General features: G+C 48.9%; 1 protein-coding gene and 1 non-coding gene across 8 annotated transcripts; one reads left to right on the top strand and one right to left on the bottom strand.

Moving 5' to 3' along the window:
* Positions 1-11,110: 11,110 nt before the first annotated feature.
* CD6 (CD6 molecule) lies at positions 11,111-60,559 on the top strand. 7 transcript variants are annotated; one of them, XM_055277774.2, is made up of 13 exons: positions 11,111-11,401; positions 46,397-46,465; positions 47,383-47,733; positions 48,358-48,669; positions 49,385-49,687; positions 50,878-50,943; positions 53,531-53,671; positions 54,023-54,118; positions 55,925-56,047; positions 57,672-57,743; positions 57,952-58,206; positions 58,485-58,586; positions 59,437-60,559. In XM_055277774.2, the coding sequence occupies exons 1-13, from the start codon at positions 11,353-11,355 to the stop codon at positions 59,499-59,501; spliced, it is 2,004 nt and encodes a 667-aa protein (XP_055133749.2). In that variant the 5' UTR covers positions 11,111-11,352; the 3' UTR covers positions 59,502-60,559. The 7 variants fall into 7 exon arrangements, with proteins under 7 accessions (XP_055133749.2, XP_055133664.2, XP_055134261.2 ...); XM_055277689.2 differs by having other exon boundaries at positions 11,137-11,401; positions 58,482-58,586; XM_055277940.2 differs by lacking the exon at positions 54,023-54,118 and having other exon boundaries at positions 11,176-11,401.
* Positions 24,920-25,026, bottom strand: LOC129461262 (U6 spliceosomal RNA). Its single transcript, XR_008650441.1, has one exon. It is a non-coding gene; the product is annotated as a U6 spliceosomal RNA (small nuclear RNA).
* Positions 60,560-60,948: the final 389 nt, after the last annotated feature.

The raw sequence follows: 60,948 nt of genomic DNA on the forward strand, positions 1-60,948 counted from the left end.
GCTCCCTAAGGGTATGATCTAATGCTCTACCGACTGAGCTATCCAGGCTCCCTAAGGGTATGATCTAATGCTAACGGACTGAGTGGGGAAACCTAGCAAGGCCCGTCTGTCTAGATTCTTCTTGGCCTCTCTGTGCTGCATTCCTTCCTTCTGGGTGTAAGACGGGACTCTCTCTGGAATGAGAGTCTTACGACCTACATACAGTCAAACAAGACCTGTATGACTAGATTCTTCTAGGTATCCCGGGTTCTAGATTCTTCTTGGCCTCTCTGTGCTGCATTCCTTCCTTCTGGGGGTAGGACGGGGCTCTCTCTGGAATGGGTGTCTTACAACCTACATACAGTCAAACAAAGCCAAACCAAGATAATTTCTTTATGGCCAGTTTTTATAAAGAAAGGTGGAGGGAAACTTAGAGTAATATAATTAGGTTTTATGGCTGACTTTGGGGGAAAAGGGGTCTGTGTCTATGACCTGCCTTGGGGAAGAGGGATTCCAGTTTCTATGGCTAATCTTGGGGGAGAATGGGACTGAGAGACAAGAGGGCAGAAGGTTAGAGAAAAACGGTTGCTTCTGAGGCTACTGTGGAGGACTTTATTTGGGGTATCATTTTCTAAGCCCCAACAGGGAATTTAGGAAAGAGTCATTGACATGGATGCATTCTATGTGCAGATCACATGAAGCTAGAAGGGTTAGTCCAATTGGACAATGGATTCTAGACCACTGACAGGGGAGCTCTATATGAATGAAGCGGACAGATCTGAATATCAGGTCCCCCTCTTGGGAACCTAAGACCCAACTGGAAAGGGCCAGAATGATGTGGCTTAGCAGCATCAAGACAAAAAAATACCCTTGGGATTTTTTCAACAACAGTAAGTTCAGGATGAGTCAACCTTTAGGCCACCCTAGGCTACAGCATGACAGTGGTTGTCAAGGTAGTGTGACTATAGGTGACTTTTTTTCTTTTCCTAATTTTCCAGAGTTCCTCTAATGTAGTTCGGAGGCTTTGATTGTTATAATAAAGGTTAAATTTGGTATCAGAGACCTCACTCTGCTAGACCCCAGGCTGATTGGTTGCTTCATAGAGTGTTGGGTTCAGTGGACACCACACTTCAATGGAAACTGATCAGGCACCTTGGAATCCTATACATAAGGGGGAACAGACAGCTGGGCTGCCCCTTGAAGAGAGCTTACGTGTCTCAAGTAATGCTTAGGAGAAGAACTAGGTCGGATATTCAAGATGCTAAGTTTCAGCTCTGAGCACCATGGTTCTTCTCTCCCTTCTCAAAGGGAGCTTCATGAACCCCTAAGGATCCCTGAAATCCTTTCAGTGGTCCATGAGTTCAAAATTATTTGCATATAAACATAAAGATACAATTTGCCTTTTTCACTGACATAATTTGCCTGGAGCAAAAGCAATGATGAGTAAAACCACTTGTGCCTTCACATGAATCAAAGCCTTCGTGCCAGGCTGGGCGCAGTGGCTCACGCCTGTAATCCCAACACTTCGGGAGGCTGTGGCGGGTGGATCACTTGAGGCCAGGAGTTCGAGATCAGTCTGGCCAACATGGCTAAACCCTGTCTCTACTAAATATACAGAAATTAGCCAGGCATGGTGGCACGTGCCTGTAGTCCCAGCTTCTCAGAAAGCTGAGGCAGGATAATCATTAAAACCTGGGAGGTGGAGGTTTAAGTGAGCCAAGATCACGCCACTGCACTCCAGACTGGGCTACAGAGTGACACCTTGCCAAAAAAAAAAAAAAAAAAGCAGTGGCATCCAGCTGCAGTAGTAGTTGTTGGATTTTTTCATCCTCATGCATTCAGAGGATGCGTTCTTTTATTTAAGAATGTCCTCAATGAAGCAGTTAAAATTATTATTAATATTATTAAAGCACAATCTTTATTCTATGTGACAAATGGGAAGTAAGCAAAAAGCACTCCTGCTGAGTACTACAGTATGAAGGTTGCTCTGGGAAAAAAAGCACTTGTGCTATTTTTGGATTTGCCAGCTGAACTAAACGTTTTCCCCCGTGGAACACCATTTTTACTTGAAACTATGGTTATTCAGACTTACAGATTTGGCAGACAATTGTTTGAAAATGAACAAAGTGAGCCTGTCACTTGAAAGAAAAAGACAGTGTTTGTTGCCATTGATGAAATCAGAGCTTTTAAGTAAAAATTCAAATGTTAGAAAACCCGTGTCATGATCTTGACATCTTCCCAATACTCAAAAGTTTTCTGATGGGATCAGAGATGATATCAATGAATGTGATTTTTGATACTGTGTAACGAAATATGTCAACATTTGGAAGATCGGAATAACTTCTGCATCTGTGAACCAGTCTGTTCTACAATAACTGAGGCATGTTATTACAAAATCATGCTTGGATAAGAGATCCATTCAAAGTACAAGATAGAACAACGGACTTTAAAAATGGACTGTAGAACAGTATGTTCCACAATGACTGAGACATGTTATTACAAAATCATGCGTGGATATGAGATGCATTCAAAGTACAAGATAGAACAATGGACTTTAAAAATATATAAAAGGTCTTTGATACGATTTCAGATTTCACACTGGAGCTAACCTTTGGAAACTATCACTTGCCAACTTTTCTTTTCAATATCAGATAAGAATATCTACAATTATTTTTAAAAGCCTATTAAAATACTCCTCCTTTTATCTGCTCCATATTGTGAGACCAGATTTTTTCCCATATACTTCAATCTAAATAACATATCTCCACAAATTAAATGAAGAAGCAGATATGAAAATCCAGGTGGCTTCTACAAAGCTGGATGTTCAAGACATTTGCAAAAATATAAAACAATAATATCCCAATAATTTTATTTTTTTTTTAGACGGAGTCTCGCTCTGTCACCCAGGCTAGAGTGCACTGGCACCATCTCGGTTCACCGCAACCTCTGCAGCTTGGGTTCAAGCTTTTCTCCTGCCTCAGCCTCCCAAGTAGGTGGGATTACAGGCACCCACCACTACACCTGGCTAATTTTTGTATTTTTTGTAGGGACGGGGTTTCACCATGTTGGCCAGGCTGGTCTTGAACTCCTGACCTCAGGTGATCAGCTCCCCTAGACCTCCCAAAGTGTTGGGATTACAGGAGTGAGCCACCATGCCCGGCCCCCAGTAATTTTGTGGGATTTGGGATATATAGTAATTTTTCACAGAAAGTGTTATTTATATTGATATGTAATGAGTTTGTTGTTTATATTTTAAAATGTATTAAATAAATATTTTAAATGTCTCAGTTTTTTGTTTAAACTTTTTTAATTTTTCATTTTTATGGGTACACAGTAGGTGTGTGTATGTATATATATGTTTATGGAGTACGTGAGTTTTTTTTTTTTTTTTTGAGACAGAGTCTCACTGTCACCCAGGCTGGAGTGCAGTGGCACTATCTTGGCTCACTGCAACCTCTGCCTCCCAGGTTCAAGTGATTCTTCTGCCTCAGCCTCCTGAGTAGCTGGAATTACAGGTGCGCACTATCATGCCTGGCTAATTTTTTTTTGTATTTTTAGTAGAGATGGGGTTTCGCCATGTTGGTCAGGCTTGTCTCTAACCCCTGAGCTTGGGCAATCCACCCACCTCAGCCTCCCAAAGTGCTGGGATTACAGGCATGAGCCACTGCGCCTGGCCTACATGAGATATTTTGATACAAGTATATAATGTGTAATAATCACATCAGGGTAAATGGGGTGTCCATCACCTCAAGCATTTATCCTTTCTTTGTGTTAGAAACTATCCAGTTATATGCTTTTAGCTATTTTTAAATGTACAATAAATTATTGTAGACTGTAGTTATCCTGTTGTGCTATCAAATACTAGATCTTATTCATTCTATATATTTTTGTACCCATTAACCATCCCCACTCCCCCGCCCCCACTACGCTTCCCAGCCTCTGGTACCCGTGATTGTACTCTCCATCTTCTAGAGTTCTCAATTTTAACTTTTAATACAATAAATATCGGTAGATATGACCCACATGAACAAAAGTTCTATGGGGTCCTCCATAATTTTTAAGAATATAAAGGGTTCTTCTGACCAAAAAATTTGAGAACTGCTGCTCTCTGTATGCTAAAAGGTGAGAAATAAGCTCCAAAAAGATTTTGGTGGCTGCCACATTGGGAAAGATTTTAAGGGTCCCAAGGTCTGGGGCATGCTGGGACATTATCTCTAGGGTAAAGAACAAGCCTTTGTAACTTGCATCCCCCATCAGTAAGAACAAGGCACAGCACAGGGTAGGTCCTTCTGGATTTTAAAGCATCCTGGGGAATTCTGTCGGACCATTTATCATGTGACTTGGGGGTCTAATAGTGCCGAGGGGGGCCCAGCACAAGAGAAGACTCTGTGGGAGGTCCAGGCAATGGTGCAAGCTGCTGTGCCACCCTACAGCAATCGTGTTCAGTCATATCTGAGATACCACATGGATAAGGGTGCCATGTGGAGTCTCCGGAAGGCTCCAAAAAAGAGAATTTTGCAGCACAAACCTCTAGGGTGCCAAACCAAAGCTATGGCTCCTGCAGCAGAGAAATGCTTGTCACTTGAAAATCATATCCTAGGGTGCTACTGGGCCCTGATAGAGACTTGTGCCTGATGATGGGTCACCAACAACTAGGGGACCACAAGACCCCATCACAAACTGGGTATTGCCATACACACCAGGCTATAAGATCTGGGGAGAGGGGCAGCAGCTGCACAATCGCTTCAAACCCAAACAGAACCAGAAGGTACAAGTAAGTTACATGGACAGATGGCACCTGCCTCTTTTGCATCCATATTTCTCTCTCTCTCTTTTTTTTTTTTTTCCTGAGACTGAGTCTCATTCTGTTGCCCAGGTTGGAGTGCAGTGGCGTGATCTTGGCTCACTGCAACCTCTGCCTCCCGGGTTCAAGCAATTCTCTGCCTCAGCCTCCCAAGTAGCTGAGATTACAGGCGCCTGCCACCACACCTGGCTAAATTTTTTTTTTGTATTTTTAGTAGAGACAGGGTTTCACCATCTTGCCCAGGCTGGTCTCGAACTCCTGACCTCGTGATCCACCCACCTCAGCCTCCCCAAATGCTGGGATGACAAGTGTGAGCCCCCACGCCCGGCCCCATATTTCTCTTTTAACTCACATCTATGGCCTTGAGAAAGCTCCTTCTGATAGAAGTGGAAAACTTCAGACCTGGTTCACAAATGGGGCAGCCCAATAGGTTATTACTAGCCAGAAATGGATAGAAGCTATACTATAGCCTCACTCAGAGGTGGCTCTGAAGGACAATGGTAAAGGGAAATACTGGCAGTGGGCAGAGATGGGATAGTACCTTTGGTCATTCACTGTATATGGAAACAAGTGGAGGTATGGATATACGTGGACTCCTGGGCAGAGGCCTGGAAGGAACAAGACTGGAAAATCAGAAGCAAGGATATCTAGGGTAGAGGTATGTGGATGGACACGATGTGTGTTAATGCCCAGTAGAGAAGCTCTACCACAGGGAGGCCTACGACTATCAAGAGGACATTAGCCAGCTTCTCTCCATTGGCCACATCAGTGCTGGTGCAGTGGGTGGTAGGAATGGAGACCACACATGAGCAGATAGTTACAAGAACCATTTCAGAAGTCTGAGATCGAGTACTAGTTGTCCACAGTGTGGCCAACTCAATGAAGCATCCTTTTATTGACTTTCCTTCTTTTCCTATTTCTCTTCTCTTTGTTCCTCAACCTGTTCCCTTGGATCACATTCCCAAATAACCTGTCACAAACGAGCCCTTGTTCCAGGCTCCGTTTGAGGGGCAAGAGGCTAAGCTAAGCTACTATCCATTTACAATTGTAACCCCTGTTCAGCACTCCTAGCCTCTCTTACACAGCTCTGTTTCTTTTTATGCATATAACCTATTTATTATGTCTATTGTTGCTTATGTTTCTCTCCCACTAAAATGTAAGCTCTGTAAAAAAAAGGGATATTGTCTGTTTTGGTCCGTGTAGTGTCCCCGGCACCTAGAACACATGATAAAGTTGTGTTGAATGAGTGACTAAGTGATTAGAGCTAATGTATGTACATTTAGATGCTAAATATTTAGAACAGGGTAGAAAATTCTGGGCCTCAGGAAACACAAGGTTTGGCTGTAGCTGGTTTGGAGACTGTGGCCAGGACTGAGAAATTTCAGGATTCAAGAGACTAACGAGTGGGTTTGTCTTGGCCCAGGAGCAGGGCTGGTCCAAAATTTAGAGTCTGATAGAACCAGAGCCTTTCCTGCCCATGGTGCCATGTTTCAGCCAAAGCCTTTATGCTTGTACCACAACCCACCCCTGTGGTTAAGAGCCCAGGGTCTTCATCCAAACAGACCTGAGTTCAGAGCCTACCCCTACTACTTCTTAGTTGTGGGATCTTGAGCTAACTACCTCTCTCACTTCAGTGTCATTATCTGCAAGGTTGTGCTGAGGACACAATCTACTTGGTTGAGTTGTAGTGAGAGCTGAGGGTTAAGGTTCCATGTAAAGTGTCTGGCACAATAGGAAGTGCTCACTAAGTACCCATCAGCATTAAACTTTCCCATGTGCCACATGGTGAGGATGGCGGCCTTTCAATTCTAGGTCCTGTCTTCCTTCTGGTGGGAGCGTCAGGCTTCCCTCAATAATGTTGCCTATTCCAGTTTGCTGGGTCAAGGTCAGGAGAGAGATAGTCTGAATGAAAAACTCCTGAGTTCTCCACAGGGTGCAGAGCCACTGGGTGTCCCTTGCAAATTGAGTTCACAAGGTCCTGCTCCAAGAGTTCTAAATAAAAATGAGCTCATTGATTTGGACACCCAGCTGGGTGCACCTTTCAGCTTCATTTTTGAAGCTTCGAGTCTGTGAAACATGGGCTGCTTAGGGTGTATCATGTCAATCCAGCCCCAGCAACACTCACATCATGCTGTCTTGCCTCTACTTACCCTGTGCCCTGTCAAGAGCACCCTTCCCACCACCCTACACCTGAGCTACCTGCTGAAACCTACCAACCCTTCAGTTTGTCCTATTCTCCCTTTCATTTCTTTCTTTTCCTTTCCTGCCCTCTTTGGCTTTACAGCAGGGTTCTCTCCCCAACAACTTCCATTTTATTGTTCAACTAGTTTAACATCCATGTTTAATTGAACAAGGTCAAACGCTAGTCAATATTTTGCCCTCACACCAAATAATAGACCTTTCCCACTCTGATCACTCCTCACCAATTTGTTATTGTTTTATGGTTCTTTAGTTTTATCTCATTTTTTTTTCTTTTTTTTTTTTTGAGACAGAGTCTCGCTCTGTCGCCCATGCTGGAGTGCAGTGGTGTAGTCTCGGCTCGCTGCAACCTCCATCTCCCAGTTTCAGGCAATTCTGCTGCCTCAGCCTCCTGCGTAGCTGGAACTACAGGTGCGAGCCACCACGCCTGGCTAATTTTTGTATTTTTAGTAGAGATGGGGTTTAGCCATGTTGGCCAAGCTGTTCTCAAACTCATGACCTCAAGTGATCCAACCACCTCAGCCTCCCAAAGTGCTGGGATTATAAGCATGAGCCACCATGTCCAGCCTATTTCATTTTTTTCTAACTCCACAAATTGGACATTTTTGTAATTATTTTATGCAATCAGTGCTTATTTAATCCACTTCTGTGTTTACATATTTCTTTGCTCACCATTCTTACTTGAGTCTTAGACTTTTTTGTCTGAGATTATTTTTCTTGTTTTTGAAGAACATCCTTTAGAATTCCCTTAGGTGAGAGTCTGTTAGCTATAAATGCTCTCAATTTTCATCTGAAAATGTGTCTTTTAAACCTTATACTTGAAATATAGTCAAGGTTGACAGTTATTTTTTATTAGTACTTTGAGATGTTGTTCCATTGCCTCATGGCTTTAATTGTTGGTATTGAGATATTAGCTGCCCATCTACTTCATCGTTCATCCATCTTCTATCTAGTGATCAACAGTTTTGCTACCAAAAATGTTTGGTGTAGATTTCTTTTTATTTATCATGCTTGGATTGGGGGAGCTTCCAGAATCTGAGGATTGTGTCTTTCATCAAGTCTAGAAATTTTCCATTTTCTTCTAGAACTCTAATTAGACATATTTAAATCCTTGTTCCTTGTCTATGTCTCTTAGCCTCTTTCGTATTTTCCATCACTTTGTCCCCCTGTCCTCCATCCTGGGTAAATTCTTCAAATCTATGTTCACCCCAGTAGTTGTCTCTTCAGCCATATTAATCTGCTGTTTATTTTTATGTATTTATTTATTTATTTATTTATTTATTTATTTATTTGAGACAGAGTCTGACTCTGTCACCCAGGCTGGAGTGCAGTGGCACAATCTCTGCTCACTGCAATCTCTGCCTCCTGGGTTCAGGCAATTCTCATGCTACAGCTTCCTGAGTAGCTGGTATTACAGGCATGTGCCACCCCACCTGACTAATTTTTGTATTTTTAGTACAGACAGGTTTTCACTGTGTTAGCCAGGCTAGTCTTGAACTCCTGGCCTCAAGCCATCAGCCCGCCTTAGCCTCCCAGACTGCTGAGCCTTAATCTACTGTTTAATCTGTACACTGGGCTTCTATTTTCAAAAATTATGTTTTTACATAACTGCTTGCTTTTTTTTCCTCAATCTTCCTGGTCACTTTAAATAGTCTCTTGCTCCTTATCTATACTTTCAATTACCAACTTTTAATTCTTGAAGCATATGAAATATCGTTATTTTACATTATATATACCGTAATTCCAACATCTAAGATGTGTTCAAAGGTTTGCATGTTTAGTTTATTGCTTGGTGCCCCTCTCACCTAAAGCACCTTGTGTCCTGTGTTTTATGATTTTTCTGTTTTACAAACATGTGAACTCATGTTCCATGGAAGTTTTTCTGTGGGATTTCTTTGAGTCATGAATACAGGACGAGTTACTCCAGAGAAGATTTTTATCACTTCTTTCTGCCAAGTGCCTAAGGAGCTATTATTTACCTTACTTTAAATTCTTATGTTATCTTTTTGTTTGTTTGTTTTTTGCGTGGTTGTTTTTGCCACAAAGTCACCATGAATTTCACCTCCAGGCCTATTAGTGGGTAGACTTGTGGTGAGGGGCATTCAGGGTTGACATTTATTTTCCTCCCACTCAGAGTCCATGCTGAGTTGGGCAAGCTCTGTGTCAGCTCGCTTTAAGGAATTTTTCTCTCCGAGTTCTCCACTGTGGATGTTGTATTTCAGTGCTCTTTGTTTAAGGCAGAGATTTTGGATTTTATTTTTCACTTCGATTTTGTTTCTCAGCTTTAACTTTTGTCCATGTTCATGAGACTGAAGCTCTTGGTCAACTGGATCAACAGATACTTCTCTGCTGGCTGTGATCCCTTTGGATTTTTGTTGTCTTTATATATTAACATATACAGGGTCTCACTCTGTTGCCCAGGCTGGAGTACAGCGGCGCAATCTTGGCTCATTGCAGCCTTGACCTCCTGAGCTCAAGCGATCCTCCCACCTCAGCCTCCTGAGTAGCTGAGACCACAGGTGTGTGCCACCACGTCTGGCTAATTTTTTGCACCTTTTGCAGAGAGAGGGTTTCACCATGTTGCCCAGGCTTATTGTCGTTTTTGCTCTCTGATGATTTTCTTCATTTCTCACCACCTCAGCTACACATTTTAGAGGATGGTTTACAATATTTTTGTGGTGTTTTGTATTAGGAGAATTCTTCAGCATCTGCTGTCTACCATATTGTCAGAAATGGAGTCTAGCCATCCTTCCCAGCCCATTTCAAACCGGTTTCTCTTAGGACCAGGGGACCTCACATTATGTGTGTCCTACCTTGGCCTGTGGTTTGGTCGCTTGTGTGTGTGTGAACTCCACCCTCCTTGAGGGCAGGAATATGGTTTCCTCTCTTTCGCTTCCACAGAGTCCTGTCCAGAGTTCTGCACACCAAGTCTCTATAAATGAATGGAATTGCATCTGGGAGCTCCAGGCACCCATGCAAACCTGTGCTGCCAGTGACTTCCACCAGAGGGCAGCAGCAGCAGGTGCCAGCACTGGGGCAGGACTGGGAGGGGTCTCACTCTGGTGGCGCCTGGCCCCCCATGGCTCTAATACTTGCCGCATCAAATGCATACACCCACCTTTAGGACCGAACCCAATGAAGGAGGACCCCTCCCCATTCCACATGTTGGAGAAATGAAGACAAGCAAGGACGCAGGAAGTGGAGGGCCAGGAGAGGTGGACCTGGGATGGAACCAACTGGGGCAGGGCCAGGATTTGGAACCAAACCCCTTATGGATTTGACCACTTCCAGGGTCCTGCTTGGACAACCAAATTATCTATTCCTTTTTTCGTTCAAGAAACATTTATTCACCTCCTACCGTATGCTCCACAGGGAGTACCATGGGAATTAAACACGCTTGGTCCCTGCCTTCTTCCTATGGCGTCAGTCTGCTGCAGTGCAATGGGGCAACTGGGGGTTTCTCAGGCAGCCCTGGGCTTCCTTCCTTCAGCCCTTTGCTCCTGCTGTTCCTTCTGGCCCAGAGGCCTCCCATGATTGCTGCTTGTCAAAATCCTGCTCAGCCTTGTAGACCCAGCTCCCACACCTGACTCCCACAGAGGCATGCCCAGTCTGGTACCTGGAGATGGGATAGCTGGCCCCACTGTGCCATCTGAGGGGGCGGCTCCCACAAGGCCTTGGCACCCTTCCCTGTAGAAGGACTTGTGGGATGGCCATCGCTCAGGCCCTTCCCAATTTCTATTTCTCTGAGGGGAGACTTAGGCTCTTATCTCCAAAAGTGCATCAAGACCACACCCTCCTTCCCAACCACCATTGCACCTAAGATTAAGACAAAACTCAGGATTTAATCCAAGAGAGCCAAATTACAAGGACTGGGACAGGCAATGGGTCATTCACTCCCTCTTCCAATATGTATTGATTGAGCAGCTACTACGTTATCAATTTTTTCTTCTGGGTCACCAGAAATGAGGCATGGCCCCTCCACTTCCCTTCTTCTTAGAAGACCCTTGGGGAAGTGTGTCTGCATGGATGCGTGTGCATGCATGTGTCTGGCTCCGTGACTCTTGGGGCGCAGCCTGGATGGGTGGGCTCCCAGCACAGGCAGCTGGGGCTCTCCCCACCAGCCCCTGTAACAGCAGCCCAGCTTCCTACAGACCAAAACCACAAGCAGAACAGGCAGGCGTGAGCCACTCACAGGTTGGGTTTGATCACATGCGTGTTGGAGAGGAGACAGCAGAGAGACACAGGAACAGGAACAGCAAAGGGCAGAGCAGACCTGCGCCAGGGGCGCAAAACGGCCGTGTCCACCTCCCGGCCCCAAGATGGTGCTTCCCACAGGCAGCCACACATAGCAGCCAGAGACAGCTCCAGACATGTGGCTCTTCTTCGGGATCGCTGGATTGCTGACGGCAGCCCTCTCAGGTAGGCCCCCTTCCCTCATCTCCTGCCACTGGTGCTGGAGGAGCTGGGTCCGGCCCTCTCAGTTGCCTTTCTGGTTGTTTCCTTGTGGTCACTTTTCTAGGATCTTTTAGCCAAGACTATACTCAGGTACCATGGAGCTCCAGCATCTGGGGCTAGGAGAGGACACGGGAGCCCCTCGAGGCGCCGGGGCTGTGCCTGGAAGCCTGCTGGAGTGAGAGAATGTGGGAAGCATGCTTTGTGCCTTACCAATGGGTCCCCAGGGTGTGAGGAGGGAGGTGCCCCTCCCATCCTTAAGCTCAGGAACTGCCCCATTTCCTGTGTCTTGCCAACTCTTAAGAACGAACCGTTCACCTTCCAGAGAGGCAGGACCATTGATGGTGGTACTTTCAACGCCGAAGCTGAGGCTTGGAGTCCAGCAGGCTTAGGCCAATCACAGGAGAGCACCGCCCAAAACAGGACTCAGGGAAGCCAGGGAGAGTTCTGGACAGCCAGGCGCTGATGGCTTCAGCACAACCAGCTGGGATAGTCTAGGGCATAGGCGAGCATGAAGGCCACCCCCACGTCTCAAGCTGCCCCCAAGTGGCAAGGCACCTGGCCACCTGGGCCAGGGAATCAGACGGCCAGAAGGTTTGGGGCACTAGACTGTGCTCCCCAGATACTTGCTGGCCCCTGTTGAGTGCAGGGTCCAAGCTGGCCGGAGCTGGGCAGGGGCCTGGAGATGCAAGAGATCCTGGCCCCATTGAACACTCACATTTTGGGGTTTGGGGAGACTGGTGTGGAAACAGAATTCTGGGCCAGGGGAGTCTGGGTCCACCCTGAAGCCAGGGAGCCAAGTGCTTTCATTTTGTGATGGAGGAGACCCAGGAAGACCCAGGAAGACCCAGTCAGGAGGGGGCATCGAGCTGGCTTGGAGGACTGGGTACATGTCGGGAGTCTCTGGGCAGGGGGTGCTCTCCTCTCTGCCTTGATCTCCAGGCATGTGTTCCAAGCCCGTGGCCTCATACTGGTTCGGGGAAAGCCATTCGGCTCTGGGAGCTGGAGTTTGTGTGCCTTCAGCTCTGTGCATGTAGCTTTGCCCTGCTACCTCTACCAGGAGTTTCCAGTGCAGTAGCTCTGGGATTTCGGCTGCCTTCTGCCCCTGAGCTGAAACAGACTGTCCGAGAGTGGCCCCCTTTCCTCTTCCCCATGAAGCCCAGCCACAGGCTCAGGAGTAAAGTCGGGTCCAAAAGATTTTCCCCAACCCAGGGCTTCAGACCAGCTCCTTCTCAGCTTCCCAGCAGGAATGAGGGCCAGGGGCTGAGCTAGGCATTGGTGCCCTTGGCGTCCGAGCCGTGGCAGCTGGCCCAGCAGCCAGCCAGGAGAACTGGATTTGAATGGTGCCCACAGGAGAGGTGGGAACCCAGAGACCTGGGCAGAGCTCAGGGAGGTCAAACAAAGTAGTCCTGGAGCCTCCAAGCTCCTTCGATTCAGTCTGTCCCACCCTGGCAGCTCTTGCCCGACCTGCTCCTTCCCAGTACTGTCATCCACGTTATGGTTTTGAAACTGTGTTGATATTTACTTGACTCACTTGTTGTTATCAATGCAAGCTCAGTTTTGAAAGGAAACTTTACATCATTATTATAAGTGGAAAATCAATATCATTTGCCATAAGTGAAAGGTAAAGGGAAACATAAAAACAAATGGTGGCAAAACCCAATTTCTATTATGCTTTAACAAAAAGTGAAAAGATCGTGAAGACCCAGAGCTCATCCTCTCTGTGAAAGGGGTGATGAGGAGGGGAGGGGAGACGGCCTTCTAGCTCTAGTAGCTATTTTCTTCTTGACTTTGCAGAAGGACTGAAAACACCATGGGCAGGGAATAATTTCCTCACTCTGCGATTTCAGAGCATTAAACGCGGCTTCTGTAAACTCTCCTGACGGTTGCCAGGGGTATATGTCCTACTGCTGAAAAATATGGCCTCTCCAGGCAGGAGGAAGACTGCACCTTCAAGCAGCCCCTTGCCCCTCTCTGGGGCTGATGCAAGGGACGCTGAACTGCTACACCCCAGGCCTCCCTGAGCTTTTCTTCCTCTGTGTCTGGCTCAGCAGGCCCAAACGCTAGCAGAACCTGACCTCAGAGGGCAAGGTTGACCCACATCTGCTTGTGGGGAGTTTGTGTTGGGCCGACCATATTGGGGAAAGGAGACTAGGACCTCCAAGGAGAAAAAGAAGGAGAAAGAAAAATGATGGCAAAGAGGGAGGAAAGGGAGCTGGGAGAATGAAGTGCATGTGGAAGTTTCAGGCCTTTACCCCAAGAACTATTTCAGGGTGGGGCTGCCTGGCTCTGCCCTGGGACCACAGGCAGGTGGAATCCTGCTCTCCTTTGCCCTGGCAGACCTGGCTGAAACCTTGCTGTGCTTGGGCAGACCTCCCCTCTCCTTCTTCTCTTTTTTTTTTTTTTTTTAAGACGAAGTCTCACTCTGTTGCCAGGCTTGAGTACCTGGGATGACAGGCACGTGCCGCCACACCCAGCTAATTTTTGTATTTTTAGTAGAGACGGGGTTTCGCCGTGTTGGCCAGGATGGTGTCAATCTCCTGACCTCGTGATCCACCCACCTCAGCCTCCCAAAGTGCTGGGATTACAGGAGTGAGCCACTGTGCCCAGCCTCCTTCTTCCCTTTCTAACCCTAGCACGAGGCCCTATCTCCTGGGCCTCTGCCCAGGTGGCCCGGGTTCTGGGCCTGGCTTGGTTTGTGTTGTTGGTTTCTGTTGCTTAGAGATTCAAGCCTCCAGTTCTCTGCCTCAGTTTCCTGATCAGCCAACTAAGGATGAAGGAACAGAGAGAATGAATTAGGAGCCCTTGACAGGGGAGGTTGGGGTGGCATCATGAGACCCCAGGTTCTGCCCTGGTCCTGCCTCTAATTCACCATTGACTGTGCTTCTTTTCTTCTCCAGCCATGTTTTCTCGTCAGCGGAAGGGGGGGTGCTCTGTTCAGACAATCTATAAGAAAGCTTTTTCCAGATCTGACACTATGACGCAGTAACAAAGACCCAGGCCTTTCCCGCCAGGGCAGTGCTGAGCTCCGTGACTCTAATGCCATCTGTGCTCTGGCTGGTGAGGTCCTTGAGGGCTGCTTTTGGGTATGAAAAGGCTGTTTGTGGCTACTTTAAAAAAAAGTAGTAATTCTTTAATTAACAATTTTTTAAGAATTTGTTTTTTCTTAACTTGTGAGTTCAACATACTAATCATATCTTATTTTATAAGCCCTGTAATTTTGATCAACGATTTTCGATACGCCTTTAATATTTGAGCAAATGAAGTTGAACAGACCTAGCATCCTTAAATAATAAATACCCTTACAAATATAGCTAATCAAACTCACTTGGTTCTGTGCTGTTCCATAGGGTAGCCCCTACAATCATGCATTTAAAATGCAATAGTCCAAATTGAGATGTGTAAAGTGTAAAATATACAACAGGTTTTGAAGATGAGTTTCAACAAAGAATGTCAAATATTTCAACAAATTTTATGTGATTTATATGTCGAAATTATAATATTTTTGATATGATGGGCTAAATGAATTCTATTATCACAGTTAAGTTTACATATTCCTTTTTACTTTTTAAAAATGGGGTTCCTGGCCTGGTGTGGTAGTTCACACCTGTAATCCAAGCACTTTGGGAGGCCAAGGCAGGAAGATCACTTGAACCCAGGAGTTCAAGACCAGCCGGGGAAACATGGCAAAACCCCCTATTTCCAAAAAATACAAAAATTAGCCTGGAGTGGTGTTGCAAGCCTGTTGTCCCAGCTATTCGGGAGGCTGAGGTGGGAGGATGGTTTGAGCCCGGGAGTTTGAGGCTGCAATGAATGAGCCATTATTATGCCACTGCACTCCAGTCTGGGCGATGAAGGAGACCCTGTCTCAATAAACAAGTAGGGGGAGGGTTGTCCTGGAATATTTAAAATTACATACGTAACTTGCATTATATTTATATTGGATAGCACTGCCTTTGATATTCTAAAGCACATTTACAAATATAATGATTCCATATTTTATAGAGCAAGAAACAAAATGTTCCCAAGAATTTTAGAAAACGCTTTCAGAACTAAAAAACTAGCATAAGTGAAGTGAATATTAAGTTATTTTTAAAATTTTTATAGATATGAGGGTAGAAGTGCAGTTTTGTTACATGGATATATTATGTAGTGGTGAAGTCTGGGATTGTAGTGTACCCAGCACTGGAATATTGTACATTGTACCCAACAAGTAATTTTCATTCCTCACTCCCCTTCCATCTTCCCACCTTTTGGAGTCTCTGATATCTATTACTCCATTCTGTATGTCCGTGTGTACACGTTGTTTGGCTCCTACTTACAAGTGAGAACGTGGTGTTTGACTTTCTGTTTCTGAGTTATTAAAGCGAATATCAAGTTCTCTTTAATATTGTAATGTTTACAGACATTGTCAAATTCTCTTAAATTTTCTACTTCAAAATTGAACCAAAGTCAATTACCTGCTCACATTCATGAAGAACTCAACGGCCAAATATTTTTAAATATCACAAATACAGGACCTTATACAACTCACGGAACTTGACCCAACTTACATTTAACACCAATGGATATACACTATGAGTGTTTGTTTATTTAATCATCTCTATTTTCTAAATTCTAATCTTCCTGGGTTTAAAAGCCACTTACTAAGGAGGAAACAGTGGCGCCATTGCAGGTAACTTGGATTATGCCAAGCAGGTTGAAGTTTTTCCATCTCAGTGGACTGAGTTGAGGTCGGCATTTTTGTTGTTTTGCCAAAACATAAGATACTGTTCCCCTGTGTTGCTGATGGATGCGCTTGTGCCCCTTTTGATAGTCCGTGCCCTCCAACTGGACTGGCTCCTTGACCTATGACCTCTGAATCCAAGTTATACAAACCTAATCCCCTACATCTGCCCTGCATCTGGCCTTATCGTTTGATTGGACTGAATTAAACACACGTGTTTACTTTTCTATTCTGACCTCTTTTCACACTCTTCCTGCCTGGCAAGACTTCATCTCATAGATACATTAATAATTTATGACAGGCTTCTGCATCTTTCTCATGGCTTAGCTTGGCTGTCTGGCCACAAGTCAATGACTGATGACAGTTAGCATGGCCTTCACTGTATTGGGGCCATGGAACGGGGTAGCTCCTAGGGTGCTGCAGCTCGAACTTTACAGAGGGATCTAGAATGAGTGAGAAACGCTGCCCATGGCCCTCCTCATTCAGACCACATTTATTAAGGCTTTATTTATTATATTTATAGAACACTCAAGAAGTAAATTCGGCACCCAGCTGTCAGATTCTGAGCTAAGGAATCAGACTTCTCCCTGGGGCAAGGAGGAATAAACAGGTGGCCCCAACTGTCCTTTGGGACAGGAGCTTGGAGGGTAGACCTCCCAGGTGCGTGGCCATCCTCTCCCTGCCTGGACCACAGATGGGACACCACGAGCTTTAACATTCATGCCATGTGCTCAGTCTGCCCTGAGCAGCCCCTAGTGGGGCTGGGATCCCCAGGCTGCATCTACTTCCTCAGCTACCAAGGCCGCCAGGCCCTCCATCCTGTCCTCAGCACTGGTCCCTCTCCAGACTCAGGGCATGGTAAGTTATCCAGAGTAGCTCTTCCCAGAGCACTTTATTCCAGCCCACCTTTCCAGTGTTGGCCAAAGTGTCATCCACCTGGCAATTTACTTAACGTAATTTCCCTCCTATTTTTTTTTTTTTTTTTTTTTTTTTTTTTTTTTAGATGGAGTCTCACTCTGTCACCCAGGCTAGAATGCAGTGGTGCAGCTCATCGCAGCTTCAAACTCCTGGGCTCAAGGGATCCTCCCACCTCAGCCTCCCAGATAGCTAGGATTACAGGTGCCTGACACCATGCCTGGCTACTCTTTCTTAATTGATGTTTTAAAATGTAAATACATTTATTTTGAGAAGAAACTTTATATATCACTCCCTTAAATGGAAAGCCATTCATTATAAATCACCATCATGATTATATATATAATGGTGAAAATAAACATAATGGAAAAAAACAATGTTATTAAATTCTAGCCAGATGCATTTGCTGCTTTCCCTTTCCTCAAAAGGGAGGGTCGTAGATGTCAGAGAGACTTTAAAGACTAACCCCATGGGAGATTTCCTCCTCCAAGTCTGTAATTAGAAAGGCTGAAAGGGAAATAAAGAGTATGCACAACTTCCTCATCATGTAATATAGTGGTATATAGCCGGGCGCGGTGGCTCAAGCCTGTAATCCCAGCACTTTGGGAGGCCGAGGTGGGCGGATCACGAGGTCAGGAGATCGAGACCATCCTGGCTAACACGGTGAAACCCCGTCTCTACTAAAAATACAAAAAATTAGCCGGGCGTGTTGGCGGGCGCCTGTAGTCCCAGCTACTCGGAAGGCTGAGGCAGGAGAATGGCGTGAACCCGGGAGGCGGAGCTTGCAGTGAGCCGAGATCGCGCCACTGCACTCCAGCTTGGGGGACAAAGAAAGACTCCGTCTCAAAAAAAAAAAAAAAAAAAAAAAATATAGTGGTATATAATGCCAAGTCAATGACCACCTAAATCAATTTTGCATAGTTTCGTGTATGTGCCCCGGACTTTGGAAACACTGATCCAGAGAAAGGACAAAGGGGGTGGGCACTGTGTCCCCTGACAAGACCAAGCCTGGGGACGGTGACTGCTCAGCAGCCTGGGGTTACGTCCTAGACACGAGACCCCCATTTCAGGGGCTCCCCAGTACGCTGGGAAGTCCCTGGATTTTCCCAGTGAGCCCTGAGATTGGGGGGCACCCGAGCTCACGTCCCTCGATTCTGCTCTGGGAAACTGGTCCCCTGCAGCCTGGGAAGGAGAAGGAACCTTGAGGAGGGGTGAGGTGGGTGTGGACTTTGAGAACTAGCTCTGGTCCTAACTTGCTGGGGAGTCTTGGTCAAGTTCCTTCCTTTCTCTGGCCCTAGTTTCCTTCCTGGAAAACTGGGTAAATGGAACACTAAGGACCCAGCCTAAACATGCTTGTACTTTATGTATGTTCCTTGAGGCTTTACAGGTTGTGGAGCAGGGCATCTGGCGGTATGGAGCAGAGATCCAGCTACTAGATACTTAGCCCTAGGAAGGGCACTGTATCAACCCCAGCCGGCATCCTGTCGTATAGAATCATGGACCCTGGAGTCAGGCAGACGCGGGTTCTGAAATGCATCTCTGCATGGCCCCAGGGTGGTTTCTTTGCCTGCATGCTAGAGATAAAAATCCCGAACTCACCAAAGTGTACAAGTTAACGTAGATGATGCATCTGAAAATAGCCTAACAAAATGCAGTGCTCAGAAATGTTAGCTTATAAATGCTCTACAGCACAACCAAAGATAATCCCTTGCCTATGTGAATACAGGACTTGGTGGTTAACATAGTGCTGTTTGCACAATGAGCTCCGTCACCCACATGGTGACCTCATTTTATAGGTGAGGAAACTGAGGCTTAGCGAGGCTAAGAGACCTGTCAGGACTGGAGCTTGGGTCTCCCAGCCAGCAGGCCGGTGCTTTTTCCATTGTGTGGGAGTTGCCTGGCTTGTTTCTAGCCGACTGTCCTGTGGGCTGGCTCTATTCTAATATAGGGTTTCTCCCCTAGATGCCAACTCCTAGCCTTGCAGCCTCACCACTGAATCTAGGAACAGCCCTGAGGGACCTCTGAAGTCCTAGGGACCCTGGAAGTCTTCTTAGCAACAGATGGGATCAAGTGTGGCTGCCTCCCTCATCATGGCACACCCTCATGGGGTTTGCCTGGGGGTTGCCCTGCACCTTGGGGCCAGGAGGAAGGCAAAATTAAAGAGGCACCATGAGCCAGGGGAGAGCTTGCTGGGCAGGAGGCTCCATATTTTGTTTTCTTTTCTTTTTTTTTTTTCTTTTTGAGATGGAGTCTCGGTCTGTTACCCAAGCTGGGGTGCAATGGTGCGATCTTGGCTCACTGCAACCTCTGCCTCCCAGGTTCAAGCGATTCTCCTGCCTCAGCCTCCCGAGTAAGGGGACCACAGGCACCTACCACCATGCCCAGCTAATTTTTTTGTATTTTTAATAGAGACGGGGTTTCACCATTTTGGCAAGGCTGGTCTCGAATTCCTGACCTCAGGTGATCCACTCGCCAGCCTCAGCCTCCCAAAGTGCTGGGATTACAGGCGTGAGCCACTGTGCCCAGCCTAGGCTCCATATTTTCATATTCATTCAGTATCTGCTGAGTACCAGGCCCTGTGCTGGCACTGCCATAGGACATGAAGGTTTGCCCTTGAACAGTTTATAGTGTTGTGGTAAGACACACCAGCACCAACCTGGGATAGGTGTGGCAACAGGTGCAATCCAGTGACAGCTGCAACCACCACCCATTACCGGGGACTTAATGTTCTCCAAGCACCAGCTATGCGTATTTTGTTCCACCTTGACATCATGAGGACAATCACCCCTTTTTTATGGGTGGGGAAACTGAGGCTCAGAAAGTTATGTATTTTGTCCCAGGTTGGTGGCTAATGCTGAATTTAAATCCAGGTCATGATATGTCATCACTGGGGGAAGCTGGCTGATGGGTACACAGGATTTCTCTTCGCTACTTTGGCAACTTCTTACGAGTCCATAGTTTGAAAATAAGAAGTTAAGGGGGAAAAAAAGATTTCAGCTCTTTCTGTTGGCTCACACCTGTAATCCCAGCACGATGGGAGGCCAAAGTAGGAGGATCGCTTGAGTCCAAGAGTTCCAGACCAGCCTAGGCAACATAGTGTGACCCCCATGTTTATAAAAAATTAAAAAGTTAGCCGGGTGTGAGATTCATGCCTGTAGTCTCAGCTACTCGGGAGGCTGAGGCAGAGAATGACTTGAGCCCAGGAGGTTGAGGCTGCAGTGAGCCGTGATCTCACCACTGCACACCAGCCTGGACAACAGAGCAAGACCTTGTCTCAAAAAAAAAAAAAGTATTTCAGAAAGAAGGACCCATTTGAAGGCCGGGTGCAGTGGCTCACGCCTGTAATCCCAACACTTTGGGAGGTCAAGGAGGGCGGATCACTTGAGATCAGGAGTCCGAGACCAGCCTGGCCAACATGGCGAAACCCCGTCTCTAGTAAAGAAATACAAAAATTAGCCGGGTGTGCTTCAGGGGATGGAGGACACCTGTAATCCCAGCTACTCGGAAGGCTGAGGGAAGAGAATCGCCTGAACCCGGGAGGCGGAGGTTACAGTGAGCCGAGATCGCACCACTGCACGTCAGCCTGTGCAACAGAGTGAGACTCTGTTTCAAAATAATTAATTAATCAAATTAAAAGAAAGAAAGACCCATTTGAGCAGAAACCTGGAGGTGGGACAGCTTACGAGGGGCCGGCTGAGGGGAGGTGCTGACCAGCCAGTCCTGCTGGTCCTGTTGGTCATGTTGGGTGGGCAGGACTGAAATTCCCAAAGGAGCTGAAGTCCAGGCTCTTTTCTGCCTCCTGACCCAGACTGGTGTGCCATGAGGATTCGATGAGCGCCAAGCACAGGGACTGGCCCACGGAAGGTGCGCCACAAAATGTACATTTCCAAGTGTTAGGCAGGCAGTACAAGATCACGTCCTCCAGGGCAGCACTCTGCAAATACGTAAACCTGCCTTTTCCTCATCACAGCCCTAGGAGGTATGCGCTACTATTTGATACTTCCATTTTACTGAGTAAGTGACAGGCTCAGAGAGATAAAGTGACTTTTCCTAGATCGCACCACTAATAGATGACAGATACTTGGTTTGACCTCGTGACTCCAAATCCGGTGCTTTTTCCTATCCTGGGAATTGGGTAGGGTTTGGGCCAGGGACCCCTTCCCACCTCAAGACTCCTGCAGGAAAGGTCCGCCCTTTCCCCAGGGACTTTTCACCTCACCCACCATCAGCTGGGCTGTCATGGAACTTTATGGAGCCTGAGCTCTTCTCCTTCAGGCTGAGTGGCCATGCTCAGCCTTCGTTTCCCTGGCTGTAAAGCAGGGCCAACGGGAGCTCAGGGCTGTGTGGGGCTCCCTAGATGTTGGCGGTGACATGCTTGGAGAAATGCCAGGCTCCTTAGGGTGTTAGGAGAGACCTGTGGCCACAGTTGCTGCTCCGACTGGGGCTGGACAGGCGCTGCCAGGGACAACAGAGGGAGGCAGAGGGAAGCCCAGGTTCCCACCCTCCATTTTGTGGGCTCCTGCAGCCCGCACGCCTTCTGCCTGAAAATGGCGGCTGAGAGAGGCCAGGAGGCAGGAGGCAGGGCTGAGGAGGAAGCTCCGGGGCTGGGTCTCTGGTCCCTGGGAGATGCTGAGAGATAGGGAGATGGCCCTGTCATAGGAATGTGGTCCCCTGTTTTCCCTTGTATGGGAGGGTGCCCCTGGGTCTCCACCGTGTGCTAGGGGGTGGGGGCACACTCAAAAGTCCGGCCAATAAGGGTCCAGGCCACCCCCAATCTCCATCAGGACCCTGAGCTGGGCTGAGGTCTCCAGGAGGTGCCAGCAGATGCCCGGGTTGCGGGGGAGGTCTGTGCATGGGGCTGGGGACAGCAGATGCCTGGGTTGGGGGGGAGGTCTGTGCATGGGGCTGGGGACCAGGGTCATGTGGGGACACAGGCTGTAAGAGTGACGACGGGCCTCGGGGCTAGGGGCTCCTTGGGGTGTCTTGGGGGTCCCATCTGAAGACCCCACTTCTGACTTGGAGTCATGTACTGAGCCCTGTGGCAGGGAGAACGCAGAGATGAAGTCACTGTGTCCTCAGAGTCAGATGCAAAGCCAAGCATGACTCTGTTCATTTTACAGAAGGACAGACTGACGCCCAGAGAGCTTAAGTACCGCCGCCAGTGGCTGACAGAGCTGGGAGCAGAGTCACTTTTGGTCACTGGGGTTTGGAGGGAGGATTTTTATCTGCACTTCAGTACCCTTTCTGCTAGGGTGTTCCCCTCTTTCAGGAGGGGTGCCTGGGAGCAGGCGGGCTGGGGGAGACAGAGCTGAGGAAGCCCCCCAGGCCTGGAGGAGGCCCGTTCCCCACTCCACTTGGTGTGCTCTCGTTTTCCCTCCCTCTCTCCTTCAACCAAACTAAAGGATGCACAGTTGCCAAATGGATTCAGCTCCTTGGAGAAATATGTTGCTTTGCCGGGATGGGATTCTAGTAATATGACAGTGTCTGAGCTGGAAGAAACCCCAGCAAGCTGCCAGCCGTCTCCTGTTTGTCAGAGGAGGAAAGCGAGGTGCGAAGTAGGGAAGGACATACCCCAGGGTCTTGGAGCAAGGCTGAGAAGCCCAGTCTGCAGGGACTCTTTCCAGGGCCTCTTCCCACGCTGCCCAGCAGGGCATGGCGGGGCCTGTGTGAACCAGGCACAGACTTAACTCCCCACCCCCACCCCTAGAGAGAATGCAGGGGACTGCTATGGCCCAATGTGGCCTGACATGGTCTGACATGAACACAGGCGACCCTGGGCAGTGACATGCTGGCTTCATGCAGCCACTCTGCCCAGCCCCTCCAATGGCTCCTCCAGTCCTCAGGCTCTGCCTGCTTTTTGTTTTTTTACTTAACTTTTTTGTTTGTTTGTTTTTTGATGGAGTCTCACTCTTGTTGCCCAGGTTGGAGTGCAGTGGTGTGATCTTGGCTCACTGCAACCTCCACCTCCTGCGTTCAAGCGATTCTCGGGCCTCAGCCTCCCGAGTAGCTGGGACTACAGTCCCACACCACCAGGCTAGTTTTTGTATTTTTAGTAGAGGCAGGGTTTCATCATGTTGGTCAGGCTGGTCTTGAGCTCCTGATCTCAAGTGATCCTCCTGCCTCAGCCTCCCAAAATGCTGGGATTACAGACGCAAGCCACTGCACCTGGCCTGTTTTTTCACTTAACTTTTAATTTCAGCCTAATTTCAGACTTACTGAGAAGTTCCAAGAACAATACAAAGAATTTCCACATGCTTTTCCCCCAGACTCTCCAACTGCTAACAATTTTCCACATTTGCTTTATTATTTCCTCTCAATGTGTCTGTTTTTCTGTTGCTTTCCCCGCAAACTGTTTGAGAGAAGGTTGTAATGTCCCTTTTTCCTAAATACCCCAATCTGTGTTTTTTTGTTTGTTTGTTTGTTTTACATACGGACATTTTCTTACATAACCACAGTACACTTATCAAAACCAGACAATTAATACTGATACAATTCTATTGGATAATTGACAGAATTTATTCAGATTTTTCCAATGGTTCCAATAATATCTTCTAAGACAAAAGAAAATTTTGTTCAATATGCCGCGTTTAATTCTCGTCTCTCTATTCTCCTTGAATCTGGAATGATTTCTCAGATTTTCTTTCTCTTTCATGACATTGATCTTTTTGAAGCATAGAAGCAGTTATTCTGTAAAATGGCCCTCATCTGGGTTGTTTGATGGTTCTTCATGGTTCGATTTAAGTCATGCCTGTTTGGCAGGAATATCACAGAAGCAAGTTTTGTCCTTCCCAGTGAATCATATCAGGAGGCACGTGGGCTCTCCATGTCCCCTCTCCGGTGGTCTAACTTGCTTGGCTAAGGTGTTGTCTGCTAGATTTCTCTGCTGTAAAGATAATTTCCTCCTTTGTAATTAACATGTATCTTGTGGGTAGATTCTTTGAGAATACGTAAATAACTTAATCTTCCTCAAAACTTTGCCCACTAGTTGTAACATTATTGTTGATTCTTGCCGGAATCAGTTATTATAAGGATGGTTACCTGGTGGTGAGATTATAATTCCACCATTCCTTCTTCATTAATAGTTGCTGACTCGGCTCTCTTTGCTGCCTCAGTGGGAGGGAGGCAGGTGGCTCAGTGCATGGCAGGCTGGTACTAATGAGGCCAAGGTTTGAGCTCCCTTTACACTGCGCCTCTGGTGGCTGCTGTCTTGCCCCGCCCCAGAAATTGGAGTCTGGGTCAGCACCTCTCCACCTTAGGGCCAGTTCTCCCTCCGTCTTTACAATTTTGCCATTCATTTGTTGAGCTACTATTATGTGTTAGGCACTTTTTTTCAGCCACTGAGGATACGGACAAAGTCCCCGTCTTCAAGAAGCTTCTATTCTAATAGGGAAAATGGACCAAAAACATAAACACATTTTTAAAATAGTATCATTTCAGAGAGGGATATGTACACCAAGGGAAATCAGGCAAAGTAAGGGGACTGAAAGTGGTTACAATGGAGACACAGGCAGAACCTCGGAGGGCATATAGACCTGAGTGATGAGATGAGCTGGGAATGCTGAGATCAGGGAGAGGACATTCCTGGCAGGGGGAGGAGCAGGGGCGGAGGCCCTGAGGCAGGAATGAGATTGATTTCAGACTGATGGGAGAGTGAAGGAGATGGAGTTGGAGAGGCTGGCAGGGCTTGAGGGCATAGATCATAGGGTTTGGAATTAATCCAAGGGAAATGGGAGCTCACCAGAGAGTTTTAGGTGTAGAAGGATGTGATTTAATTTGCCCTTAATGCATATACAATTACTTAAGAATTCTTTACATCAATTCCTTTTTTTCTTCTTTTTTTAAACAAAGATATGGAACGCTTCACGAATTCACGTGTCATACCCGTACAGGGGTCATTCTAATCTTCTCTATATCATTCCAGTTTTAGTATATGTACTGCCAAATCTTGCACCCACTCCTTTTTTTTTGAGACTGAGTTTTGCTCTTATTGCTCAGGCTGGAGTGCAATGGTGCCATCTTGGCTTACTGCAACCTCTGCCTCCCGGGTTCAAGTGATTCTCCTGCCTCAGCCTCCCAAGTAGCTGGGATTAAAGGCATGCACCGCTATTGCCTGGCTAATTTTTGTATTTTTAGTAGAGACGGGGTTTCGCCATGTTAGCCAGGCTGGTCTCAAACTCCTGGCCTCAGGTGATTCGCCCGTCTCGGCCTCCCAGAGTGTTGGGATTACAGGTATGAGCCACTGCACCCGGCCACCCTCTCCTTTTTTAAACTTAAGTTTATTTGAACTTAGAAATCTTCTATCACTATCACGTATCTCAAACCAATACTACTTAAGTAAATAGAATATATCTATATAAACAAATAAAACACTGAAAACAAAAGTGTCATTAAATAGCCTGCCGTCCAAGCCTGAGCTGTCTCTCCATTCGTTAAAAAGTGTTAGGTGGCTAGGCACAGTGGCTGATGCCTGTCATGCCGGCACTTTGGGAGGCCAATACAGGCAGGTTGCTTGAGCCCAGGAGTTCAAGAGCATCCTGGGCAACATTGCAAGTCCCCATCTCTGCAAAAATAAAATTTTAAAAAAAGTGTTAGGTGTTAAAGACTGAGTAGCAGCACAATGAGACTTTCTCCTTAATGCAGTCAGGACAGAAAAATTGGAAAAGGAATAATTTGTTTACTGCATGATTCAATTCCATTTAATCTTATATGTTAAGTTGTCTTTCTGACTCAGACCTGATTTGAGAAGCGTTTTGCTAACTCGTGGAAGGATTTGACAGGCCCAGCCCACCCATTTAACCATGGAGAAACTGAAGCCTTGGAACAGGGCAAGGACTTACCCAAGGTCCTGATAATGGCTGCTCTCCATTCTACTCACCCTCGGTATCACTCCCACCCAATGCTAGCTGAAAATTCAGATGTGATGTAAACATTAGTCATCCTTATTGTAAAAACGTTATAACAACCACATTAAAAGGAATGCAAAGAGAGAAAAGAAGTCTCAGCCAGCACCTTCTCACAACACGACTGTTCGTTCTTGAAGGAGGAAGTTTTTGAGTCTGTGGAGCGTCATGGGCCTTCAGTCTCACCAGCAGGAAGGTGGGTGTGCTGATGGGCGCCGGGCTGGTGTTGATCCACACTTGTCAGGTGGCTCAGAGACCAGCCTCGACTCCAGGCTCCACCATTTCCGTCATGACCTTGGGCAAGTTCCCAAAGCTCTCTGAGGTAAAATGGGTGTGGCCATGTCACTCTTCAGCTTTTGCGCTCTAGGTAGATGCTAAAGCCTTTCCTGAAGATCTCTATGGAACTTTTAGTCACCTGCGTATGTGGGGGCTGCCTCAGCCCTAACCGTGTCAACATAGTGTTGAAATTCAGTTCCAAGAAACACTTGTGGGTTTGTAGACTCTACGGCATCTGGAAGTGAAAGAGGGACACATCTCTCCCTCTCACGGGTTCCTTCCCCCGCTCTCAAGGCCCCTAATCCAGAATGCCCTAGAAGCTCTTCTCAGCTCCCACCTTCTGCCCTGGAGGCAGCTTTTATTGCAGGTACACCTGTGGTTTAGTTTCCTAGAATTGCTGCAACAAACTGAGTGGCCAGGGCAACAGAAATGTATTGTCTCTCCCTGGCGCCGTGGCGAACACCTGTAATCCCTGCACTTTGGGAGGCTGAAGCGGGCAGATCACCTGAGGTCAGGAGTTCAAGACCAGCCTGGCCAACATGGTGAAATCCTGTCTCTACCAAAAATACAAAAATTAGTCGGGTGAGGTGGCATGTGCCTGTAATCCCAGCTACTCAGGAGGCTTAGGCAGGGGAATCGCTTGAACCTGGGAGGCAGAGGTTGCAGTGAGCCGAGATGTCATCACTGCGCTCCAGCCTGGGCAACAGTGCGAGACTCCATCTCAAAACAAAACAAAACAAAACAAAACGAAAAAACCCAGAAATGTATTGTCTCACAGTTCTGGAGGCTCAAAGTCCAAGATCAAGGAGTCAGTGGGACTGGTTCCTTCTGAGGGTGGAAGAGAGAAACTGTTCTCTTCTGAGCTGCTGGTGGCTTGCTGGCAATCTTGGGCATTTCTTGACTTATAGAAACATTGCCCCAATCTCCACCTTATCTTAAAATGGTGTTCTCCTTATGTGCATGTGCCTGTGTCCAAATTTCCCCCTTCTGTGAGGACAACAGTCATATTGAATTGGGGCCTGCCCTGATGGCCTCATGCTAACTTGATTGCCTCTATAAAGACCCTATTTCCAAATAAGGTCACATTCTGGGGTACTGGAAATTAGGACTGTTTTAAGAGGAGGGGAACAATTCAACAACTCATAGCCATGTATGTAGTGTGTGTAGGGCATGTGTGTGTACATGTATGTATGTGTGTGTGGTGTGTGTGTATAGTGTGGGGGGTATGGAGAAAGAGGTGGGTCACTGCCCTACTTAATCTCTCCTCCTAGCCCACTCATCCTCTGGAGAGATGCAAGTTAGATCTCTCAGGTTATTTGGCAAAGGCCTGGAAAGAGGTATCTTTCCATCGATTTCTTACCCCTGAGAACTCCTACTCATCCTCTAAAACGCTTCCCAATTGTCCCCTGTTCCTTGGAGTCAGTTATTCCCTCCTAACTCTGTTTTTTTTCCAGCGTACTTTGTTCCAAGTCCGAGGATAGCATTTATAACTGATCATAATCAACTACGAGTGCATCTGTATCCTCCATCGGGGCATGGGGCCTGGCCCAGAGCCTAGCTGAGAGAATGGAATGAATGAGTGGCATCTCCCTGACTAAGGGTTAAGATAAATGGGAACGCAGAAGGACTTTGAGCCACCTCAGGAGCATCCTATAAGTGACTTGTGGAGAGGAGTAGGGGACAATCGTATGGGCTGATAGCTGAGAGTATGAGATCAGATGTAGAGAGACCGGAAGTCTGGCTCCACCTCTTAGTAACTGTGGCCTTGGGCAAGTCATTTCATGCTGCGGAGCCTCAGTTTTCTCATCTGGAAAACTGAGCCTTCACAGGCTCCTCATGGAGATGAATAAGAGTGTGCGTACTGTGTACATAAAGCTGGGGCACACGGTGGGCATTCAGATGTTACCTTCCTTCCAGGGAACCCATATTTTTTTCCTGAATTTGAATTCCTGAATCCAGTGGGACTCTGAGCCACATAGATCCACGTGGCCATTGGCCACTGTCAGCCCCCAGCTGTTAAGGACACAAGGTAGCCACAAAGCATCAGTCTGAACATCCCTGGTGCCTCCCCCAGCTTCTCTTTGAACCTGGATTTATTTATAGAGAGGAGGTGAGTGGTAGGTGAGGAGGGGGCTGTTGTTAGGACATGGATGGGCACAGGACATGTATCTGGTGAGCGTAGCTGCCAGGGCCAGTCCCTGACGCCCCAAGGAGACTTTCTGGTCCCAGCCCAGCCTACACTCCCACCTGCTCGGGAGAGGCTGTGTTTCCTTCCAAGGATGGATGCCGATGATGTCTGATGGCTTCTGGATGTCTGATCTCAAGGGGGCTTTCTCTTAGGGGGCTTCAGGCCACCCTGGAAAGGTCTCAGCATCACCCCCCAGAGCCGGGAGGATTTTCATCCCTTGCCCACACACAAGCTTTATTCACCCTAAAACTGCTTCTGCTGCAGCTCTGGGAGACCTAGAACCAGGGCCCCTCCTGAAAGCCAGTGGGTGGGGGCAGGCCCCCTGGAAAATCGCTGAGAGCTCAGCAGTTTCAGCCTTCACTCCCCTCCTCCAGCCTGCAGAAACCTAGCCCAGCCTTTGCACAGAGGGCCATGCTCTGGGGAATTCTATTCTTGAATTTCATACCTTGAGTGTCTAGCCTGGCCCACCAGCTTCTGACCCACCTCCAGGAGTTTGCTGGAGCTGTGCCCTCTCCCTAGAATGCCTTCTTAACTCTTGCTACTTGTTGAGGGCACCTGAAGAGTAGAAAGAGTGAATCTGGGGAACAAATTCAAATTTGGATTTGAATTCTGGCTCTATCAATGCCAGGCTATGTGACCGTGGGCTAGGAACTTAATTTCTCTGAGCCTCTTTGTCTGTAAAATGGGTTTCATAACAGCATCTCCTCACAAGGTAGCCATGAGGCAATGTCTGTAAAGCACTCGGCACAGAGGAAGTCCTCAGGAAATGTGGATCTGCTCCCCTTGCCTCAGTAAAATGCTCCTTGACCTTCAAGTCCTGGCCCAAAGGGCACCTCCCCGGCAATACCTTCCTGGACTCACTCACCAGCCCCACCACTTGCAGAGCAGCCCTGTCCCTCCTCCAGGTTCCTCGAGCATGTCTCCTGCCTCTGCACCTACCTCAAAGAGACAAGATTCAAGTCAGCTCTTAATACCTGGCCTCCAGGCTGGACCACGGGCTCTATTACCTTTACTTTCCAGGCAGAGCACAGCATGGCTCAAGAAATGCTGGGGGAGGTGAAGTGAGCTCTAGGGACTTCCATTAATAATAAGAGTAACTAGAATTTGTTGAGCATTCCTAGCACACCCTGAGGTGTTTATCCGAGCCCAGGAGACCCTCTTTCTGGGTTCAAATCCCTGCTCTGCCTCTTAGGGGCTCTATTGTCCCAGAAAGTTCCTTGTCTCTTGAATCCTACATTTCCCCACCTGCACGGTAGTGATAATAACAGTGCTTACTTCAGAGCATCGTTGTTAAGGAGATTCAATAATTTAAAACTATAAAAACCCATGGCTTTCTTACCCAGAGAAGGGCACAAGAATCACTGGCAGTGTGCATTGATATGACTCGGACAATTTACAAAGGTTTTTCATATATGCTTTTATTTTAAACTTTTTTGTTTTATTTTATTTTACTAAAATTGTATTTGGTAAAAATAGTACAGAATCTAGAAAATACAAAAAAAAAGAAAAATTTAAAAATTTACCAATAGCTACCTTCAAAGATAACTGTTGTTACTAGCCTCTTGTAGAATCTTCCAGACATTTTGTCAGAGAGGAATAGTGCAAACACACAGAAATGCACTGAGAATGAGGTTTGTTTATTTGTTTGTTTGTTTTTGAGATGGAGTCTCGCTCTGTCACCCAGGCTGGAGTGCAGTGGTGCAATCTTGGCTCACTGCGACCTCTTCCTCCTGGGTTCAAGTGATTCTCCTGCCTCAGCCTCCCGAGTAGCTGGGACTACAGGCACACACCACCACACCCAGCTAATTTTTATATTTTCAGTAGACGCGGGGTTTCACCATGTTGGTCACGCTGGTCTTGAACTCCTGACCTCAAGGGATCCACTTGCCTTGGCCTTCCAAAGTGCTGGGATTACAGGCGTGAGCCACCACAACTGGACTGAGAATGTTTTAATGAACCCAATGCGTCCTCACCACCCAGACTTAGAAAATCTTTACACTTTTGCCATATTTGCTCAGATCTATATTAATAAGAAAGAAAAGCATACAGATACTGTTGAAATAATTCTTATCCTTTCCTCCCTAGAACACACACTCCAAAGTGTGGTGTGTGTACCCTTTTCTCCCACATTTTTATACTCCTATTACACAAAAAATGTCTCCATACACAATGGATGGTGTTGAGACATGTACTATATTTTATATAAATTGTACCCTACTGGACATATTGTTCTGCAACTTATTATACTTTTCTTCTTGTTTTCAAAATCTAACCAAGTGGATAGATATGCATCTAGTTCATTCCTTCAACGGAATAATCCAGCCTATGATACAATACAGTCTGTTTATTTCTAGCTGATGGATGGTTAGATTACTTCTAATTTTCTTCTGTTACGAACAGTTCTGCAGAAAATATCCCTGCACACATCTGCATGTGAACAATTTTTTCTATAATTTATACAAAAGGGTATAGCTTTCAGATCAAGGTATGAGCCTCCTGAAATCTATGAGGTATCATCAGCCATTTCCTTTTCTTTCTTTCTTTCTTTTCTTTTCTTTTTCTTTTTTTTTTTTTTTTTTTGAGACAGAGTTTCGCTCTTGTTTCCCAGGCTGGAGTGCAATGGCTCAATCTCGGCTCACCACAACCTCCACCTCCTGGGTTCAAGCCATTCTCCTGCCTCAGCCTCTCTAGTAGCTGGGATTGCAGGCATGCGCCACCATGCCTGGCTAATTGTTTTGTATTTTTAGTAGAGACAGGGCTTCTCCATGTTGGTCAGGCTGGTCTTGAACTCCCCACCTCAGGTGATGCGCCCGCCCCGGCCTCCCAAAGTACTGGGATTACAGGTGTGAGCCCCACGTTTGGCCTCATCAGCCATTTTTCTATGCACTATATCCATAAGGCTATGATCATCCTGAATATGTTGTTTTTCATCTGTTTTTTCCATCTACGATACATATATGCACACATATTCATCTTTCACGTATTTGCAGGTATAGTCATTGATTCCACAAGATCTTGGGCATTTGCCGTGGGCCAGGTATTGGGGGTTTTTTTGGTAATCTTTCCTTAGCCCTGTGAGATTTTCGTTTCATTTTGTTTTCATTTTAGAGGTGGAATCTCACCCTGTTGCCCAGGCTGGAGTGCAGTGATGATCATAGCTCACTGCAACCTCGAACTCCTGGGCTCAAGTGATCCTCCTGCCTCAGCCTCCTCAGTAACTAGAATTACAAGCATGTGTCCAGCTAATTTATTTATTTATTTATTCATATATATATATATGAGAGAAAGAGAGAGAGAGAAAGGGTCTCACTCTGTCGCCCAGGCCGGAGTGCAGTAGCACCATCTTGCCTCACTGCAGCCTCAAACTCCTCGGCCCAAGTGATCCAACCTCAGCCTCTCGACTAGCTGGGACCACAGGTGCGCACCACCATGCCCAGCTAATTTTTTGCATTTTGGTAGAGACAAGGTTTTGCCTTGTTGCCTAAGCTTGTCTCAAATTCCTGTGCTCAAGCAATCCACCCCTTGGCCTCCCAAAGTGCTGGGATTACAGCGTGAGCCACAGCACCCAGGCTCATTTCTTATTTTTAAATTTATTTTGTAGAGATAGGGTCTCACTATGTTGCCCAGGCTGTTCTCAAACTCCTGGCCTCAAGCGATCCTCCTGCCTCAGCCATTGAAAGTGCTGGGATTATAAGCGTGGACCACTGTGCCCAGCTTGTAAGGCTTTTTTCTTTTTTTTTATAACTATGAGGTGAGGGAGGCAAGTGGGGCATATGAAGAGATTCGCCCAAGGTCACACTATAGTAAGGAGGAAGCTGGGTTTCTAACCCAGGCGTGTTTAATTTCAATCCAGTGTTCTTTCTGATGCCTGTGATGTGGTAGGTGGTTTTTTCCCACCCAAGACCTACTGAATGGGAATTCTAAAAGACGGACCTGAGAGCCGGGCGCCATGGCTCACACCTGTAATCCCAGCACTTTGGGAGGCCAAGGCGAGCAGACCACCTGAGGTCAGGAGTTCAAGACCAGCCTGGCCAACATGTCTCTACTAAAAATACAAAAATTAGCTCGGCAAGGTGACGTGCACCTGTAATCCCAGCTATTAGGGGGACCGAGGCCGGAGAATCGCTAGAACTTGGGAGGCAGAAGTTGCAGTGAACCAAGATCGCACCACTACACTCCAGCCTCGGCGACAGAGTGAGACTCCGTCTCCAAAAATAAAAAAATTAAAACAAATTAAAATTAAAGTAAATAAATAAAAGAGGCACCTGACCATTCTGCTCCTCCTCTCAGTGGTCTAAAGTCTGGCGGGGGATCAAGAAGATGGGGCTGGTGACATGCCAGTGTTTCTGGCCTGCTGTGCTCTCTTGGAGCCAAATCCCTACTCTTATCCCTTGGGATTTTACTGAGCTGCTTGCAACCCTCCATGAGACCTTCTCATTTTACCACCTGGTACCTGGAAAGAAGGCACGGTCTGGCATGGGAGCCTGAGCCAGCCTTGGAGCCAGGACCCCAGGAGCCTTTTCTTTTAGAGGAACTCCTGTTACCACAGCAACTACAGCCCACATCTCCTTTCTAGGAACACTGGTTGTTTGCAGAGCCGGGGAAGGATGCAGCCAAGTTGTGAGTCTGCAGCAGCTCAGATAAGGTTCACAAGAAAGGCGAGGAGTGAGGAGGAGAGAATGCAGCCTTCAGAGAACCAGAATCACCCCCTTGCAGAAAAGAAGGCTAAGTAGCTGTCAGAGTCATCTTTCTGCCTGGGATGGAATGTAGAATCAATAACCATCTGCCGTCTCATAGCTACCAAGGGCCAAATGAGAGAAAAGGGATGAAAGCCTCAGGATGGAGGATAATAGCAGCAACAGCTGCCATATACCGCATCCTGTGCGTTTTACGTAGATCACCCACCCGTGCACCCTTCTTCTGTTTGGCTCATTTATCATGCCCAGTGCCAGGTTAAAGATGAAACCTAGCTGGGCTCAGAGACTTTCCCTAGGTCACACAGCCAGTGATCAGCAGAGATGGGTTTAGATCACTGTTCTATCTGTCCCCAGAGTCCCTGCCTAAGTCATGAAAGACGAATTTCCTGAGAATGGAGGCTGTTACCCAGATGAGTTGGTGCCTGGGATCTCCTGCTCCCTCGATCATCCCGCTCACACTCATCTCCCTCATATCATAGCTGCCCCAGTTCCCAGCATATGCAACAAGTTCAGCAGATGTTCATGGAACTGAATGCAGGCTGGCAACAGACTCATTTCTCAGCTTTCAGGAGAACGTGGCTCACGCCCTCTCACTTTCTTGGGAGAGGAGGGGGAGTCCCAGCGATTGAACATACCTCAAAGCCTATTAAGTCGTGTTGATCTTATCTTTAAGTTTTTTACAGAGGAGAGTAGGAAGCGTTGTCTTTTACTTCCCCTTGGATTTGGTGACAGAGAGGAGGGGAGATGAAACCTGGGCATGCATGGAAGGTATCACGCAGGTGAACATCATCTGTCCTGTGACATGGGGGCAAAAGAAAGGTAAAAAGGCTGAATTTCTGGCCGGGCGCGGTGGCTCACGCCTGTAATCCCAGCACTTTGGGAGGCCGAGGCAGGCAGATTGCTTGAGCTCAGGAGTTTGCGACCAGCCTGGGCAACACGGTGAAACCCCGTCTCTAGTAAAATACAAAAAATTAGCCAGGCATGGTGGCGTGCACCTGTAGTCCCAGCTACTCAGGAGGCTGAGGCAGGAGAATGGCTTGAACCTGGGAGGCGGAGGTTGCAGTAAGCCGAGATAGTGCCACTGCAGTCCAGCCTGGGCAACAGAGTGAGACTCGTCCCCTCCCCAACCCCGCTGCCAAAAAAAAAAGGCTGAATTTCTTTGACCTGAGTGGCTGCAGTCCTCTGGGGCTGGGACTCTTTGAGCCTTTACTTCCATCTGTCTCTGTCAAGTGAGCAAATTGTTTTATTTGTGTCCCCAAGCCCTGCTGTGGTATAACCGGGGAGTGTGAAAACAAACCAAAATCCTGTAACATAATACCAAATAATACTCACTCTCTTTCTCTTTCTCAAGAAAATGAAAGCACATGAGCCATGTTCTCCTGAAAGCTGAGAAATGAGTTTATTACCGATCTATGTTCCATTTCATTAACATTTGCTGAACTTGGATCCACGTGCTAGGAACTGGGACAGGTATTCGGGAGATAAGTGTACGTGTAAAATAATACCAAAGCACCAAACTGCTGACTTTCCTTTGGGCGCCAGGGGAGAGAAGTCACTCTAGCCTTCCTGGCCTTGGAGAGCCAAGTGGGTATAAGCTGGTCTAGTCACTGCAGTCAGTCACCTCTGCAGGCTAGGACAGCACTGTGTGACTGAGCCTGTGACAGCTTCAGTTTCTTGACAAAGTAAACTCAGCCCAACCAGGTGTCACAGCCTCTCCAAGTCCAAGTCCAAGTCCCCTCAAAGGTTGAACACATTTATCCCCTCCCAATTGAATTATATTACTTGTATGAGCCAGCACATGCGTCTTTCTTTTTCTTTCTTTTCTTTTTTTTTTTGAAATGAAGTCTTGCTCTGTCACCCAGGCTAGAATGCAGTGCTGCAACCTCCCCCTCCCGGGTTCAAGCGATTCTCCTACCTCAGCCTCTGGAGTAGCTGGGACTACAGGCATGCACCACCACACCCAGCTAATTTTTGTATTTTTAGTAGAGACTGGATTTCGCCATGTTGGCCAGGCTGATCTCGAATTCCTGACCTCAGCTAGTCCACCCACCTCAGCCTCCCAAAGTGCTGGGATTACGGACATAAGCCACCAGGCCCAGCCAGCATCTTTCTAATTTTAATGGAATTACAGGCATTCCCTTCTTTCTAGTTGTTTTATTAATTGCTCACCATTAACAATACCAAGGGCATTTCTAAAAAGAAAATAGTTAGGACAGTTCCAGCACCCTCTCACTCAGAGGTTCCTCCCCTAAATTCATTGGCCCTCCTCTTCCAATTGGCCGATGCATCCTCAGGCCCTAGACAGTGCTGAATCGAGCCCCATATTTGAGAGCCAGTGGGGAAGGGGTGGGGGCAGTGCGAGGTGAGACTATTAAGTCTCATCTTTTCCCTGCTGTGAGGGCTGTGGGATGACACAAGCCACCCAGGATCCGCTGCCCTGGAGAAGGAAGGTTTCCTAGTTGTTGCTTATCTTTGGAGTCCGGGGTCTTTTGGGAAGTGAGTTCCTGGATCTTGGGTTCTGAGTTGTGTCACCACTGCGGGGGAAGGGTGGGTTATCATTTCTAAACTCAGTGCTTGTTGACACTTGCAGAGGAGAAAGAAGTTTGGAAAGCCTCCAGGGTTGTCAAAACTTCCTGCCTCTCGCCCTTGGCATGATCACCAAAGCAGAAATCAGGATGTTGGATTCCAACCTTGGGGAGTGGCGTGGTTAAGAATGTGGTCTCTGCAAGCAGACAGCCTGGGTTCGATTCCCAGCTTGGCCATTTTCTAGCCGTGTAATCTTAGGCAAGTTACTAAACCTCTCTGTGCCTCAGTTTCCCCATCTCGTGGTCTTGCTTTGATAATTAAATCATACTGAATAAATGTCAGCCATTACTGCTGAGCTGTGCCAGATTTGTGAAGGGTGCTCGACGTGCCTTGGGGCTTCCCCTTTCCATATCAGAGCAGTGGGAAGCATCACAACATCCTTCCCTTATCCCCCTGCACTCTGGACCCCAGATGCCCGAGATAGGTAGCTGCCCCCATCAGTGTGGGTTGGGAGTAGAAAACTAGGAGTCCATCTGGCTGCTTCTCAAACCTGCAAACCAGGAATCCCAGTCCAGCTGCCCGGCCACTGGGCGAGGGGCAGGTGAGTGTTTCTGGACAGCTCCCTGAACCGGTCCTGCTCCACTTGAACACCTGGAGTCTGAGCCAGGGCCTCGGGAGGTGGGCCAATCAGGGTTCACGTAGCATTTGTCATCACTGCTGGGGACAAAAGGCCAGTCTTCATACACAAGATGCACAGTGGTCTGCAGGTCAGCAGGGAGCATGCCTCTCCCAAGGTTCAGGGACACTAGTCACAAAGGCCTGGTGCCAGTCTTGCAGAGGGGCACACCCTGCCCTGTCCTGGCAGTGCTCCGGAGCAGCAGTTGGGCTATCCGGGAGATCACTGCGCTGCACTGGGGGCCTGACCTCCCCGTGGGCCTTGGGGATACTCTTCCCTTGGGCCTCAGATTTTGCAATATTTCTGACAAAATACTTGCTGACAAAAAGCCTTCTGAGAGAAGCATTATTAACTCCAGTTCCTGGATGACAGTCTAAGGTTCAGACTGGCAAAGTGACTGGCCAAAGGTCACTCCACTAATAAAGAACAGAGCTGGACTCCAGCCCAAGCCTTTGAATGCAAGGCCTTGCAAGGTACATAGGTACCTTCCCCCCATACAGCACTGTCTGATGTCAGTATGTGAGCCACATTTATAATTTTAAATTTTTTGCTGGGCATGGTGGCTTATGCCTGTAATCCCAGCACTTTGGGAGGCCAAAGCAGGTGGATCACCTGAGGTCAGAAGTTCAAGACCAGCCTGGCCAACATGGTGAAACCCCATCTCTACTAAAAATATAAGAAAAGTAGCCAGGCATGGTGGTGTGTGCCTACAGTCCCAGCTACTCAGGAGGCTGAGGCAGGAGAATCGCTTGAACCCGGGAGATGGAGGTTGCAATGAGCCCAAGATCATACCACTGCCCTCCAGCCTGGGCGATAGAGCGAGACTCCGTCTCAAAAATAAATAAATAAAATAAAATAAAAATAATAAATAAATTTTTAGCAGCTGCATTTTTTCTAAAACGTAAAAAGAAACAGATGAAATTACTTTAATAATATATGTGATTTAACTGAATATATCCAAAATATCATTTCTACATGACATCAATAAAAAAATTCTTAATAAGATACTTTCCATTCTTTATTCTTACCAAGTCTTTGAAACACAACCTGTACTTCACACTTAAAGCATGTCTCAATTTGGACCCTCAAGTTTCACCAGAAACATTCAATCTGTATTTAGATTTCATACTAGTTACAACTGAAAAAGGAGAATCACATATCTAACTTACTCCAGCCATTTGAAAAGGTTTTCCAATGATTGAATTGATTATGTCTTTAAAATTAAAGGGAAAACATTTTGTAAATTAAATAGAAATGAATTGAAATAAATAAAATGAAATTTTGAGTTTCTCATTGGCACGAACCCTGTTTCAAGTGCTCAGTAGCCACACGTGGCTGGTGGCTATTGTACTGGACAGCACAGCACCATATGATTTTCCCTCCGAGCGGGACTGAGTGATCTCTAAGCCCTTCAAATGTATGTTCCTCCCCTGCGTTTATACAGATGAGTGCTTTGTGTACCATGGGCCCACTTCCGTGATGATAAACGGACGGCGTAGGACAGATTTCCCATCTATATTGACAGCATACTGAAAACAGTACACTGTAGTAGTTAAAAGGGTGATTTCTAGAGCCAGACTGTCCAGGTTCAAATTTTGCTTTGATTACTGACCAGCTGGGTGACCTTGGGTGATTTACTTAAGCTCTCTATGTCCCAGTTTTCTCAGTGATGACACTGGGATGATGATATTAATAGTATGCACCTCACAGGGTAGTTGTAAGGATTTGCTAGTACATGTAATGCACACAGATAACAGCTATCGTCTATGGGGCATACAGAAAGTGCTCAAGAGATGTTGCCTTTCATTACGTATTTTATCTAATTATAATCAAAGAATGTAAGGACTGGACGAGATCAAAATCTCATCAATCTGTCATTATGCAAGTGAGAAAACGGGGCCAGAAAGTGAAAGAACTCGTCCAAGGTCATGTAGCAAGTTAATGATAGAAATCAACCGTCATCTCCTGACGCCCAGTCCAGTGACCCCCTCCACTGTGCCCCCAACAATGCTGACATTTTCCGGAGAAGAAACACCCTGACCTGCCAGCCGCATGAGCTCTTCAATTCTTCCCTGGGAATGAGTATGGCTTTAGCTGACGTGGCCACACTGTCTGCCCAGGTGCTCTCTGCAGGCTCAGTGGAGCAGGGTGACTGGGTAGCCAGTATTAAAGCTCATTGTATTAGTACTTCAAGCTAACCCACATGTCCCCCCAGGGAAAAAAGCCCTGTGTATTTATTTGGGGACCTTTAATTTTTATTTGATATAGAACATTTGAAAACATTAGAACAACACAAGGCAGAAAGAAAACAGGAAAGCAGGCCAGGCACAGTGGCTCAAGCCTGTAATCCTAGCACTTTGGGAGGCCAAGGCGAGTGGATCATCTGAGGTCAGGAGTTCACGACCAGCCTGGCCAACATGGTGAAACCCAGTCTCTACTAATATATATAAATTAGGTGGGCATGGTGGCACATGCCTGTAGTCCCAGCTACTTGGGAGGCTGAGGCAGGAGAATTGCTTGAACTCAAGAGGCAGAGGTTGCAGTGAGTTGAGATGGCACCACTGCACTCCAGCCTGGGTGACAGAGCAAGATAGAAAGAAAGGAAAGAAAGAGCAAGAAGGAAGGAAGGAAGGAAGGAAGGAAGGAAGGAAGGAAGGAAGGAAGGAAAACTTATTAATATCATGTGGGCATGTGTTTTCTTTTCCTATAGTAGAGATTAAATTTAATTTATTGATATTCTTTTAGCATCTCTCCTGGGCAAGGCACTGTGCAAGGTGCTGGATAAAAGGGGGTGATGCTTAGAATCTAGTGAGTCAATGGATGTCAAACAGTTCATGACCAGGATAGCTATGTAATTAAATGTGGCTGGGCTCACATGAAAAAAAATCTGAGGATGCAGTGAGAGGACAGAATGGGAAATTGAACTCGGGCTCTCTCTGCGTCCTGGAAAACCTTCAGAAGCTTAAAACCTGGCGAGGGGTGAGGACAGGGACTGAAGGGGAGAGCACAACCATATCTATAACATAACCCTGTATTCTGCTTCTGCCACTTAACATTATGGCATAAACTTACCCCCACATCATTAAATACTCCCTGTAAATTCTTTTTTGGCAAATGTTTTTAATGTGCTATATTTTTCTAACCAACCCCCCAAGCACTTTTAGACAATCCAGTTGTCTCCAATTTGAATTTTTTTGGTGGGTTTTTATTTGTTTGTTTTTATTGTGCTATCAGAAACAGCACAGGGTCGGGCTCCGTGGCTCACTCCTGTAATCCCAGCACTTTGGGAGCCTGAGGTGGGTGGATCACTTGAAGCCAGGCGTTCGAGATCAGCATGGCCAACATAGTGAAACCCCATCTCTACTAAAAATATAAAGAAAAAAAGTAGCCAGGCGTAGTGGCGGGCGCCTGTAACCCCAGCTACTCAGTAGCTGCGGCAGGAGAATCGCTTGAATCAGGAGGGTGGAGGTGGCAGTGAACGGAGATCGTGCCACTGCACTCCAGCTTGGGCAACAGAGGGAGAGTGAGACTCTATGGCAAAATAAAAATAAAAATAAAAAACCAGCACATCACAGCATTCTGGGGCTCCAATGGATGGAAAAGGAAATCTAGAACCATCTAGTTCCAAAGCATGGACTTTAGTCTCCAGGCAGTATGGTACTTGAGATAGTTTTCTTTAGGATAGGTTCCCAGATGTGGAATTACTGGATTGAAAGAGCTTGGTTTGCTGTTGTTGTTAAGGCTGTTGGCATCTGTGTTTGCAAACACTTTCTGTTGGGTTTTTTTTTAAACTATACTTCTAGCAGGTGACACATGCACCTGGCTGCACCACTCGTAGATTCCGCCTCCATGTTTCCATCGTCCCTTTCCACCCTGCCTCTGGCTCTGTACAGCCTCTCTTTCTCCATCATCCACTCCACTAGCATTCAGGATGCAACCGTGTTTTCCTCAGCACCTCTGACAGTGCCGGAGAACAGAGAGTAACCTCAGGTGTAGCTGGCGTTGACCTGACACTGGTCACTGGGCACGGCCAGGGCAGCATTCTGGGGAGTGCCTCGTTGTTCCTAAAAGTTTCGCACCAGGCTTGCTCTGACACTGGGCTGGCCAGTGGGAGGCTCAGCTTTCCCTCGATGTCTATGTCTCCTTTCTCCACAAGTCCCTCACCTCTCAGATGCCCGTGGGACATCTCAGGGGCCTGGGTGACACAACAGGAGTCTCAGTGTCCCGTTTTCTCAGATTCCAGGCAACGAGGCTCTTTCGTGCCTTCATTCTTCCTGTGCTAACAGTCTCCTCCGCAGCCCATTCCACTGGAGTCTTCTTCCGACTACCCCATCGGAGGTCCTGTCCCACTCGGGGACTTCTGCATGGAACTGGCCTGAAAAAGCCACCTGCTTCCTGGGCTGGGGTCGGCACTCCCAACCTCTTTCTTCTCCTATTCTCAAACCAGCCGCTCCCCTCCATCCCTTCCCTGTCTTGTTCCATCACTTCCAGAATTTGGGGCACAACTAGAGATGATTTTCAGGGGCACACAGTATAATTTCAGGTGGTGAATAAACTTAGCATTAAATAACACTGAATCACGTGGCAATAAAAGTTTAAATAATTATTATTTTGCAATGTTCTGTCATTCCTTCTGATTCTATCAGATAGTCTGATGATGACGTGTCTTTTTTTTTTTTTTTTTTTTGAGATGGAGTCTCGCTCTGTCGCCCAGGCTAGAGTGTAGTAGTGGCGTGATCTCGGCTCACTGCAACCTCTGCCTCCTGGGTTCAAGCGATTCTCTGCCTCAGCCTCCCGAGTAGCTGCAACTACAGGCACCCACCTGGCTAACTTTTGTATTTTTAGTAGAGACAGGGTTTCACCTTATTGGCCAGGTTGGTCTCGAACTCCGGACCTTGTGATCCATCCACCTCGGCCTCCCAAAGTGCTGCGATTACAGGCGTGAGCCACCGTGCCTGGCCAATGATGTGTCTTTTAACATCTCTAACTTGGCTTTATTTTTAGTATGCTTGTTTTTACAATTACCTTCTATTTTAGGCAAGTCATATACATCGTCCTTTTAGGTTTTAATAGCTTCTAATTTTTTTCATATCAATATACATACCTAATTTTACATACATAGAATCATATCATACATGATTTTTAAAGTACGGCCTTTTACCTTCATTGCTTGCTTTTCCTCCCCCTATCTTCCATGGCTGTGACTGTGTCCCACGACCAGCTGCATAATTTGCAGGGCCTGGTGCAAAATGGAGATGCAGGGTCTTTGGTTCAACAAATTATGAGGAATTTCAAGATGGCAACAGCAGAGGATTCAAGCAAGGGCCGGTTCCTTCTAAGCACGGGGCCCTGTGCACAGTCCACCAGCCCGTGGAGCTGGCCCTGCTTGGCCCCTTCCCCTGAAGCCCACTCTTTTCATTTTTCCATTTTGATCATCTGCTGTGTGTTCTCCCACACTTATCTTCATGTTCCTGTAATCATACCAGTTCACAGAGGGGTTTTTTTGGCCTTGTTTCACAAAAATTGTATCATATTACATTTTATTCTCTGCATCTTGCTTTTCCTACTCAACACAGCTTGGAAATCCTGCCAACCCATCTGGGTCTATTTCATTCTTTATAAAGGCTGCATAAGATGCCACCCTGTAAATGGACCATAATTGATTCAGCCGTTTCCCCTGTGAATGGGCATTCACTCTGTTTCTAACTTTTTGCCATTCAAAAATCTGCAGTGGACTGGGTGCGGTGGCTCATGCCTGTACTCCCAGCAGTTTGGGAGGCCGAGGCAGGCAGATCACTTGAGGTCAGGTGTTCAAGACCCAACCTGGCCAACATGGAGAAACTCCATCTCTACCAAAAATACAAAAAAATTAGCAGGGTGTGGTGGTGGGCGCCTGTAATCCCAGCAATTTGGGAGGCTGAGACAGGAGAATTGCTTGAACCCAGGAGGTGGAGGTTGCAGTGAGCCAAGATCACGCCACTGTACTCCAGCCTGGGTGACAGAGTGAGACACTGTCTCAAAAAAAAAAAAAAAAGAAAAAAAAATCTGCAGTGAACATTTTTATGTTCAGGTGTCTTTAATGATGTAAAAAAAAGCAAATTCACAGGAAAGGGTAAAGCTTTGCTCTTACTCTGTTTTGTGGTGCTGTAACAAAGTACCACAAAGTGAGTAATTTAAAATAAAAAGAAATTTATTTCTCATAGTTCTGCAGGCTGGGAAGTCCAAGATCTAGGGGCCACATCTGATGAGGGCCTTCTCTCTGCGTCATAACACAATGGAAGGCGTCACATGGCCAGAGAGTGCACGAGAGACAGAGCGAGGGACAGCTGAACTCTCACTTTTACAACAAAACCACTTCTGCAATAACCAACACACCCCTATGATAACAGCATTTAATCCGTTCATGAAGGCAGAATCCTCATGACCTAATCAACTCTTTTCTTTTTTTTTCTTTTCTTTTTTTTTTTTTGAGACACAGTGTTGCTCTGTTGGCCAGTCTGGAGGGCAGTGGCGCAATCTCAGCTCACTGCAACCTCTGCCTCCAGGCTCAAGCAATTCTCCTGCATCAGCCTCCTGAGTAGCTGGAATTACAGGTGTGTGCCACCACACTCGACTAATTTTTGTATTTGTAGTAAAGACAGGGTTTCACCATGTTGGCCGTGTCTCGAACTCCTGACCTCAGGTAATCCGCCCACCGTGGCCTCCCAAAGTGCTGGGCTTACAGGCGTGAGCCACCATGCCCAGCCCAAATCAATTCTTAAACATCCAACTTCTCAACACAGGTCATTGGGGGATTAAGTTTCCAACACATGAACTTTGGAACACATTCAAACCATAGCAGGCTCCTTTTCAAATAAATTTATTGCAGCAAAAAAGTGAACCAATTTAAAGAAAAGTGTGAGGCACAGGGCCAGGCAAAACTGGTAGCAATGGGCCGGGGCGCAGTGGCTCACACCTGTAAACCCAGCAATTTGGGAGTCTGAGATGGGCAGATCGCTTGAGCTCAGGAATTCGAGACCAGCCTGGGAAACATGGGAAAACCCCGTCTCTACAAAAAATATACAAAAATTAGCCAGCATTGTGGCGAGCGCCTGTAGTCCCAGCTACTCGGGAGACTGAGGCACGAGAATCACTTGAACCCAGGAGGTGAAGGTTGCAGTGAGCCGAGATGGTGCCACTGCACTCCAGCCTGGGCGACAGAGCGAGACTCTATCTCAAAACAAAAAAGGTGATAATGATGTCTGAGAAATGCTGATCTTGCATTCGGCCCTCTGTGAAATGAGGCCTGGATGGAAAGACGGTTCCAGGTAATTTCTGCTTTTGTTCCTGTAGCACAGAAGTCAGAGAACAGAGAAGCCAAGTTCCCTTCTTGGGATAGGGGGTGGGAGGATGCTTGACACAAAAATAAAGCCCTCGAGGTTATCTGCTTTCAACCAGCTGCCTTGGAGCTGGCAGCTGCTGCTCACTCATTCATTCAGTCAATCAACAAACACTGCCTTGGACACTGTGAGGGACACAGGGCTGACCCAGCCGTGGGCCCTGCCCTCTAGGGTTTTCTGATCTAGGAGAACACATTTTTGTCTTTATGCATTAGAAAGTGGTTTTCCAGACCCAGAGAGAGAGATGATACAGAGCAGAGCTAAAGCCCCCCCGCCCCACACACATCACATTCACACACGGTCATAATCACATATGCACACAGTCCCTCACACACACTCACATGCACACAGCTCACAGTCATACACACTGCAGCCATCATTCAATCCCACCTCCCCCAACCCATGTAGTAACATTGAAAACTACGCTGGAGCACTGGGACCGTTGCTGTGGGAACCGGGATTCTGAAATCCTAACTTGTGGGCATCTGAATTCTTGCGCTGAACATTCTAATACATCAGCCACAGAGTTTGTGCTCTGAATTTGGAGTCATTTCCCCTCCAGGGGCTCAGGCTGGGCAGACAGCCAGGGAGTTAGCGAGGACAGCAATTAGAGGGCTGATGACTTTCTGCCTGATGATGGAGAGGCCCACACGGTTTCCTGGAGAGGGCTGTCTGCCAGGGTGTGCACGTGCACACGCACAAGCTCAGGCTCAGGGGGTGGGTCCATGGAATCTGCTCAGGTGAAGCTCCAGGAATGTGTAGCGGTCATGTCCGAGTCTTCAGCCACTGTATCAGTCAGGCCAGGCTAGGCAAGGCTGTAGCAACAAGGACACCCCCAAATCTTCATGGTTTAACATGACAAGGGCTTACTCCTTACACAAAATCCAATCTGGGTCAACATCCCCTTCCCTCTTGCAGTTCCTCCGCAACCCAGGGCCTCTAATATCCCTCAACAGGGAAGACATAATTGGAAAAGGCTCACTGCCTCTTCCCTGCTTTGGCTCAAAAGTGGGCAGACGTCTTCTGCCTAGGTTTCAACCAGCCCAACCTAAGTGCAAGAGAAACCAGGAAATGCAGAGGAGTTCATAGGCAACCACAGCAGTCCCTGCCCCAGAGCCTCCCTTTGTGCTTTGCAAGCGCAAACATCCCAGCCCAGAGGGGAGGCAAGTCCTTGGAGACAGTTTAAATCCAGGCTCTGCAGCTTGCTCACTGGGTGGCCTCAGGCCACGCATCAGTCGGGGTCCCATGAGGAAACCTAGAATAGGAATTTAAAGGGGACTCATTTACAGAAGAACTATTTACAAAGGGTAATGCAGTAAGTAGAATCTAAGAGCAACTTCTGGCCAAAGGAGACACAACCAGGGAGTGGTCAGTGCGTCCGAGTAGGAGACAGTCAAGGAGAGGTCACCTTGAATAAGCAATGTCCTTCACATGAGGGACACAGCCTACCCGAGGGACCTCACAGGGAGGGGCCAGAGGAATAAGCGTCACATCTTCGCTCTCCTCACTTCTGCCTATCTCTGCTAAGGCTCCCCATTGGCTGAATCTGACAGAAGCCATAAGGCCCAGGAAGACAGGGGTTAATCCAAACAGGTCAGCCTCCCAGGGCAGAATGGATAGTAGCTCTGGTGGAATAAATGGACCTTATCTGGCAGGGACAACTGATTTTTGCTTTTGGAGCCTCCTTTTCCTAATCTGTAAAATAAGAATGCTAACACCTGCCTCATTGTGTTGTTGAAAGTAAATGGAATAGGCCGGATGCAGTGGCTCACGCCTGTAATCCCAGCACTTTGGGAGGCTGAGGCAGGCACATCACCTGAGGTTGGGAGTTTGAGACCAGCCTGACCAACATGGAGAAACCCTGTCTCTACTAAAAATACAAAATTAGCCAGGCGTGGTGGCGCATGCCTGTAATCCCAGCTACTCAGGAGGCTGAGACAGGAGAATTGCTTGAATCTGGGAGGCGGAGGTTGCGGTGAGCCGAGATCAAGCCATTGCACTCCAGTCTGGGCAACAAGAGCAAAATTCTGTCTCAAAAAAGAAAGAAAGAAGGAAAGAAAGTAAATGGAATAATATATGCAAATATGCAAATACCTGACCTTAGTGAATGCTAGTTTCTTAGTGTCTGAAAGCACTTTGCAATCCAGTGGTTCCCAGTCCAGGATGTGCCAATTATTCTAAAGTCTGATATGAAATTCTCAAACAAATTCTACAAACAAAATTTTCTTTTTCTAAGTCACTCCCATTTTCGAGCTTTTTCTATATGTCAAGTATTTCATAGTCTGTCTCATTTCAGTCTCACGATATTTTCCTAAGAATCGTTGCTGAAAAATTGGGACTGGCACAGAAAGATGAAGTCACCCATTCATGGTCACGAAGCCACTTTGTGTGTCTGGCCCCAATGCCCACTGCCTTTCCTCCCTGTTCTACTCCAATTTCTGAAGATGTGTGTGCAATGAATAGGTAAAGCAGAGGATCCTGAAATGCCAATGTTTGAGAACTTTCCCTACCTTGAAGGCAGGCAAATGCAAATGCACCCAAAGTTGAGGACCATGTCTTTTCCAAAGGCCTCATGTAGCCACCACAGGCTCCAGGAAGTGCCCCCTGCTCATCAGGGTGCTTCTGTGGCCTCTAGGCCTGAGCTCACTCACCCACCATGCTGCTGCTGGTTCATTTCAGGTCATCCGTCTCCAGCCCCATCTGACCAGCTCAACACCAGCAGTGCAGTGAGTGAGCTCTGGGAGCCAGGTGAGCAAACATTCCCTCTGGGAGTCCATGATCAGCGTTCTGTAGGTGGTCCCCCAGGGTAATAAAGAAGGGAAATGGACATTTAGGATACCAGGGAGGCTCCCTGACTTCAGACAACACTTCTTCCTGACCCATCACCTGAAGTTCCACTATCAATTCACTTTGAGATCGTAGAACTACCGTTTTTGAGAGGACACTGATAAGTCACATACAGGTGGGCAGGTATGCCTGGAGCATTTTAAGAGGATTTGTTAAGAACAGGCTAGAGTTCTTGGTGGGGGAGGCAGGGTCCTTGATTTACTCAACAGACATTTATTAAGGACCAACTGTATGCAAAGCTGCATGCTAGCACTGGGGGTACAATCCTGGGCTAAAAGGGGCAGGTGGTTCCCAAAGAAGGGGTTCTGGGGAAGTGAGGACCACCATCAGCTGAAGGAGCCCACATCAACCCCATGGCCAGACCCTTCGCAATCCTCCAAGGTTCCCTAGTCACTGTGACAGCCTCTAGGACAGTACCCTCAGAGGAGCAGAGGGGCCTTCAGGGGAAGCATGCGCCCACTGGACCAGGGCCCCTGAACTCAACAATTCTGCCTTTCTTTCACAAACAGGTGCCCCTGGAGACAGGAGCAAGTGAGGAGGGTTTCTGGGGGGCTGGACCCCTGGTTGTCTGTCACCCATCTTAACCTCTAGAGTCACTCCCGAGCCCCACCTTCGGCTGACTCTAAGGAGAACCACAGGGTCAGGCCTCAAGGTGGGCTCAGGGATGAGCCAGCCCGGCTCCATTTTGCAGATTGGAAAGCTGAGACCCAGAGCCAGGCAGGGCGTTGTCAAAGGTCACGCACAGAGTCAGTGGCAGAGCCTGGGCAACCCCCGGCCCAGGCCCCACCGGTCTCAGCTCTCTGGTCTGACACTTCCAGGGGAGCGGCTTCCGGTCCGCCTGACGAACGGGAGCAGCAGCTGTAGCGGGACGGTGGAGGTCCGGCTCGAGGCGTCCTGGGAGCCCGCGTGCGGGGCGCTCTGGGACAGCCGCGCCGCAGAGGCCGTGTGCCGAGCACTGGGCTGCGGCGGGGCGGAGGCCGCCTCCCAGCTCGCCCCGCCGACCCCCGAGCTGCCGCCCCCGCCGGCAGCCGGGAACACCAGCGCAGCTGCTAATGCCACTCTGGCCCGGGCGCCCGCCCTCCTGTGCAGCGGCGCCGAGTGGCGGCTCTGCGAGGTGGTGGAGCACGCGTGCCGCAGCGACGGGAGGCGGGCCCGTGTCACCTGTGCAGGTACGAGCGCACCCCCTACACGGGCCCCCACCTGCCCCACTCCTCAGGCCTTCAGCCACTGCCCCTGGCTCCAGCCCCCGGACCCAAGCCTCGCCCTCCAGACCTCCACCCCCACCGCCTACCAGTGCAAACGCACCGGGTTCCCACACCGGAGGACGACCTCGAGTCATTTCCAGATCTGAGCGTTTCCTCGGATCTGGCCTCCAGACTCCACCCCTACACTTGGTCCCTAGTCCCACCCCTGGGTTCCCAAAGCTAACCCGGTCTCTAACCCCACTTACTGGGCCCGCCGCTTCCCCGTCCCCGCCCGCCCTGGGTCTCTCCTCCCTTTTCTCCATATACATAAACATGCCCAGGTTCACAGGGTCCCTTAGCGCTGTGGCTCCCAGGCTCCCAAACCTGCCCTCCAGGCCCCGCCCACCAGGTCTCTGGTCCCTCCCACCAGCCTGCGGCTCTACCTAACCCATCTGCAGTCCTGGGAGGATTCCCAGTCTTGTCTACCCGGCTACAGCCCTCTCACTGGGTCCACAACAAGCTCACAACTCTCTGGCCAGTCCAACCATCACCCCAACCCTCCCTTCCTGGCCGGATGCCCCAGCGTCCACAACCCCCTCCCACCCCTAGAGAACCGCGCGCTGCGCCTGGTGGACGGTGGCGGCGCCTGCGCCGGCCGCGTGGAGATGCTGGAGCATGGCGAGTGGGGATCGGTGTGCGATGACACTTGGGACCTGGAGGACGCCCACGTGGTGTGCAGGCAACTGGGCTGCGGCTGGGCAGTCCAGGCCCTGCCCGGCTTGCACTTCACGCCCGGCCGCGGTCCTATCCACCGGGACCAGGTGAACTGCTCCGGGGCCGAAGCTTACCTGTGGGACTGCCCGGGGCTGCCAGGACAGCACTACTGCGGCCACAAAGAGGACGCGGGCGTGGTGTGCTCAGGTCAGTGGGCGGAGTCGCTGAAGCCCGGTCACCACCAACACTCACCATAGGCCTACTGGGCGCCAAGCCTGGAGTTAGTGTGGAGAGGTGGTCCCTGCCCTTGAGAGGTCGCAGTTCAGGAGGGGAGATGAGACTGAGACAAACACAATTCAGGAGAGAAAGTGGTAAATGCCCCCAAGAAAGGCAGTCAGGTGGAGTCTAGAGGCAGCAGGCAATGCGGAGCTGTAGGCTAAGGCTGACCACCTCCTGGAAGAGGTGACATTAAAAGTGAGACTCTTCCCGAGTGGGAGTTGGTCACCTACATTCAAGCAGCAAGGGGAGACTGAAGGCAGGGAGGCCTCTGAGGAGGCTGTTGGTCTGTCCAGGTGAGGCCAGAAGGTTCTGGACCAGCCAGTGCCTCTCTTTGATATGCAGGAGATGGGGGAGGTGGGGATGTTAAAATGTAGATTCTGATTCAGTAGGTCTGAGGCAGAGCTCCAGAGTCTGCGTTTCTAACAAGATCCCAGGCAATGCCGATGCTGCTGCTCCACAGACCACACTTATCACAGCAGGGTTGGCCAGAGCAGATGGGGCAGGTGACAGACACAGGAGGGAAAAGACACAAGATCTGGAGACCAAATGGCTGCATTGGTGCCTGCACTGGTGGGTCTGGGCTGGTGGGAATTTCTGCCCAAAGGATTCTGACCCAACTCTGTCCCCTGCCCCTTCCCTGCAGAGCACCAGTCCTGGCGCCTGACAGGGGGCGCTGACCGCTGCGAGGGGCAGGTGGAGGTACACTTCCGAGGGGTCTGGAACACAGTATGTGACAGTGAGTGGTACTCATCGGAGGCCAAGGTGCTCTGCCAGTCCTTGGGCTGTGGAACCGCGGTGGAGAGGCCCAAGGGGCTGCCCCACTCCTTGTCCGGCAGGATGTACTACTCATGCAACGGGGAGGAGCCCACCCTCTCCAACTGCTCCTGGCGGTTCAACAACTCCAACCTCTGCAGCCAGTCGCTGGCAGCCAGGGTCCTCTGCTCAGGTACCCCATCCTACTCCACCCCCCAGATTTGAGCCAGAATTCTACCTGAATCCATGTCCTAAAAACTTACAGTCCAAGGACCACAATAGGCACCAGATCGGCAATGGCACATATGGCATAAGAAGGACCGTTGTCCTTACGGTGCCCAGGCAGACCGTGCTAATTCATCGAGGTATTTTCAGATGCTCCACTCAGCCCCAGAATGATGAATCATATATGAAGACATTATATGCTAAGCAATGGTTCCTCTTGACTGGGATGGACTCAAGAGTTGAAACCAATTTGCCATCCCAGGCCTGGTGATGATAGTAAAAATAATATTAGCAGCCCCTAGTAATAATATCGGCGACAGCTTCTGGAACCCTGATCATATGCTAGGCATTGTTGAGCACTAAGTAGCTCTTCTTTCAGCTAAGCCTCATACCCACTGTATGAGTTGGGTTCTACTACATCTCACCAAATCTAAGATGGCATTGTTTATAAGTCACACCATTATTATTTTATGTACCATAAAGAAGAACAAACACTGCCAAAATAAACCACCAAACGTAATGACTGAGGCCATGATCCCAATTTCAGACATGTTAAAGTTTGAAAAAATGTGAGTGTTAGATCTGAAGAAACATGATATTTGCCTTCTTACAGCGTTCAGATGCCTGGTTACAAATTCCAGCTCTGCCATTTACGAGCAAGGAGGCTTCCGACAGTCCCTTAACCTCCATGTGTGGATGCTGATACTAGGCACTTCGCAGGATAGCTGGGAAACCTGACAGTATCTGCTGAGGGACTTTTAAGCTCATTTCTTCGTGAGCATACCTGCCCAATGGGAATGCCCATTATGATAATGAAGACAATGTCAGCTCTTCATCTCCCTAGGCTGATTAAGAACAAACTGAAACTGAATGGAAAAGGGATTTGTGGTCTGTAGCAGCTTACACAGAAAGAAGGGATAATTCTATTAGCCCTTTATTCTAACCAAAGAGCCTTCCCAGCATTTAACCCATGAGTTCGTCCTTACTGTGGGGTGGGGGAGGGGAGGGAGGTAAGTTTCCTTAGCCACGTGCCCCTGATGGGAGCACAACCCTAGTTCTGGGTCACTTGTCTGTCCCGTTCAGTTTCTAACCCAAGGCCTGGCACACAGTAGGTGCTCAGTAACATGCATTGAGTGACTGGGCGGTGCTTTCTGACAGCTTCCTGGAGTTTGCACAATCTGTCCACTCCCGAAGTCCCTGCAAGTGTTCAGACAGTCACTATCGGTAAGTGTTGCTGGATACTACGCGGTTTCTCAGAAGCTTGGACATCTGTGTGTGTGTGTGTGTGTGTGTGTTCCTGTGCACACCTGTGTTGGGGTGGAAGATGGTTTGGTCCTCATCCTCCACCTCCAACCAATGGACTTGCCTCCCTGGGGCTCTCTGGGCAGCACTTTCTGCTCTTTCTACATCCCCGCCTTGCGAAGTCAGCCCATAGATCACTGAGTCCTGATACTTCCTGGACAGAAGTCCATTCCCCCACTTTCCTGTGAGCTCCTGGAGGGCAGAAGGAAAGAGCTGGAGGCCGGGTGCGGTGGCTCACGCTTGTAATCTCAGCACATTGGGAGGCCGAGGCGGGCAGATCACCAGGTCAGGAGATCGAGACCACGGTGAAACCCCGTCTCTACTAAAAAATACAAAAAATTAGCCGGGCGCGGTGGCGGGCGCCTGTAGTCCCAGCTACTCGGAGAGGCTGAGGCAGGAGAGTGGCGTGAACCCGGGAGGCGGAGCTTGCAGTGAGCCGAGATTGTGCCACTGCACTCCAGCCTGGGCGACAGAGCGAGACTTCGTCTCAAAAAAAAAAAAAAAAAAGAAGGAAAGAGCTGGAGAGAGCTGATACCACCTCAAGCAGGTGTCAGGGTCAGGGTCAGGGCGGCAGGGGGAAGGTGATCTTGGCCCAGCTGGGTAGCGGGAATGCTGGCACACAGCCCTGTGTTCATAACAGGCCAGACACTGGGCCTAGTGCTTTATAGCCATTATTTCCCAACCCTTTAATCCTGTCGGTAGCCAAATGGGAGAGGTCTTATTATAACCCTTACATCAAGAAAGGAGCTGAGGCTCCGAGGCTAAAGTCACAGCTAGTGATTGCTGGCCAGAACTGACAACCAAGGCTCTGAATTCCAGATCCATTCTTGGTCTACCCACCAGCTGTGTGTGGCTTGGCTGGCATCAGAGCAGATTCCCAGGACTCAACTCCCAGCTGTGCCTCTTGCTAGCTGTGCCCTGTTGGGCAACTCTTAACCTCTCTGAGCCTCAGACGCCTCAATTATAAAATGGAGGTGATAAGCATATAGTACCTTTCTCCTAGCATTGCTGTGAGGCTCCAGTGAATTAATTTTTGTAAAGTACTTAGAACAGAGCCTCAAAGACAGAACTGTCCGAAAGTCTGCTGTTGCTATGAGTATTTAGTTCAGGCATTGAGCCCCTTTGCAGTCCTGGGATACCCACAAGGGCTGGCCCAGATTCCCTTGCTCTGCCTCCTAGCTCTCTGTCATCTTCTCTCAGACACCCAGAAGCAGTGAACAGGGGTTTGGGGAGAGGGCACAGAGGCCCTAGCCATAGATGACAGCACAGAGAGGAAATGAAATGCACAACTGCACAGGCTGCCGGGCAAGCTCCTGCCAGGCCCTGCAGGCAACCTGCACACGCTTTCTCTTCCTGAGGTTGGAGTGGGGATCCACGCCATCCTGGAACGGCAAAGAGTGAAGCACAAAGAGAGATCCAGGGACCACACACCGGCCCTTGGTCCATCGGCCCCTCCCTCAGCCACGGCCCTCTGGACCCACATTCACGGGTCTCCCCATGGCCGCAACACCCAGCCTCACTCTCACATCGGCTTCCTGCTGCCAGATCCAGCTCCCATCCTGGCCCAAACTTCCCCATTTGCAGACAGAGAGGGGAGAGGAGAAAATGAAGACAGGGAGAGGGTTCTCTCCCGGGGGAAGCAGACACTGCCCCCAGCAAAGAGGTCTGGATGATCTCATCTCCCTCCCCGTTGCTGTCACTACTAGTCATCTAGCCCTGTGGTCTGCTCACTCCAGGAACACTCCTCACTGATCCCTGTATCCATTCTTGTGTTTTGCATTCTTTTAAGCAGAGTGGAGGCTGAGGGAGGGGGAAGGCAAGAAGTCACCCCAGCATGGGGCTGCAGAGGTGGGAGACCCTGAATCCCAGACCCAACTCCCGTCCTCATGGAGGGGATGTCTGGTGGGAAGGAGGGGGGACTCAGGCACAGCTCTCCTGATGGTTTGTTCACTCCCAGAGGTGGCTCAGAGTCACTGTCTCTGGGAAGTCAGTGTTGGTCTTCCCTCACAGAGAATGAAGTGCGTTTTGTAGGGCCTCATGCCCCCAGTGTCGCTGTTCAAACCTCCATCACAGCAGGTGCCTCATCATACTGGATTGGGTTACTTATTGATCTCTCCGCTAGACAAAGCCCCTCAAGGCCTGCGATACTGTTGTCATATGTGTAGCCCCAGGGTCTAGGGCCAGGCACACAGCGGGTACTCAATAGTTGTCTATTGAACAAAGACTAAATACTGAAGAGCTAGCAGACAGATAGATCTCTGCAGCATGGTGGCCAGAGTTCTATTTCAGGCAGTAATTCATTTAATCAGTTGCTCATGCATTCAAGATGCATTTATTGAGCGCCTAATATACAGCACACACTTAAAAGCAATGGGAAAATTGGAAAAATGAAGCAAGGAGGAAGATAACATAAAAAGGGAAGCAGGTCAGCTTTACAGAGAATGGAAAGGCAAGGAGAAGGGTGAGTGCCCATTCCTCTTTCTTCCTGAATTGGAATTCTTGTTTCCAGAATCTTCTGTGACAGTGAAAATAGAGAACAAGGAATCTCGGGAGCTAATGCTCCTCATCCCCTCCATCGTTCTGGGAGTTCTCCTCCTTGGCTCCCTCATCTTCATAGCCTTCATCCTCTTGAGAATTAAAGGAAAATATGGTAAGTGCAAGGTTCTGGGAGCCACGGCCATCCCAGGGGGATGTGAACCTTGGCAGAACCCCAGCAGCAGTGGCGTGGTCTAGCAATGGCCACCCGGCCCTGGCCCTGGGGAGATCCCCATGGTGGAAAGGATTTTCCCAGCATGCCCAGCAGTTGTGGACCCACCAGCGGGGAGGACCAGACTGTGCATGTGTGTGAGCACGCGTGTGTGTGTGTGTGTGCATGCACGCGTGTGCCTGCAAGTGCTGGGGGAATGAGGAGAGTGGTGTGTCAATGAGAACAAAATGGAACCAGGTAGACTGGGAGAGGGCAAAAAAATGACTTGTAGAATTTCTGCCTCCCCTCCCTCAGCCCTCCCCGTAATGGTGAACCACCAGCACCTACCTACCACCATCCCAGCAGGGAGCAATAGCTATCAACCGGTCCCCATCACCATCCCCAAAGAAGGTAGGATGTCCCCCATCCTGGGTGTGGGAGGGCTGGGGAGGACAAGAAGGGTGCGTTTTCTGGAAGGTCAGCACCACTTAGGTCCGAGACGTACACACAGCTGGAGATAAGATCTGGGCCAGCCCACTCACGGCCCTGGGACCTTGAGCAGGCTCAAGTCGTCCCTGGACATTGAAGGGCAGATGACCTTCCAGTTCAGTCATGCTAGGACTCTAGAGTTTTGAGTTCTGGACAAATACAGGCTAAGCACGTTTTAGATCTTGGTTCTCAGAGGAAAGCTCTGTTCTGCTTTGCTCTGCTAGTTGACTAGTAGGCTTGTGATATCATCATCCCTATCAATGTCCTGCCCAATTGGCCTTGTGAAGGCCCAATTGCCCAATTGCCCAATTGCCCAATTGGCCCAGTTGGCCCAGTTGGCCTTGTAAAGCCCCATCATTGGCCTTGTGAAACCCAATTGCCCAACTGGCCCAATTGGCCTTGTGAAGCCCCATCAAGATTCTCCTAGAATGTGGTTTTATTTCATAGCTCATATTTTCTAAACAAAAAAAAAAAATTGGGGCTGGGCACAGTGGCTCACGCCTGTAATCCCAGCACTTTGGGAGCCTGATGTGGGCAGATCACTTGAGGTCAGGAGTTGGAGACCAGCCTGGCCAACCTGGTGAAACCGCATCTCTACTAAAAATGCAAAAATTAGCAGGGTGTGGTGGCGTGCACCTGTAATCCCAGCTACTTGGGAAGCTGAGCAGGCGAATCCCTTGAACCTGGGAGGCGGAGGTTGCAGTGAGCCGAGATCACGCCACTGCACTCCAGCCTGGGCAACAGAGCAAGACTCCGTCTCAAAAAAAAAAAAAACAGGGTCAGTCATTCATCCTTTATGATATATGGATTTATACCTCTTGCAGAGGAATTTGAGCTTAATCACCTTGCATTATGAATATTTTCAATCACCTTTATCGGAAAGAGTTCAATGACATAAAAACCAATACAAAACTCAGCCAAATATTATAAATATCCTTTGCACAGAGAGTCCATATATATGAGAAGAGAATGTGAATACAGCATCTAGCACAAGGCTTAGCACAGGGCAGTTGCTCACTGAACAGCACAGTCTAGAGGTTTAGAGCCAGACTGCCAGCTCTGGGCCAGGTAAGAACTGTCTGTGCCTCAGTTCCCTCCAAGGCAAAATGGGGATAATAATGTACCACTTCACAGAGTTATCATGAGGGTTAAATGAGGTAATACTTGTAAGTGTTAGAATAGTGCCTCACATATAGTAAGTACTGTGTTAAGCGTTTGCTAAATAAATGTTTAGTTCTCCATATTGGAAATGAACTAGTCTAGAAACTTCAGACTGGGTGGCTTGTACAAGATGGGCTACCCAGGCCGGGCACACTGGTGGATGCCTGTAGTCCCGGCACTTTGGGAGGCCGAGGGGGATGGACTGCTTGAGCCCAGGAGTTTGAGACCAGCCTGGGCAACATGGTGAAAACCTGTCTCTACAAAAAATTCAAAAAGTAGCTGGGTGTGATGATGCATGCCTGTGGTCCCAGCTACTCGGCAGGCTGAGGTGGGAGGATCACCTGAGCCCAGGAGGTGCTGCAGTGAGCTGTGATGGCATCACTGTACTCCAGCCTGGACAACAGAGTGAGACCCTTTCCTAGAAAAGAAAGAAAGAAAAAAAAAAGAACTACTTGGTGCTCCCTTGCCACTCTGCCTCTCACCTCTGCCATTCATACTGTCTACCATCTCTCCCTACGCCTTTCCGCCCACCACTTTGCCATGCCCTCGACTCTGTTCTCTCCCCAGTTCTCATGCTGCCCATCCAGGTCCAGGCCCCGCCCCCTGAGGACTCAGACTCTGGCTCGGACTCGGACTATGAGCACTATGACTTCAGCGCCCAGCCTCCTGTGGCCCTGACCACCTTCTACAGTGAGTGCCTGGCCGGGCTCCCGAGGGCCCACCTGCCTGAATCAGGGAGGGGGCCCCGAGGGGACTGCCTAGTAACCCCTGCATGACATGGACAGAACCCCCCTGGTTACCCACTGGATTGACTGTAAATGGTCCTACATTGACGTTTGCACAGTGCTTTGTGACCCTGGGGTCATCTCGATGTCTCAGGACATCTCCACTCTGACCTCTGTCTCTCCCATGTTTGTCTCTGGCCATGTAAGGTCTTAAGACCAGGCCTTTGACATTCATCTAAATATGGCTCTCTGTGTGAGAGCTGGGGGAGTGTGGACGAGAGACACAGTTGGCAGGGGTTCTTGCATGCCATATCCCTCCGTGTCCCATCCTGCCCTGTCTGACCCCATTAGCTCCACCCACTTCCTCACCTCCACGCTCATGCCAGCTTGTGCCTCATAGCCAGCTCTTTTCTTTGCCTTCTGGGGATAGGAAGAGGAAAGATAACGGTGAAGGCAGGTCCCGGGCAATGCTGGGAGGTTGGAATAGACCAGAGTGTCCCACACCCTATTGTGGAATCACTTGTGAGCTTGTCAAAAATTCCTGAGCCCCTCCCCACACCTAATGTTATCAGTCAGGATGGGAGTTTGGCCGTGTGTGACAGAAAGCTCCAAATGACAGTGTCCTGAGAGGTTGGCAGGGGCCCAGGCCCTTTCTTTCTCGCTGCTTTGCAGTCCCTAAGATGTTGCCTTCATCTACATGGCCCAGAATGGCTCACCTCCATGTCCACATTCCAGGCAAGGGCAAGGGAACGATGGGATGCTGGAGATGGCCACAGATTCCCGCTCACAACCCAGCAGCCAGAACGAAAACCCACTAGCTACAAGAGAGGCAGGGAAACGAAGGCTCTGTCCTGGGCAGCTGTGTCCAGATAAAAGCCAGAATGGATATTGGGGAACAGACAGCCGTCCCTGCCCCACCTGCTAACCCAGGGCTTCTGGGGGTGGGACACAGATGATTCTATCCTTCTGGCCTGTGGACCAGTGTTTGGGAGCCACAGGGATGAAGTGTCTGTCGAACCTGAGATTCTGAGCCCAGGCATATAAGATGCAAGACTAAGAGTCCACAGTGCTATAACATTGAAATTAAAAGTCAGTGGTACCAGGTTCAAAAGAGCTGACTCCAAGATCCCAGACACTCATATCCTCAAGACTCTATAAATCTGATTCTGAAACGTGAAGGTGCCACAGAGCCTGTGATGTAGTGATTCCAGACCATCTGGGTTTCACTCCAGGAAGGCTTCTTGAAGGAGCAAACATCTGTCCGTCTCCAGCCTAGAGCTGCCAGGTCACAAGGACAGAACCCAGACTCTTGATACCTCTCTAAGTAGCAGGAGGGACAGCTAGGGCTGGGGGCTGGGGGGTTGCAGGACACTAGAGTTTCTGGCCCCAGGCTAGATTGAGGTGAAGGGTCTGCTGGAATGGGATATGAACCTGGAATTTGATGGGAAATGCTAAGCCCTCTCTGCCTCTGGAGTTGTCCTCCCACCCTATTCAGCCTCCCCAGGCCCCAGTAAATCCAGCCCCTTCTCCAGGCTCCTAAATAATGAGGTTGAGCCTTCACCCCTCCCTACCGCCACCTCTGCTTGCAGATTCCCAGCGGCATCGGGTCACAGATGAGGAGGTCCAGCAGAGCAGGTTCCAGATGCCACCCTTGGAGGAAGGTGAGTCAGGCTGGGGAGGGGTGTGAATGGCAGTCCCACCTCCAGAGAGTAGCTCAGCTCACCTTGAGATCTTCCAGCAGGAACCTCCCTCAGTGAGTCTTTCCAGACTTTCACAAATCCTATAGGCAGTAAGTGCTTTCTGAAGTCTGACTTAAAGCCCTCTTGCTGCACTGCTTCTTTCGTCACCATTCTCCCTTTCCTGCCTTAGGACTTGAAGAGTTGCATGCCTCCCACATCCCAGCTGCCAACCCTGGACACTGCATTACAGACCCACCATCCCTGGGCCCTCAGTGTCACCCAAGGAGCAACAGTGAGTCAAGCACCTCTTCGGGGGAGGATTACTGCAATAGTCCCAAAAGCAAGCCGCCTCCATGGAACCCCCAGGTGTTTCCTTCAGAGAGGAGTTCCTTCCTGGAGCAGCCCCCAAACTTGGAGCTGGCCGGCACCCAGCCAGCCTTTTCAGGTAAGCTGTGCCTCCCCCGAACCCCCATCCCATAGCCAGCCTGGCTGGAGGGGTCATAAAGCTGGGAGCCCTGAGCCCGGCTGAGGTCAGGATTCTACCCAGTTTCGCAGCCATTCACTGTGTGCCCTTGGACACATCTCCCATCTCTGGGCCTTCACTTGGTCATTTGTCAAGCTAGGGACTTGGCTCTCGTGAGTCACATGGGCCCCCCAGCTCTGGCAACTTGAGAAGTGGTTATGTGCTGGCAGAGGGTGACTGGTTCTGGGGGTTTCCAGCAGGGCCCTCGGCTGATGACAGCTCCAGCACCTCATCCGGGGAGTGGTACCAGAACTTCCAGCCACCACCCCAGCCCCCTTCGGAGGAGCAGTTTGGCTGTCCAGGTGCCAATATCTGGGGAAGGGATTTGGGAGGGGGACAGAGAGGGACTGGGGAGTAAATGAGTGGGGAACTATTGGATGCATTAGCTCAAGGGGAAAAGGAGAAAGGAAGGGTAAAAGAACAGAGGGAAAGTAACTTTAAAAAACAAAGCAAGGCCAGGCATGGTAGCTCAAGCCTGTAATCCCAGCACAAGGCAGGAGGATTGCTTGAGGCTAGGAATTCAAGACTAGCCCCGGGAACATAGCAAGACCCAGTCTCTACAAAACTAAAAACTAAATATTAGCCAAGCGTAGTAGCCCGTGCCTATAGTCCCAGCTCCTCAGGGGGCTGAGGTGGGAGGATCGTGTGAGCCCAGGAGATCCAGGCTGCGGTGAGCTATGATCGTATCACTGTGGATCGTGCCCCTGCAGGGTCAGAGCGAGACCCTCTTTCTACAAGAAAACAAACACAAGCACAACAAGAATATGAAGAGGTGGGGAAAATGGTGTGGACGGGATGGAGAAATAGTCAAACAGGTTGCTTTGATAAGAAGTGAGCTCCCTGTGAGTGGAGGCGTTCAAGCAGAAGCAGCTGGGGGAGACTGTGGTAGCAGAGGGGCTCCCAGCATTCAGTCGTCCACCATGTCATGCAGTGTGCCATTGTGGAGACCATAGCCCTGAACCAGACAGACGAGGCTCTTCCCTCAGTGCTGATGTTCTAGCCAGGGACATGGCCGGAAGCAAGATGATCAGATGGCTTCATGCAGCATCCCACGGGGATAGTGATGTGGAGCCAGACCCACTCAGCTCCGTCCCGTGGGGCAGCAGGGGCAATGACTGGGTCTCCCACTAATCTGGGCCTCTCTGCCCACAGGGTCCCCCAGCCCTCAGCCTGACTCCACCGACAACGATGACTACGATGACATCGGCGCAGCCTAGGCCGGGGCCAGCCGAGGCTCCTGGGGTGGCTCTGACCCTCTGGCCTCCTGCTCTACCTACTCCCTTTCCCCTTCCCCAGCCTCCCAGCTCACCTCCCCATGGAGCTGAGAGGCCTCCCTTGGAGAGATGGGAGGAAACATTACACTTTGTACCCCTCAGTCTCCATCCATCAAGCCAAACCTGCTGCCGCAGCCCTCCCCCAGCCCCAGATAGCAGCCCCAGGGAGGATGCTGCCTCCAAGAGGTGTGAGGCCTCTGTCTCGGGGATGAACAAGCAGAGTCTGGGCTACCTCTCGGCAGCTGGTGGAGGGGAGTTGGGGAGCTGGACTGGATGACTCTGGAGGTCCCTTCCAAACCTCAAGTGTCTGGCGCTTTGATTCCCTGAGTTTCTGACACTTCAGGGCCCAGAGGTCCTGGGAGGGGCAGAACTGGGCCCCCATGCCAGTGCTGCTGCAGGAGGGCCCACGTGCTAGGGGCTGCTGGGCTGTTGTCACTGATAGGTGGGCGCTGGGGGGATGGTGTAGCACACCAGCTGTCCCAGGCTTTGCTCCGGGCAGTAACTGCACTTGGGCAGGGAATATAGCCTTCCTGGGCACAACTAGCTGACAATGACAGGTTGACTGTGTACCCCCAACCAAGGAGCTGGGGCCCAAGGCCAGTCCTGTCCCAGAGACACTCCAAGTCCGCCAGGGGCACAGACCAGTTCTGCAGTGACTGTCCCTGGACAATGGGTGTTTATTCTGAGCTTCCTATGGTTTACAAAGAGGGCCCCAGCCCAGCGCCACCATAGACCCCAGAGATAGGGGCCCAGTCTCCATGGGGGCAGGAGCATAGAGATGTTTTCCAGGAAGGGGCTCAGAAGCTGCACTAGGCCCCGAGTCCCCATGTGTCTCCTTGAATTGATGAGGATGCTCCTGGGAGGGATGCGTGAATATGCAGTGTTGTACCCAGGGCTGCAAACGTCTCCATGCAGCCCCCAGAGAGAGGCCCACAGGCTCAGACCAGGCTTTGTTGTCCTGCTCTGAGTATCCTGAGATTAAACTGAATTGCTGAATGAAACCAGGGTGTGGAATGACAATTTCTTAAACCTCACAGAACCCAGGCTGCATGTATGTGTGCACGTGTGTGTGGCATGTATGTGCATGTGTGTGTGTGTGTGTGTGTGGCATATGTTGGATACAAATGAGACAAAGAGTTGAGCTCAAATCCTTTATTTGAGAAGTAATCCCAGGGAGCAGCAGTAAGAAAATGAGGAAGAAAGAGGGGGAAGGAAGGAAGACAATGTTCGTGAACAGGTTACTATTATGGGCAGCCAGGGCTCAATGGTGCTGGGGACCTCTGGGAGACACACCTCGGAATTGTCCCACCAAGGGGGCAGGGAGCTGGGATATTGACCCACCCTCTCTGCCTGTCATTGGTTGAGGAGACATTAACCCCCAGCCCCAGCA

The sequence above is a fragment of the Symphalangus syndactylus genome, chromosome 1, assembly GCF_028878055.3.
Source record: "Symphalangus syndactylus isolate Jambi chromosome 1, NHGRI_mSymSyn1-v2.1_pri, whole genome shotgun sequence".
Classification (NCBI taxonomy): Eukaryota; Metazoa; Chordata; class Mammalia; order Primates; family Hylobatidae; genus Symphalangus; species Symphalangus syndactylus.

Excerpts from the sequence above, each read along its gene's own strand:
- CD6 (XM_055277689.2), top strand. The coding sequence starts at position 11,353 with ATGTGGCTCTTCTTCGGGATCGCTGGATTGCTGACGGCAGCCCTCTCA. Across the intron at positions 46,466-47,382 it reads GAGTGAGCTCTGGGAGCCAG|GGGAGCGGCTTCCGGTCCGC; the intron begins GTGAGCAAACAT and ends TGACACTTCCAG. Across the intron at positions 54,119-55,924 it reads CATCACCATCCCCAAAGAAG|TTCTCATGCTGCCCATCCAG; the intron begins GTAGGATGTCCC and ends TTCTCTCCCCAG.